Source organism: Diabrotica virgifera, chromosome 6 (genome assembly GCF_917563875.1).
Source record: "Diabrotica virgifera virgifera chromosome 6, PGI_DIABVI_V3a".
Taxonomy (NCBI): domain Eukaryota; kingdom Metazoa; phylum Arthropoda; class Insecta; order Coleoptera; family Chrysomelidae; genus Diabrotica; species Diabrotica virgifera.
Genome location: NC_065448.1, coordinates 152,578,695 through 152,650,783, shown reverse-complemented (window position 1 = coordinate 152,650,783; position 72,089 = coordinate 152,578,695). Strand labels below are relative to the sequence as shown.

The 72,089-nt window shown below is 32.7% G+C and overlaps 1 protein-coding gene and 1 non-coding gene across 3 annotated transcripts; one reads left to right on the top strand and one right to left on the bottom strand.

The window, feature by feature from the left end:
- Nucleotides 1–34,465: 34,465 nt before the first annotated feature.
- Nucleotides 34,466–34,547, bottom strand: Trnas-gcu (transfer RNA serine (anticodon GCU)). The gene has a single exon. It is a non-coding gene; the product is annotated as a tRNA-Ser (tRNA).
- Nucleotides 34,548–44,227: 9,680 nt separating this feature from the next.
- LOC126886973 (A-kinase anchor protein 14-like) lies at nt 44,228–71,230 on the top strand. 2 transcript variants are annotated; one of them, XM_050654178.1, is made up of 5 exons: nt 44,228–44,786; nt 48,010–48,183; nt 58,891–59,150; nt 70,852–70,959; nt 71,059–71,230. In XM_050654178.1, the coding sequence occupies exons 1-5, from the start codon at nt 44,372–44,374 to the stop codon at nt 71,179–71,181; spliced, it is 1,080 nt and encodes a 359-aa protein (XP_050510135.1). In that variant the 5' UTR covers nt 44,228–44,371; the 3' UTR covers nt 71,182–71,230. The 2 variants fall into 2 exon arrangements, 1 of the variants encoding a protein (XP_050510135.1); XR_007698850.1 differs by lacking the exon at nt 71,059–71,230 and having other exon boundaries at nt 58,891–59,300.
- Nucleotides 71,231–72,089: the final 859 nt, after the last annotated feature.

Below are 72,089 nucleotides of genomic sequence, written 5' to 3'. Positions count from 1 at the left end.
AAACTTGTCATAGCTCAAGTTGTAGGTTTTTTAATTTACTGCAACTTTCTATTTAAAAGTTTTTTCTAAAATGAATATCCTAAGCTGCAAAATTAAAAATCTTTAAAAATTGCAAATTTAACAAATGAAAAACGTCTAAATAAAAAAGCTTCCAAAATTTTTGGATTCATTTTGGTAGAAGTTATTCCTGGCATCGCCCTTTACAATACCTGATAGGTTTCAAAAATTCCTGAATTATATCCTGAAATCGACCTATTTTTCACCCACAGCTTGGACTATAAAGGAAATATTAAGGCAGGTGTTTTACATAAAATCCTTACATCTAAAAATGTGTTGAGACGAGCCAAAATACATATTATATTATTATACAAAACAGTTTTGAGGCCGACAGTCCTGTATGCCAGCGAATAATGGGTGACAAAACACAACAAGAAAAAATAAATGTATGTAAAAGTAAAGTACCTATTGAGAACAATTTTTGGATGTGATAAAGAGAGGGAGGAATATAGAAGAAGAAGAAGAATGACGAGATCATGAGTCTTTTTAAATAGCCTGAAATATCAGAAGTAGTCAAAGTATCAATATTGAGATGTTTGGGACATTTAGAAAGAATATAAGAAGAAGGAATACTCAAAATATTAGTAAATACAGAGATGGATGACAAAATAAGAGTAGGTCGACCAAGAAAGAGATTGTTAGCTGAAACAGAAAAGAGCTTAAGAGAGTAAGAAATTTGGGGAGGAAAATTTAAGGACCGTAAATAACGAAAAACAATTGTCAAGTTATGATCCTAAAAGGCCTGCGTTAACACTGTATATATATTTTGGTCACGTGTTTCGAATAAATGATCTTGAAAAACTTAACATCTAGGCAAATGTAAAAGGCAAAAGAAGTCGAGGTTTATCTCCCACACAACATTGGAAAAACCAACTAATAGTTTCATGATATAACGATACCTACATCAAGTTAACAACTAAGACGAAAAACAATCATATCCAAAAAGGTGACTTAATATTGAAATAGTTTATGCACTATGATAAAATGGAAGCATGTGTTTCTATTATTGAGGTATAATAGTAATTGTTCATTCACCAAATCGCTGATATTACAATTTATATTTCAACTAAGTAGCAGTAAGCAGAAAAAATTCGATACAAATCACCTAATTTCCATTGGGCAATAAATTACTCCAATGCATTCATATAAAGTGAGTCCTGAGGGTAGTAAACAATCCCAGGGAGTAACTAGAAGAGATCGAGTAAGAAACAATGTATCAGAGATGAATTAAAAATAGATGCAATGACAGAGTATGTTTAAAAAAAAGTCAGTGACATTGGTGGGGTCATCTGAAGCGACTAAAAAATTAAATACTACCAGTCAAAAAGATATGGGGAACTAAAGCACAAAGGATAAAGAATAGAGGAAGGGCCATGGGCGCCCAGAAGTGAAGATGTTGCACATTACATTTGGTATAATATAGTTTAAAACACTTAAAAAGCTAGGGGCACGCTCTCCCCCTTGCCCATAGGTATGGGCTCACATGGAAAGGGCTAAGGATATTTGGAACGACGTAACAGATAGGAAGATCTGGACAAAATTTGTGCACAGTTGAAATGACAGGGGGTCAAAGGTTGGTAATAGGTCTCGCTATTACCAACTCGCTATTAAAGCTAGGGGGCACGCTCTCCCCTTTGCCCATAGGTATGGGCTCCCATGGAAAGGGCTAAGGATATTTGGAACGACGTAACAGATAGGAAGATCTGGACAAAATTTGTGCACAGTTGAAATAACAGGGGGCCAAAGGTTGGTAATAGGTCTCAGAGGGTGTATAAACTGCCGAAGTTCATACATCAATTAAAACTCTGAGAAATGCCTACTGATGTCTGAAATAATTTCGGAAATTCAGGAAACTGAATCAGCTCTGCCAACAAATCCTACTCCCACGTCCACGAAGACATGAGTCGCGTGACCCTTGGGCAATGTATAGCGTACAATGGGTGTACTTATGTAGCAGACGGGAGAGGGTGAAAGGCGAGTTTCCAGCGCCTAAAAACTGGAACCTTTCTGCTAAGGGAATAAACCCTGACAGAAAATTCTGGTTCTCAAGGTTGGGGGGTTGAAACGATGAACCAACCCCTCATCTTTCGGAAAAAATATTAAATGGTTAAAGACTTCAATCAGAAGCCTCGGAAATCGGACGGATCAAAGGCAAAAAATGGCAACGAAAACGGACAATGACTATGGTTACATGGAATGCACAGGGTCTCGGCACAAAAGGACAAGAAGTGTTCAAAAAGCTGGCAAAAATGAAGGTTGATGTTGGAGTACTTACGGAAACAAAGAAGAAGGGAAGAGGAAATGAAACGATCAACGGATACATACACTTTTACAGTGGTGTAAATAAGAATGAAATAGCCAAGAGAGGCGTGTCCATAGCTATACAAAAAAGATATAAAAAGAATATAAAGAGCTGGAACGAAATCAATGAAAGAATAATAACGTTAGAACTTAAGAAAAATGATAGAGAAATTGTGATAGTGGGCATATATGCACCCAACGACGATGCAAATACCGCAACTAAAGATGAATTTTATGAAAAATTGACACAAGTTCTAACAAGTATAAATAGCAGAAAAGAAATACTCGTTCTAGGAGACTTCAATGCACCAACAGGAAAATCTGAAAACAGTAATATCGTAGGAAAATACGGAGAAGACACTAAAAATGACAGTGGTCAAAGATTAATAGATTTATGTACGGGTTTGTCGTTATAAATAATGAATGGATTTTTCCCACATAAACATATTCACAAATACACGTGGTGTCAGCCACATAGAAATCTAAAATGTATAATAGACTATGTGATTCAAATGCAAAGATCACAGCTGATAATTAATGGCGTAAGGGTGAATAGGGGGCCTGAATGTGGATCAGACCACTTTATGGTAAAAGCTAATGTCTATATTCCATATCGAAAGCAGCAAAGCAAAGACTATCAAGAACAAACCGAAGAAAAATTGATAACACCTAAATACAATCTGCAAAGTCTGAGACAAGAATTAGTACAATTTCTGTATAAATGGAGACTAGCTGCAAAACTAAACAACATAGTAGATAGAAACGCAGAAGCGTTATACGAGGAGGTAAAGAAAGCCATTCATGGGGCAGCAGAAGAAGCGCTAGGAAAAAAGGAAAACATAAAAAGAGAATACCCAGAATGGTGGTCACAAGATCTACAATCCTTGATAGAAAACAAAAAGAAAGCTTACCAGATATGGTTAGTTTTACAAGACGGTGAAAATAGAAAGATATATGCCCGGTTAAACAGAGAAGTGAAAAGGAAAGTTGCAGAAGGAAAGAACGAAATGTGGGAAATGAAATGCGCCGAATTGGATAGATATATGGGAGGAACGAAAGTATCTGAAGCTTGGCAAACCCTTAAAAATTTAAGTACGGACGAAAAGTATAATACTAACGTACAGTTAATTAAAATGGAACAATGGGAAGAGCATTATAAAATGTTACTAACAGAGGATAGACCGGAATTTATAGAAAACACTGAGTCTGATCAAGAAGAAATAACTACATATATAGAAATGATCACTAAAGAAGAAGTTAAGAAAGCTATGAAATACATGAAAAATGGGAAAGCAGCGGGACCTGGAGGCATACCTATAGAACTGGTGAAATATCGCTCAGATTTGCTAATAGCCCTTCCCGAAAGATTGGGAAATGGCTTTTATAAGCTCAGAACATAAGAAGGGAGGTAAAAGAACATGTAGCAATTATAAGGGTATTAGTGTAACCAGTTCTGTGGGTAGGCTGTATGGTAGAGTTTTAAAAACAAGAATCGAGAAGTTTTTCGCAGAAATCGAAGAGCAAAGCGGATTTCGAGCCGGACGATCCTGTTTGGGCAATACCTTTGTATTACAGCAATTGGTAGAAAAGAGAATGGAAAGAAATTTTACAACTCATCTAATATTTGTAGATTTGGAAAAGGCTTACGACAGTGTGCCTATAAACAGGATGTTTAAAGTGCTCCAAGAATCTGGTTTAGATAACGCATATATAAAAGCTCTTGATAACATATACAAAAACTCGGTTAGTAGGATAGAAATAGGAGACAATTTATCAAAACCCTTTAAAGCATCTAAAGGTCTAAGACAGGGATGTTGCCTCTCTCCTACAAAATCACAACATATGGCGCAGAATGTTGGCAGATAACACAAAGAAACAGAGACAAACTGAAACCAGTAGAAATGGACTTTCTACGAAGATCGTGCAGAATCTCTCGATTAGACCACACAAGAAACGAAGTAGTTAAAGAACGAGCAAAGGTCAAGAATAGCATTGACAACAGAATTGAATTCCGGCAACTGATTTGGTATGGACACGTAAAACGCATGAACAATGAACGATGGCCAAGAAAGATCTTAGACTATACTCCAACAACTAGACGAAGACGAGGCAGACCTCGTAAATCTTGGAAACAAGGAATAATGGATGCCATACGAAAAAGAAAAATAGAAGAAGAGGATTGGCAGGATAGACCAAATTGGAGATTGAAGTGCGGGAAGCAGCCAGAGCTGTAGGACCCCCGCTATATAATATATATTATGTAACTGTATTGCTATAATTTAAAAATTAATCTTTAAACTAAATATCGACATGAAAACCCATGAAATAACTATAGACATAAAAAAGACTGATAAGAAGTCTAGTTGTTCCGTTCCACTTATGCATTAAACTGCTGTACCCTTCGGAGAAAGATAAAAGGGCTATAGATGCATTTGAGGTGTACTGCTAGATGTAAAGGCGAATGTTGTAAATAACAGGTTTAGCCGGAAGAATAAATAAATGAATAAAAGAATAAGAATGCAAATCTCAGAACAATAATAGGCTATTTCGGTCACGTGTTTCTAAGAAATAGTCTTGAAAACCCTACTATTCAGGCAAAGATAGAAAGCAAATAAAGTGGAGATAGATATTCCACAAAAAATTGGAAAAACCATCCAATAGTTTCATAATATCTCGATGTCTGCATCAATTTGACAATCTAGTAACAATTAACATCTAATAAGAAGAACAACAATCATATCAAAAAAATTTATATTGAAATGGTTTACATATTTTATGATAACATTGGATCATTTGTTTCTATTATTGTGGTATAACAGTAATTGTTCATTCACCAAAATGGTGATATTACAATTTTTGTTTCAACTAAACAGCATTAAGCTTAGGAAAAATTCCGATACAAATCACCTAATTTCCATTGGGCAATAAATTACTCGAATGCGTTCATAAAAAGTGGGTCCTTAGGGTAGTAAACAATCGAAACGTAAACTTACCCTTCAAAACTGTGTCACATACCACACGCACCGCCACTTGATCCGTCGCAACTGTCAGAAAACGTCTTGTTTTGTTTTGATTTTATACGAGTCGTTATAGTAACGCAAGAACGTTCCATTTCAACGTCTAGAGGGCAACTCCGAAAATTGTTACGAGTGTTTTCCTCGGTTGTTGAACGGGGTGGAGATAAAGGGCTGAATTTATTTTGTTTTTTATTTAAAAACTAGCATTTCACTAATATTTGAACCAAAGCTACTATACTGACGTATTACTTTTTCTCAATATTAATATCACAAGAGAGTAAGAATAAATTGACAATAATGCGACAATTCTTCGTAAACTTGTTGCCTGCAGTGGCGCACCCAGAATTTTCCTTTAGGGGGGGTTGGCTTGGTCGGGGTTCGGACAAATAATCCCTGACAAAAAATCCCCGGACAAATAGTCCCCGGGCAAAAAATCCCTACAAAAAATCCCGGACAAAAATAATCCCCACAATAAAAAATAAAATAATAATAATGAAATATTTGCTACCGAATAGTTCTCTAAAAGTTTTCTCGTGAACGCAATCGACTCAAATGGTTTTCAACCTCAATGCATAAGAGTTGTAGCAAAGGACATGAAACCGCTTTTCGGCACGACAAAAATGATTAAGTAATTAAGATTAAGCATGAATTATTGTAATTTCGATTACCAAATTTCGAATTCCAATTACATGCCGAAAACTTCAAATTTTACATGACAAACAAGTGTGAGTTTTTTCAAAAATCGTGGAAGATATGGGGAATGAGCTAAGGCTGTGGGAATCATGTTGTAATTATTCGCTTAAATCTTTTGCTCACTCTGCCTTGAATAACTAAGTTCAAAACATTGCCTATTATCTGTGTGCATCCGTGAAAAATTTTTGCACTATTAAGAATGTTCAGCTTTGTTAAGTATGAAAACGCAGAACACAGGTTTTTGACATAGCTTTTGAAAGCTTTTGAAGCAGGTTTCTGAAATGTTGCTTGTGGTGAATTGAAACTGATGACTAAATATTTTTCGTTATGTATTACTAAAAAGATTACTACCATACGCCGAAGAAATAGCTGGTGACTACCAGTGTGATTTCAGGCCCGGAAGATCGACTGTTGATCAAATATTTACTACCATTAGACAAATGCTTGAAAGGATTGGCATGCATCAGATCTTTATTGATGTCAAACAGGCTTAAGATTCAATTAATCATCCTATACTATGGAATACAATGGTCGAGCTGGGCGTACCTGAGAAACTAACTTCTTTGCACAAGTTAGAAGAGGTGGGGAAATATCAAATGCTTTCTGCTTAAATTCTGGACTGAGACAGGGAGATCCGTTGTCCCCGTTGTTGTTTAACCTGGCCTTAAAATATGCCATGCGAAAAATTTATCCAAAAATCAAACCAGACATAGCTGCTCGGGGAGAGGCTAGATGGGAGAAAGTCTATAGGACGGTCTAGAAAAAGGTGGAAAGATGTAGTCAGAGAAGATCTGGAGAAAATGGGAGTGAGACAATGGGAAATAGTGGCACAGGACCGACACATGGAAGGCAATAGTAAACCACTCGCAAGGATACTCGAATAGTTATAGTGCCATTGATGATGATAATAATTAAATATTTTTGACGTTAAATTTACAAAAAGTAACAGGTTTTTTGCATTACAATCACAATTATCGTTTTCGGGAGCAGCAGTTCTCATCAAGAATAGGCAATGTTTTGAACATAGTTATTTAAAGCAGAGTGAGTAAAAGATTTAAGCGAATAGTTACAACATGGTTCCCGCAGCCTTAGCGCATTCCAAAATTCCCCATATCTTCCACGATTTTTGAAAAAACTCAAACTCGTTTGTTATGTAAAATTTGAGAAGTTTTCGGAATGTAATTGGAATTAGAAATTTGGTAATCGAAATTGCAATTCATGCTTAATATTAATTGCTAATCATTATTTTCCTGCCGAAAAGCGGTTTCATGGCGATTGCTATAGAACTCACGCACTGAGGCTAAAAAACGTTTGAGTCGATTGCATTAACGGGAAAATTTTTAGAGAACTATTCGGCGGCAAATATTTTTTGGGGATTTTTTGTCCGGAACTTTTTTGTGGGGATATTCTGTTCAAAAAAATTTGTGAGGATTATTTTTCCAGGATTTTGTCCTGGGATTATTTCTCCGGGGATTTTTGTCCAGGGATAATTTGTGGAGATTTTTTGTCCGGGATTATTTGTCCGGGGATTATTTGTTCTCTTCGCTTGGGCATCGAAATTTTTTTGTATTGTTTCTGAAAGACAAGTTAACTATTGTGATATTCGACTGATTATTTTTTAAAACGTACATTCAAGTCTTTGTATAAAAACATTCAGGGACATTTATCACATATTTTTCAACTTATCAAAGTGAGCAGCACAGTTTAGCAAATATTCAGAAGAAGATTTCAATAACGTATTAGTAAAAATTATTTATAAATACAGTTTTATTTATAAAATAATCTTACCGAAGTACACTCGAGCGCTTAAAAGTGAATGTTTAGAAAAGCGACAGTGTGAAGTACCTACGTACATACCGACAGTATGAAGTTAGTTGATAATCTTTCAAGTTACGTATGTGTATCAAAGCAAATAAGGTATGAAAAAAATTAATTGGTGTTTTAGTAAATATATATTTATTATGTATTATAATTTTTGTGTCTTTGGATTTGTCTTCGTTGGAAATAGTATTAGTATAGTATATGTACATATATAGAAATAGAAATACACATATTAGTGGAGTCACTAAAGGTGGATATGAGCTATATTACCTCCGATTTTGTTGAACCTCCATCGATTTGCATGACAATTGGTGAGTGGTTAGAGGATATCTCAAGGAACAAAGGTGACATGGTGCCAACTTGCGCTTTTACCCTGGGGTTGGATGCCACCCCTTCCCGGGGGTGAAAATTATTTTATTAAAATTAACCCCATAATTCGATAGAGGGACAAATTTTGAGCAAAATTTGTTATGTAAAGTTATTAAAGTAAATCAAAACTTTTTGAGTTATTAAAGATCAAAAATTTTAATTTTTCTTGAGAAAAATGCATGTTTTTAACCAATTTTTCATCAATAACTCAAAAAGTGTAAATTTTTCCTAAAAAATTATTATTATCAAAAGTGAAGCTCATAAAAAATTAAATAAACTTCTTACTAGAAAAACCTTTTAATGTTAACTATTAGTGAGTTATAGGTAATTGAATGTCTATTTTTTTCGGCGAGTAAAAAGTATTCAAGCTGAAATAACGGGAAATTGATGCATTTTATAACATAAACTTATTAAACATTTGTCAAAGTACTAAAAAATATCTATCAAATGAGCCCCCGAGCATGTTGATAGCGTTAAAATTTATGCTCAAAATTTTTTTCAAAATTTATCCTTATAAACATTTTTCCAAAAAATGTTATTGTTTTTTTATTAATAACTCCGTTCATATTTAAGATATCAGGTTCATCTAAAAACTGTTTGAAAGTTAATTCCCAGTTCTATTTAAGCACGTTAAACTTAATCTTTTAAACCTCTTACTTTTTTAAAAATAAAAGGTTAAATGGCCCCGGTTGCACGGTTCCCACAGCAAAATTTAAGATTTAAACGTTTCTATCTCGGGTATTTTTTACCCTATAGAAATAGTAAAACAGGTAAAAAATTTGGCACAGAAAAAACTAAAATTTGGTTATTTATAATTTTTTACTTATATTGAGTATTTTTGGAGTTATTATCAAAATAATATGAGAATTAGAATAATTTTAAAAATTATGATTTTTTAAATTATATCTTTTTTTTTAAATATGCATTCTAAACCGGTCAAAATTATCGAAAACGTTACTTATGCTAATATAAAGAAGTTCTTGTAAGGATTACTATAAATTTAAATTTTTGTGGAATTGGCGTATGTTTTATATTTCACTTTTTCCTAAAAAATTCGAAACGGTTCTGTTATTTTCATTATAACTTGCTTAATTTTGACGCTATTGCCTTGTTCTGAAGCTCATTTGATAGGTATTCCGAAGTACTTAGACGAAAAATGTTAAGCAGGAATATTTTATACATTGCATCGTTTTTCCGTTATTTAAGCTTGAATACTTAGATTTGAGTACTCGTCGAAAAAAATACACATTCAATTGCCAATAACTCACTTTGAACTAACATTAGTTTAGTTCTTTATGTAAGAAATGTATTCAATTTTTTATTATCTTCCATTTCAGTAATAATAAGTTTTTTGTAAAAGCTTATAGTTTTTTTATTTATATGTGAAAAACCGATTTAAAACATGCATTTATTTACGAAAAAATAAAATCTTTGGTCTTTAATAACTCAAAAAGTGTTGTTTTATTTTAATAACTTTATATAACAAGTTTTATTCTGAAGATATTTTCTTGTGGCATTTTTATAATCAAGTATATTCAAATGGGAAATAAGCCACAATTTTACCCAAAAAATGATCTTATTAACGTTTCGACGCTCAAGTCGGGTGTCGTTGTCAAAATACAAAATAATACTAAATAAACAAAAATGTTGTTGCTTAGTAAAAAATTCTTCTAATAATTTATTTAATCTGACTCATTTATATCGGCAATTCAGACACGTATTATACATTTAGAAGTCAATAGAAAGAAAATACCACAATTAGTAAATCAGTAACATATCGAGTTAGTACATTGAGTATTTTAGTATTATTTAAAATTTAAAATATCAAGTCAGAATTCGGTATTAGTTTTGAGAGTAAACTAAATGTAAACCCAAATACTTACGATGTCGGGATAGTATCACGAGGTTTTTCCTGGTTTTCCCTCGTGATTTACTATGGAATCTCTAACGTGAGAATTTCAGTGCCACCGTTGCATTTGGTTGTCTTTTTAAAGACAGATCACATGCTATGATTTTTTGTGGCGGATATTCTTGAGTTGGGATTGATTTCATGTAATCGAATGAACTATCTTTTAGTAAAGTCGTCCCAGGAACGCAACTCATCAATATTGGCAATATCATTTTAAAGTCGTCTACTTTAAAATGTATAATACGTGTCTGAATTGCCGATATAAATGAGTCAGATTAAATAAACTATTAGAAGAATTTTTTACTAAGCAACAACATTTTTGTTTATTTAGTATTATTTTGTATTTTGACAACGACACCCGACTTGGGCGTCGAAACGTTAATAAGATCATTTTTGGGTAAAATTGTGGCTTATTTCCCATTTGAATATACTTGATTATAACAAGTTTTGCTTATAAAATTTGTCCCTTTATCGACCCGGTATTATTTTTAATAAAATAATGTTCACACTCGAGAAGGGGTGGCATCCACGCCCAGGGTAAAAGCGCAAGTTGGCATCATGTCACCTTTATTTCTTGAGGTATCCTCTAATTACTCACCAATTTTCATGAAAATCTATGGAGGTTCAACGAAATTGGAGGTGAAAATCTTCAGTGACTGCACTATATACATAATATAATAAATATTATTAGTATTAAAATGTGATGAAGAGAAAATTTCAAATTTGTGTAAATATTCTGACGTTTTTCAGATGTTCTACGATTCATCAAGGGAAAAGTAATTGCGGGGAGGCTACAGTTCGTAGAAAATGACGTATAAACATTATTTTTAATTTTTGATATTATTTTAAGTATTAAAATTAGGTTATTATTTAAATAAAAATATAATTAAATTGTTTAAGGTATTATCTATTTATTTCGTTGAAATCATAATAAACGAAGTGCTTAAACAACTTATTACGTGCGTAGAAAGTAGGTACACACACTCTTTTTAGTCCAATCAATCTCTAAAAGTCAGTTTTGACCAATAAAAATCATACGAACAAGTTTAACTTTGTTGAGAATGTCAATTTTCTTATTCTTCTTCTTTTTGTATAGACATTACTCTGTCTGTTTTTTCAATGTGCCTCCAGTAAGTTGTCGTTCTATCGTTTTCGTGGTCTTCCCACTGATACTTTTCCTATTGGGCAACCGTGTCTCTCCCTCCTTACTACTCAATTTTTGTTGTCTTTCGGCTTATGTGGTCATTCCATTCTACTCTTCTGTTTCTTACCCAGTTATTAATGTTCTCCACCTTGCATCTCCGTCTCTGTATATCTGTACTTCTAGCTCTGTACCATAGAGTCTTCATCATCATCATCGCGTAGCACTACAACCCTGGGTGGGTCCTGGCTGACTGTATAACTTTCTTCCAATTTGTTCGGTCTTCCATCAACCTAGGGTCAAATGGAATGTTCATTTATTGGAGATCTGCTTGGATGTTATCTCTCCATCTTATTCTGGGACGTCCGAGTGGTCTTTTGCCTGTAGGAATCTTCTCCCATACCAGTCTTATAAGTCTCTCGTTATGAAGTCTGTACACGTGGCCTGCCCTTCTTAGTCGCTGTGATTTAATTTCTTGGACAATAGTTCTTTTAATTCGAAGTTGGTTCTGATCCTATACTGGTTTGTGTTAATGTTGTGGTGAGGTCCGAAAATTTTTCTAAGTATTTTTCGTTCAAAACGTCTGAGCTTTTCTTCGTTTGATTTGGTCATGGTCCACGTTTCGCAACCATATGTTAGTACAGGTCTGACGATGGATTTATAGATTTTGATCTTGGAACTTCTTGTAAGATTTTTTGATTTTATAAGCTTATCCAGTGCGAATAGACAGCGATTTGCTGATTGGATTCTGTCTTTTATTTCTTCAGTAACATCGTTGTCAGCTGTGATTACGGCCCCCAGATACTTAAAACGTTGTACTCTTTCGAAATTGAAGGTGTTGACCGTCACATTTTGTCCAATCCTGTCTCTTCGTGTCGTTATATTTATACACATATATTTCGTCTTCTCTTCATCAATCCTTAGCCCTACTTCGCTTGTTGCTCCTTCCACCTTGTTGAAAATAGCTTTTGTGGATAGGATGGAGTCTCCAACGAGATCAATGTCATCTGCGTATGCTAGTAATAACTTGGGACCTTGAACCGATAGCAGTTCTGTTTTTATTTCGGCCGAACTCATGGCTTTCTCTAATACAAGGTTAAAAAGTAGTGGAGATAACGCATCACCCTGTTTGAGTCCACTGTTGATTTCAAAGCTATCAGACAGTTTATTATTTACACGTACTTTTGATATTCCACCCTCCATACAGACTTTAGTCATCCGAATGATTTTCTTTGGTATTGAGAACTCCGCCATGGCATTCCATACTTGGCTTCTTTCTACGCTGTCATATGCCTGTCGAAAATCTATGAAGAGATTGTGTATGGGTCTGTTATACTCCCATCCCTTTTCTAGAAGCTGTCTCAGCGTGAATAGTTGATCTATTGTGGATCTGTTTGCCCTAAAACCGGCTTGATATTCTCCTAGGTCATTTTCAGCATAAGGGGTTAGTCTACTAAGAATGATGTTTGAGAGGATTTTATGTGCCGTGTTTAAGAGTGAAATTCCTCTGTAATTCGCGCATTTTGTGTTGTCCCCTTTTTTGTGGATGGACACGATGATGTTTTCCTTCCATCTTGCTGGTATCCTTTCTTCTAACCATATATGTGTTATTAATTGGTGGATTTGGCGATGTAGTGTTTCTCCACCATATTTCAGAAATTCTGCTGGTATCTCGTCCGTACCCGGCGCTTTGTGATTTTTCAGCTTATTTAAGGCCTTTCGGGTTTCTTCAAAAGAGAGATTTTCGACGGGCATGTCTGCTGTTATATAGATCTCTTCTTTGTGCTCTTCTTCCTGTATGATGTTTAGAAGGTCCCTGAAATACCCTTTCCATTCTTCTGTTAATTCTTTATCGTCGATTATCATATGGCCTTGATTTTCTCTTAGTGTATGGATAGAATTGGTTCTATGTCCTCTTTTCTCTGTGTAGATTTCTTTATAGAATTCTCTGGAGCCTGGTTTGGGTCGGTCTCTCTCCATAGCTTCATATTTTTGTTGTTCATAGTTTCTTTTCTTTGTGCGTATCATTTTTCCTGTTTCTTTTCGGCAGTCGTCGTATTCCTTTTTACTTTTGTCTGTTTGTAGTTGTATCCATGTCTTCCTTACTGTTTGTCTTTTTTTCAGCTGTTTCCGACAATCATCGTCATACCATGTTTTTGCCCTCTTCTGCCTACTCCTTCCAAAGATTTTGTCAGCTGTCTTGGTTATTATTTCGGCAGTCGTTTCCCACAGCTCTTCTATATCATTGTAAACTGTTTCAGAGTTCAAGGTTTGTTCAAGTTGTTCTATATATTTTTGATGTTTCTCTGTGTTCAGCATTTCGTCCATGTTCCATTGTGGGTTCATAGTTGTTTTGTTGTATTTGTGGCTAGAAATTCTGCATTTGACTTTTGCTCTGACTAAGTAATGATCTGTGTCTCCGTCTATTCCTCTGAGGCTTCTTACGTCTATGATGTTGTTCCCATGTCGGGCATCTACAATGATGTGGTCAATTTGGTTTCGCGTAATATGGTCGTTTGAGATCCAGGTTTGCTTATGAATGTCTTTATGCGGAAACATAGTTGACTGTATTAACATATTCTTAGCTGCTGCAGTTTCTGTGAGTCTTAAGCCATTGTCGTTGGATATATTGTGGAGGCTGTGTTTACCGATTGTGGGGTGTAGGCTAGGCTCTTTGCCTATTTTAGCATTAAAATCTCCGCAGAGTATGCGCATATCTTGTTTGGCCATCGTATCAATAACTCTTTCTTGGGCGTCGTAGAAGGCATCCTTGATATCTTCATCCTGCTCTTCCGTTGGCGCATGAGCTGAGATGATCGAAATATTGTATCGTTCTCCCTTCATTCTGATATAGCATATCCTTTCGTTTATAGGTATAAAATTTAGTATATTCTGTACCAGGTCGTCCCTAATCACAAAGCCCGTTCCAAATTCATGTCTTCCGTTTTTGTTACCGCTGAAGAAGATGGTGGATTTACTTATTTTTATATTTCCATCGTCTGGCCATCTTATTTCTTGGACTGCTGTTATATCCATTCCTATGTTTTCCAGTTGTTCCACAGCATTTGTGGCAGCTCCAGGTCTGTACCAACTCTGGACGTTCCAAGTTCCGATATTCACAGTCCTTTTACATTGCATTGGTCGTTTTTTGTGTTTATCCGTCCGGTTCCGAGGCAAAGTTGCAGTTTTCATAACTAGCTTCTTTTTCCGAGGGTGGGTAGTTAACCCTCCGCTCAACCCTCCTCTTTTACCCGGGCTTGGGACCGGCTGCAGTAAGGTGATGGCCGAGCTACTCAGTTCACCCGTTCCTCACCCTACCACCAGGCAGAGTTACCATTGAGTCTTACCATCGATTTTTCCAAGGGTTTTCATCTCCGCTGTTTCGAGCAATATTTTTGTCCTCTCTGTGTCAGGTCGTGTTTCTGCCGCATATGTCATTATTGGTCTGATGACTGTTTTGTAAATTCTGTCTTTCATTTCTTTTCCGATATTTTTATTTCTCCATCTTATTCTGTCATTCAGGCAACTTGCGTCTCTGTTTGCTCTATTCACTTGATCTTTCATTTCTGTTTCGAGCTTTCCGTAGCTAGATATTGTGATGCCTGGATATTTCAACTCCATCACTTGTTGTATTATATGACCATCCAGCTCCAATTTACATCTTATCAGATTTGCTGTTATAACCATGCATTTTGTCTTTTTTGGGGAAACTGGTAAATTTTCTCAGCATCAGCATACGTTGTCAATCATCTTGACTCTGAGAGATTAGTATTGCTTCGTCTGCATAACAGATTATTTTAAATGTTTTTTCTACCATTTAGTATCCTTTTTTAGTTCTTACTTTTTTATTATTTCATCGATGATCAGGTTGAACAATAAAGGACTCAGGCAATCTCAGGTCCTATCCCATTGACAGCTTCAATTGGGTCAATTTCTTACTAACTTCACAAGTAGAAGATGAACTAACTGACCCAATTGTGAATGTCAATTTTGAGACCCAAAAAAGATGCAAAAAAGTTTGCTACCCCTACTTCCGGGCTTCCTCCTAAAACTTTACCTCGCAGAGGGAAAAACGGAAAAGATCGTTTTATCAAGAATCTGTATGCCGTACAAAAATGGTTCAAACAACAAATGTAGCTGAGATTTTGAACAAAAATGTTTGCTCTTTTGCTTTTGTATTCCATTGTATCTTTGTACGTGCATTAAATTATTCACGAATTAATGTTTATACTAGGTATCTTTTTTAGACGTTGTTAGTTACAGAAACTAGTATCGCAAAATTAAACCGCTTGTCCATATAAACCACAATAAGTTAAAAAAGGATAGACAATACACCATGTCTTTGATACCTTCTTGACTATGAATTTTGACGTTTATAGTTTTCATTGACTGCTACATTAGCGCATTTGTTGTGTTTATTGGAATTGATAACTTTTACTGTGTTTATTTTATAAAGTGATTGGTGTGAGTTTTTATTGAATCTCACCCCACCGTGGCAAAAGGGGTTTAATTATTACCTTTTGCCTAATTGGACGTAGGTGAATATTTTTGGACCACACCCGTTTGTCCCAAGCAGAGAACGTCCTTCGATTTTAACAAAACAGTGAACTTTTAGGAGAACTGGTTCTAAGATTTAATTTGGTCTGGTTTTATAGTTGTTAATTAACACGATAGGGAGGGTTGTGCAAACTAGAAATAAAGGTGTTAAGCGAACAAAACATGTATTAACCCTTAACTACAGACATCCCAATATTACCACGTAACTACAGATCCCCGGTATTTTTTACCGGTCATTTAGAAAATAGAGTCAAAATATAAAGTTAATAATAAAAAACAAAAAAATATGCATTATGTGTTTTTCTGGAGTCTCTAGATATGGGAAAAATGGTAAAATGAGTGATTTTAATAATATAATACAAGATTTTTAAAGAATAATCTGTTAAACGAGAATATTGGTGACATTTTTGGTCTATAGAAACAAACGGCCATAAATGCTATGGACAAAAATTTAGACATTTTTTTAACAAATAGACGTAACATAGAATGACAAAGGAAACATAAAAAAGCATTTACGAAAATTTTTACATCCATGAGGAAAAATCTGCAAGGAGTAAAATTATCACAGAATTAAATTAGACCAGGGCGCATCTGTAAAAATATTAGTACATTTGGACGTTGAGAGGTGACTCAAATTTTTTTGCAGAAATTGCTTCAAAATAAATCAAATAATAATATTTGAGTTATCCTCCCTCTCAAAAAGGTCCGGAACATTGTTTAAATAATCAAAATGTCAAAAAGTTAAGGAAGAATTCGATTTTTTTCTTGGTTTTTTGATTATAACTTTAAAATTATTCATTTCCGAGAAAAGTTGTACTGACATAAAAGTTGCGTAATTAAATTTCCTATAATACAGAATTGGTTAAAAATTTAAAAAATAGTCACCTTTGTTGCAAAATAGCAATAATTGTGAAAAAAACATACAAAAACAAGTACTCTCATTTTACGTTTTTCAACCATCTATGCTACACTTAGGACCTTCATATTTCACTCTGAAAAACTTTATGTTACGGTAAAACAATACTGTAAATTTCATTAAGATCGGTTTAATAGATTTTGCAAAGTAAATTTTGCAATCCAGCTTTCGTAAAAAAAATTCATTTTTTCAAAATGTTACAGGACTGAAAATAAAGCAGATAGTAAGTTGAAATTTTTTTTGCATATAGAAGTGTACTGTACCTTTCATTTGCAATTTTGAAAAATTAAAATCGATTAACACCACGGCGTCAGGATTTTTTTTAAATAAACATTAATTATTGGTGCTACGCGCAGGACAGCGGATAGTTTGCTCTGATTGGGCATTCCAATGACCTTTGATAATGATTGATACATTTTAATTTATATCACATTTTGATATAAATAAATAAATTTGTTTATTGCAAAATAAAAACACATACTCTATCCTTTGAAATAACACTTTTATTAGCAAAAACTTTCTTTGTTCATATATTTTAACTTAAATTATAAAATTTTATTATTTTTAAACATATGCAATTGTTTAAACAATATTTCACAAACAATAATAAAATTAGTTTGATTTTTGTGGAATTAAAATATTAAAATACAACAAAATATAGAGTAAGAAAATAATATATTAGATAAAGATTGGAAGAAATTTTGGTGGAAATCAACTTGTGTGAATCGAACACCGCTGTCCTGCGCGCAGCACCAAAAATTATTGTTTATTTCAAAAATTTTCTGACGCCGTGGTAATTAATCGATTTTAATTTTGAAAATTGCAAATGGAAGGTACAGTACACTTATATAAGCAAAAAAAATTTCAACTTGCTATCTGCTTTATTTTTAGTCCTGTAAAATTTTGAAAAAATGAATTTTGTTTGCGATAGCTGGATTGCAAAATTTATTTTGCCAAATCTATTGAACCGATCTTAATGAAATTTACAGTATTATATTACTGTATCATAAAGTTTTTCTGGGTGAAATATGAAGGTCCTAAGTGTAGCATAAATGGTTGAAAAACGTAAAATGCGAATACTTGTTTTTGTATGGTTTTTTCGCAATTATTGCTATTTTGCAACTAGGGTGACTATTTTTTAAATTTTTAACTAATTCTATATTATAGGAAATTTAATTACGCAACTTTTATGTTAATACAACTTTTCTCGGAAATGAATACTTTTAAAGTTATAATCAAAAAACGAAGAAAAAATTCGAATTTTTCCTTCAATTTTTGACATTTTGATTATTTAAACAATGTTCCGGACCTTTTTGAGAGGGAGGATAACTCAAATATTATTACTTGATTTATTTTCAAGCAATCTCTGCAAAAAAATTTGAGTCACCTCTCAACGTCCATCTCAAAACAGATGCGCCCTGGACTAAATGGCAATTCCATTTTTGCAAAGTGGCCTCAAATTTTTTATCGTCAAATTTAAACTTCATTGAATGTCCAGGATGACTTCCACAGTCCATTTCTTTACTTTTTTCCCAAACACACAAAAAAATAATATAAACATTTCAGATTAACAAATATAGTACTCATATAAAAATACTTACTTAAAACAGACATCCGGTAATTTTTACCGGTTAAGATTTTTTATGTGTGTTAGAAAAGAAAATATTGACAATACACACTACACGCTTTGACTAGCATTGTTATACAAACTACCCGAGAGGTACAGAGACACATAAACTTGTAAGTGGTGAACCATGAAATCCACATTTTGGGAATGCTCGCCGTTAAAAAATACCGGATCTCTGTAGTTAAGGGTTAAAAACAACGAGTTTGACAAATAAGCGGCTTAACGATAAATTGTCTTAGTAGCGTAAGAGAGGAAAAGTCTATTATACAATTTTCCGTGTTGACAATTAGCGAGAGGAGTAATAATTATTACGGGAGAGTAACGTATTTTCACGGCGAAAAGAGAAACACCCACTAACACCTAGCCTAGAGAGGCTGGCTAAAGACTGACTGTTTTTATTCTAAAACTGCATAATATTTTGCTAAGGGTAAGAATGTCACAACAGTGTATCCGTCTACACATGTTTCTACCCTTGAGACCAGCGAAGAAGCTAAACAGCAAAACCATATGTCCGCTTTATCTTTTCTCAGTGGTGTCATGGTGTGGGAACGCGTGGGAACGCCGTTCCCACACTGGTTAAGAAAAGAAAAAAAATAATAGAGAATTTAGGTTTTGTAAACAAAAATTAGCAATGCGTTCCGGCACTGCGTTCCCGCACTGCTAATTTTGCCATGACACCACTGTCTTTTCTGCTTAACACAACAGTTAAAAACAAAATTCTTAAATCTCACTAGCAAATGGTACAGATTGTCCCAACAAATGTAAGACCGATATTTTTATAAAAATGCGAATCAATTTAACTGTTGTTTTGACAACAGTGATATTGTGTTAAATATATTATTATAACATCGTTAAACATAAATGTACAATATAACCATATAAAATACGTCCACCAATAATAACCATTTCCTAATTATTACATTGACAATACTAGTGGAGTCAATGAAGTTGGATATGAGTTATTACCTCAGATTTCGTTGAACCTCCATCGATTTTCATAAAAATTGGTAAGTGGTTAAAGGATACCTCAAGGAACAAAGGTGATATAGTGCCAACTTGCACTTTTTGCATTTTAGGGGTGAAATACACCCCTTTTTTAAAAATTATTTTTTAGATTTCTGAAAGTGCAGTCACTGTAAGTTTTCACTTCCTATTTTGTTGAACCTTCATCGATTTTCATGAAAATCGGTAAGTAGTTAGAGGATACCTCAAGCAATAAAAGATATATAGCATCAACTTGCGCTTTTGCATTTTAGGGGTGTAATACACCCCTACTTTTTAAATTGTAAAAAATGCAGATTTCCGCATTATGGCGCAAGTAATCTCGTTTAATTAAGAAAAATAAATATTTTTTTTATATTTATGTGCATGAATTACATTTTTTTTAATGTTTCAAACCTTGCAACCAAAAATCCGAAAATTAACAAGTCGAAAATCACGAAAACCTTATTCTTCTATATTTCTGAAAGTGTAGTCACTGAATGTTTTCACCCACGATTTCTTTGAACCTTCATCGATTTTCATGAAAATTGTTGATTAGTTAGAGGATACTTCAAAAAACAAAAGTGATATGGCACCAAGTTGCGCTTTCTGCATTTTAGGGGTGAAATCCACCTTTTTTTTAATGATAAAAATGCAGATTTCAGCATTCTGGCTCAAGCTATCTCGTTTAAGTAAAATAAATATTTTTTTACATTCATGTGCATGATTTAAAATTTTTATTAATTTTTTAAACCTTATAGCAACCAAAAATCAGAAAATTAGCAAATCGACAATCATGAAAAAAATTAATCTTTTATATTTCCAAAAAGGCAGTCACTGAAGGTTTTCACACCTGATTTCGTTGAACCTCCATCAATTTTCATGAAAATTGGTAAGTAGTTAGAGGATACCTCAAGAAACAAAAATGATGTGGTACCAACTTGCGCTTTTATCCTGGGGGTGGATGTTACCCCTTCTCATGGGTGAACAATATTTTATTAAAAATAACCCCATAATTAGATAGAGGAGTAAATTCTAAGCAAACTTTCTTTTATCAAGTTTATAAAATTTCTATTTAAATAATATTTCATGATTTAATAAAATATTATTGGTACAGTAAAACCTGACAATAACGGCCACTAAAAATAGAAAACAATTGGCCGTTATAGAAATGTGGCTGCTAATGCTAGGTTTCCTTTTCCATAAATACATAAATATAAATAATATAAATAATATATATAAAAATATAATTGAAAATTTATTTATTTTAGTAATTAAAGCAAATCTAATTAAATATAATTCTACAAACAAACGGAACATACTAAAATTAAATTCAATTTACTACAATATAAAACAATATCTATACGAAAAAACAACTACAAGAAAAACAGAATTTTTGTTTCTTTTACATTTTCTTAGATAAACGAAACATACTAAAACTAATTTAATATACATAATATATATACGTAATACATAATATAAAACAACATACTATAGCTACTACGAAAAATACGCTTATCACTAAAGTATCGTCGTGCTTCCATGCTATATTCAACAAAACCAACTTGGTAGGGCCTTTAATTAGATATCGCAAATCACTTTGGCTGATTTTGTCTGCATATATATTATGTTTGAGGAATCCCTTTTTTTTGTGAGACTGGATATAGGACATTTCTCAAGTATGAATTCACATTCATGGTATATCGTTGCTATACAAGGATAATAATCTGTGCAATGTTATGGTACAGGCTACGTTAAATATGAAGTAAATGTGGAAGATATACACTGGTTATTCATTTCAATTTAATTTGATTGTTTTTTAATCGTTTACAATATTTAAAATAATTAAAGACATAAAGTTAGGGATTTCAAAAATAAATTTAGTTCTCACTGGCAGGGTGGGAAATAATAAAGTGCCATACAATAGCATTTCATTATAATGCTCATTACAGGCATTACAGGCTGCTCCGTTTGAGAAAACTCATACTCTCAAACTTTGAGAAAACACTCATTCAGTTTCAACCAACCCTGTATTAGCTAAAATTAAACGTTTTGCTAGATTAATAATTTTTAACAATAATAGATTATATTAAAAATCACTTGAACATAAATTGATTTTCTGATGTCAAATCACTACAATTATACAGGGGGTGAATATTGTATTGGGATACACTGCATCTCAGTAAACATCTTATTAAGACAAATTCTTTAATAATTAAATGCCCGTGGTAAAAACAAATATGTTTGTTTTAATAAATACGATTGACCTAAATTACCACATCAATGCATGCGATACATGATACAAGGTCAAGTTGCAATAATAATTAGTATATGTTATTTATAATCTAGTCCATTCAGCTGTTTTGATATCACTCTCACTTTTGGTTATATAAAAACAATAAACACGACAATCTACTTTTAATTATACTTTCACGGAGAAAAGATTATTCAATGGGTAGTTGAGATTCCAGCGGGTAACATCGCATTAATCAAATATTATACCACCAGCTACTTACCGTTAAATACTCCAACGTATAAATAAATGTATTAACTTTGAGAGTTATTTACTACATCAACCCTTATGGTCGGGGGTAACCAACCCTTAATTATCTAAGGTGGCTCAGAAGCTAGGAGCCACCATATGGCGATCTAAAACCAGGCGAGAACGTATGGAACGAGGATGGGAGGAATGTCGTTCAAGGATGAGGTCCAGGAGAATGGAGTGGTGAACAGTAATTTCATCGTTAAAAACAAGGACGTCAAACTGGACACTGAGCTGAAGGTACTGCTCTATATTATCACGGCAGTTCTGATCCTGAAACTGGCATGGTCACTATGGAAAGCACACCGGAGGAACCTCAAGAGGGACATTCATCGAGGACTGGCAAGATCAACAGCGAACATTGACGTGTAAAAGTGGTAAGTCCATATTAGCTATTCTTAAGGTATTTCCACGATATTACTCCTGATTCGTATAACCATATAATAACGTAATATAATCGTAATTTAAGATACATAATCTAAATTTTACCTATTTTTATCTACCTAGTTTATTTTAATTACTTTATTGGTATTATAAGGAATTTTTTTTTTACAAATATTATGGTTATTTATAGGACGTAATGATACATTTTTATTTGATATTGATTTTTATTTGAATTTTATATATTTACTAGCATATTTTTATCGTACTGACTTTTTATGCATTAATTTGATTATCTACTGATTTTTACGGTGATTTATATTGATTGATATACGCTGTGAGCTCGTACGTAGAGGGGATATTTACAAATTCGCGAACGCCAGTAGTGACAAGTTTGTAAACGTTTACCGGAAATTTGACATAAATGTCAAAGTGATTAATTTAAAATTAAAATTAAAAACATTAATTATAAACAATATTAGTTGGTCAAAGCTGTGGTATATATTTTTACCTTAAATATACTTACGTTTTAAATACTGAATTTAAGTTTTTTTAATGTTCCGTAATATCTAATTATAAATAATCTATTATACCCTTAGCGCCATCTACACGATTATTGTCAAAGTATCCGAAGTAAGAAATTGATATTTTATCAATAGAACGTCAAAATGATTAGAAAAATCTTAAAAAAATCGATTACAATTTAATTACTTTTTTGCGTTGTAAATATTAAGCGATAACAATTAAATAATAAATTTAAAAATTACCGGTAAAAGTTGAATTAGTAACCGCTAGGAGCGACACCAGCGAAGCTCAGAGCGTATAATAATTTCTTATTACAACTTACTATATTTTTACTATTTTTGACATAACATTTTATATAGGTACATATATATATTTACTATCTATACCTCGTAAGACTGTCAAATTTATGCGTTCGTTACGGGTACAGGAATAAGGAAAATTATGAATAAATGAGTAGCAACAAAGTTACTTGGGAAGACTTCGTCAAAATAGTTGAAGAGATTACGCAAGAAGTAGTAAGACAAAGTAGAAGGGTCTTGAAGAAGAAATTACCTAAATCTAAGGATATACAAGAAGAAGTAACGACACAGTTAATTAAATTGTACAACAAATTCACACACTTAACGAAGAAAAATTGGGAAGCGCTATCAGAGAAACAAAGAGAATCGTGCAACAAATATTTTGGAAGAATCAGAGACAAGGTTATACGCTCATTTCAAGCTGTAAACTTAAGAACAGTAGTTCCAAGTTCAATACACCAACCAATCGACAAGGAAATAGAGGAAGAACAAATCGACGAAGAAGTAGAAGAGGAAAAAAGTGACGAGGAGATAGAGGAAAAAATTGACGAGGAAATAAAAGAGGGAAAAAGCGACATAAAACAAGATATAAAAATATTAAACATGGCTCTGACAATCAACGAATCTTTGAATATTGCAAGCAAGGTATTGCCCAACGAGTTTGATGGAAGCGCAGGGAAACTACAACCATTTTTGGACGCATTAGAGTTATTTGGAAAAATAGCAGAAGGACATGAAGAAACAGCGATAACATTAATAAAAACAAGATTGACTAATAAGGCTAGAAACCTGATAACCACAGAGGATACGATCCCACTTATAGCAGCGTCACTGAAGAAGGAATTAAGAGGCGACAATCCGAAAACGATAATAGACAAGTTAGCAAAGAAAAGGCAAGGAAACAAAGATGCAGCAGTGTACGCATCCGAATTAGAGGAATTAGCGGAACAGTTGAAGGTAGCATACATAGCGGAAGGAATGCCATTGGAGCTAGCGAAAAAATACACAACGGAAACAGTCGTAGCAACAATGAAACGAAACGTTAATACGGATAGAGCTAAGTTAGTACTGGAGGCAGGTAATTTCACAACACCGCAGGAAGTAGTATCCAAATTTCTATCGATTGATACGACAGAGGAGAACACACAGGGAAGAGTATTCAATTATAGGACGAACTATGACAATAGGAGAGGACAGCAGCAATACCGAAGAGGATACCATAACAAATACGATAGAGGAAGAAGAAATAACTTCGGACAACGGAACGAAGGAGAAGCAACAGAAAACCAACGGAATTATTCGAACAGAGGGATATAGACAATTTAACAACCAAACATACAGAGGGAACCAGAGAGGAGGACGTAACAGAAACGTAAGGCTACTTGAGTTAGAAGACAGCTAAAAGGAACCAGAAAACCAGCAGTTGGGGTTTTGAATGAACGAAACAAGGAAAGTACACAGTCAGAAGTGGAATATAATATTTACAACTTCGATTTAAACCTAACGAATTTTGTACGAATGAAAACAGGAATCCTAGAAAACACAAATACCTTTATCATAGACACAGGAGCTGATATTTCAATACTGAAATGTTCACAAGATTTTATGAAGGAACATGTGAAACCAAACACAAAAGCGAAAATAAAAGGAGTAACTAAAGGAGAATTACAAACAATGGGAGAAGTTGAAACAACGCTAGAAGTAAAAGGATCTCGATTTGAGCATATCTTTCAGTTAGTGGAACCTAGCTTTCCTATTCCAACCGACGGAATCAATGGGAGAGACTTTATTTCAAACTTTCAATGCATACTAGACTACGCTAACCTTAAAATGCACATTAAAGAGGACAACGATTGTTACATTAGTACAAACATTTTGGATAATATAGATAATGACACGATAGTAATACCGCCTAGATGTGAAATTTACAGAGTCGTAAAAATTTTTCAAACGCTGAAGAATGACAGGATAGTGGAACAACAAGAAATACAACCAGGAATATTCATAGCGAGAGCAATTATTTCAAGTAATAATACGTACATCAAAATTTTGAACACAACCTACGAAACAGTAAAAGTAGACACAAACGCAATCAAAACATTAGACATTAAATTATTCAACATATATAGACTGATCAACGACAGCAAGGATAGGAAAAAGGAATTACGGGAATCATTGAAGTTAGACATTCCAGAATACATACGCGATAAGTTAGTATCTTTATGTGAAGATTATTCAGATATATTCGCCCTAAGGCATGACATGCTAACATGTAACAACTTCTACGAGCAGAAACTGAGAGTTAAAGACCAAACTCCGGTATACATTAAAAACTATAGGACACCTCATGCACAAACAGAGGAATTAAACCGACAAGTACAAAAACTAAGAGACCAAGGAATAATAGAACCGTCTACATCAGAATACAACAGCCCAGTAGTGCTGGTACCGAAAAAGACGATAGATGAAAATAAAGCATGGATATTATGCATAGATTTTAGACAACTGAACAAGAAAATAGTCACAGACAAATTTCCTTTACCAAGGATAGACTCGATACTAGATCAACTAAGAAGAGCAAAATGGTTTTCAGTTATAGACTTAATGTCAGGTTTTCCCCAGATACCATTAGAAAAATCATCGAGAAAATACACATCGTTTAGCACAGAAAATGGAGCATTTCAATTTACCAGATTACCTTTTGGATTAAATGTAAGCCCAAATAGCTTTTCAAGGATGATGTCAATAGCATTTTCGGGATTAACACCAGACAAAGTATTTCTTTACATGGACGATATAGTAGTAATAGGAATATCCGAAAAACATCACCTAGACAACCTGAAAAAGACATTCGAGACATGTCGAAAATTCAATTTGAAACTTAACCCAGGAAAATGTAAATTTTTTAGAAGAGAAGTAACATATTTAGGACATGATCTTTCTCAGGAAGGAGTATCACCAGACAAAGCGAAATATGCAACGATTGAACAATACCCGACACCTAAGACAGCGGAAGAAACAAAAAGATTCGTAGCATTTTGTAACTATTATAGACGTTTTATTCAAAATTTTGCTGAAATATGCAGACCACTCAACAGATTATCAAGAAAAGGAGTAGAATTTTTTTGGTCAGAAGAATGTGAAAAAGCATTCAATAAGCTTAAATCATCTCTGATGAAGCCACCGATCCTAAAATATCCAGATTTCAATAAACAATTCATCCTAACAACAGACGCATCCAAAGAGAGTTGTTCAGCAATTTTAAGTCAAGATTATAACGGAATAGACCTACCAATAGCATACGCATCAAGAAGTTTCAATAAAGGAGAATGTAATAAACCTATAATCGTTAAGGAATTACTAGCGATTCATTGGGGAATTAATCATTTCAAATGTTATTTATATGGAGCACCAACATTTTTAGTCAAAACGGATCATAAACCACTAACACATTTATTCGCAATGAAAGAACCAACTTCGAAACTTACAAGAATCAGATTAGATTTAGAGGAATACGATTTCGAAATAGAGTATATAACAGGGAGAAATAACTACGCAGACAGCCTTTCAAGAATAACATTACATCAACTAAAGAACCTATACATAGACAATACCCATATATTAGCTATAACACGAGCTCAAGCAAGAGAAAAGAAGAAGGAAGCAAGGCAAACGAAGGCAGAAAGTGAACTCGCACTACAGCCAGAAGCCCCGAAACAGACAGTAAGAAAGGTACTAAATAATTTAGAGGCGCATAGACTACCAATTTTGTCTTTTGGAGCAGAACTAATCTCACCAAGACTGAGCATTAGGGTCAAAAACAAAATAAAGTGCAGCAAGAGCATAGCCACAGGATTCAATCATTTTGATTTAAACCAAATGTTGGCACAGCTTGATAAGCTGGCGGTAGACAATGCAGTACGTAAAGTAAAAATATACGTAAACGATATTATTTTTAAAGTGTGCACAATTGAGGAATTTATTAAACAAGGAAACGAAATATTGAAGAATGTAGAAATATACATATGTGAAGTACCAGAAACAATAGAAGATGACAAAGAAAAACACAGGTTAATAGAAGAATATCATAATCATCCGATGTTTGGAGGACACGTAGGAAATAACAGACTCATAAAGAAGCTAAAAGCAAGATTTAGATGGAAAAATTTGGAAAAAGACGTAAGAAAATACGTTAAACAATGACATAAATGTCAAATTAACAAACCAAAAAGAACACATGTCGAGGAATTGGTGATATCGGACACTTCTTCCAAACCATGGGACATAGTATACATAGATACGATAGGTCCATTCACTAAAAGTAACAAAGGTAATAGATACTGTATAACAATGTTATGTGAGCTTACGAAATACGGGGTCAGTATACCCGTGTGCAATAAAGAAGCAGAGACAATAGCCCGAGGAATTTTTGATCATTTTATACCAACATACGGACTCATGAAGCAAATAAGAACAGACCAAGGCACAGAATATAAAAATGAAGTAATGCAGGAACTAACAAAGCTACTAAAAATAGAGCACAACTTCTCAACGGCATACCATCCACAGTCCATTGGAAGTTGCGAAAAACTACACAGAACATTAAACGAGTACGTAAGAGCATTCATAGACGAAGACAGAGAAAATTGGGATGTGTGTTGCAGGATGTTCACATACTGCTACAATACAACCCCTAACGCGTATCATGGTTACACACCGTTTGAACTGTTATATGGCAGGAAGGTTAACCTACCAGAAGACCTTACACAGGAGATTCAACCATGTTACAATATAGATGCTTAGTACAATGAGTTACGCTACAAACTACAAAGTGCACACGAGAGAGCTAGAACCTTCTTACTAAAACACAAAAAAGAGCAACAAGAAAATAACAAGCGCAAAGCAACACCACGACACTTTAAAATAGGAGACCTAGTCCTGGTAAAAAGGGAAGAGAATGGTAAGTTTGATAGTCTTTATGTAGGCCCCTTCACAATAACAGCGGTAAATAATGTTAATTGTAAGATCAGATTGGAAAACAATAAAATCAGGGAAATACATAAGAATAGATTATATGCTTACAATCCGAGAACACCGTGAGTGACAAGTGGAACGGGAACAATGTTGATAACGAACATTTTCACTTTTATTTTTTGTATTTAATTATTATTTATAGGAAAAAAATGTATATATTGTACTTAGTAAAACGCAGTAAGCAATTGGTGGTACTATTAGAAAAATTTTCTTCCTTTTCCGTAGTCAGAAAATTTTCGGAAGGAAAGGAAGATGTATTGGGGTACATTGAATCTCAGTAAACATCTTATTAAGACAAATTCTTTAATAATTAAATGCCCGTGGTAAAAACAAATATGTTTGTTTTAATAAATACGATTGACCTAAATTACCACATCAATGCATGCGGTTTTGATACAAGGTCAAGTTGCAATAATAATTAGTATATGTTATTTATAATCTAGTCCATTCAGCAGTTTTGATATCACTCTCACTTTTGGTTATATAAAAACAATAAACACGACAATCGACTTTTAATTATACTTTCACGGAGAAAAGATTATTCAATGGTTAGTTGAGATTCCAGCGGGTAACATCGCATTAATCAAATATTATACCACCAGATACTTACCGTTAAATACTCCAACGTATAAATAAATGTATTAACTTTGAGAGTTATTTACTACATCAACCCTTATGGTCGGGGGGTAACCAACCCTTAATTATCTAAGGTGGCTCAGAAGCTAGGAGCCACTATAATATTGCTATGAAATTTGAAAATAAAAACGTAATTATCTTTGAAACTACTTCGTATAACATCACAAAACCTGATATTTTAAGAAATAAAACATAGAGGAGAATCCAAAAATGTAAAAATATACAGGGTGCTCCATTAAACAAAAGATAATTTTGTTTCACCCTGTCAATATGGGTGGACCTGTATATTTGGAAATGTATTTAAATTCTGTTATTATCTATGCCCCAATCTCACCTAAATAAACTTTTTTCGTATCTCCTACAACAAACGACTAATTGGACTTCCCACAACCTGTATACATACAAAATCTCCGCTATAAAATTTTTTCAAAGAAAATGTTATTGGTTTTTTTAAAATAACTCCGTTAAATTTTGAAATATGAGATTTATCCAAAAACCATTACAAAGCTAAGTAAAAGTTCTATAACACTGTATTAAACATAATTTTCTAAATCCTTTATTTTTTTTAAATACAAGGTGAAATGGCCCCGGTTACATGGTTCTCGCAGTAAAATTTAGGTTTTAAATGTTTCTATCTCGGTTATTTTTTGTCGTAAAAAAATATTAAAAAAGAAAAAGCTTAAATAAAGTTAAAACTAAAATTTTGTTCTCTACCATTTTTCAAGAATATCGAGTATTTTTGGAGTTATGATCAAAAGAAAATGAAATTCACGAAAATTTGAAAAATTCTAATTTTTTTAATCGTATTTTTTTTTTCAAAAATATGCATTCTAAACCGGTCAAAATTGTTGAAGTTATTACTCATGTTAAAATAAATAAAGTTTTAAATGGGTTACTATAAATTTTAATTTTTGTGGAAATGACGTATGTTTCATTTTTCATTCTTCCCTAAAAAATCTGAAAGGGTCCTCTTATTTCCATCATAACTTGCTTAATTTTGATGCTATCGACTTCTTATATAGCTTTTTGATAGTTACCTTTAAGTACTTTATTAAAATGTTTAATATCTATATTTAACAAAGTGCATCGTTTTCCTGTTATTTAAGCTTGAATACTAAGATTTGAGTACTCGCGGAAAAAAAATATACATTCAATTGCATATAACTCACTTTGTATATGTAATAAAGGATTTTTCGAATAAGGAGCTTATTTATTTTTATATTATCTTCGATTTTGGTAATAACAACTTTTTTGAAGAAACTTGTGGTTTTTGAGTTATTTATGAAAAACTGCTTTAAAACATGGATTTTTTCAGGAAAAATCAAAACTTTTGATCTTTAATAACTCAAAAACTATTGATTTATTGAAATAACTTTATATAACAAATTTTACTTATAATTTGTCCCTCTATCGATTAGTGGTATTATTTTTAATAAAATAATTTCCACCCCCGAGAAGGGGTGGCATCCCCCCAGGGTAAAAGCGCAAGTTGGCACCATGTCACCTTTGTTTCTTGAGGTATCCTCTACATACTAATTTTCATTTTCATGAAAATCGATGGAGGTTCAACGAAATCGGAGGTGAAAACCTTCATTGACTCCACTATACCGACATATAGCAATGATATTACATATCGACGTACGTTTCACTTAAAGTTTTTAGTTACAATAACTTGTTTGCAAATGAATCATGGCGTTTGTCAAAAATATAATGGAACAACTATAGCGTTTTTTGTGTAGAACGAACCGTGCTTTCAGAAGCGAAGAATGTCAGTTACGCATGCAAAATCAATTTTTTAAATAAAATTTATCGCCAACCGTCACTAAAGTCATTCATTATTGTATACTCATTTGCCCTCATTTGCGGCAGTAAAGTAACGCTTTATTGTACTGAAAGAAGAATTTTACTTTACCTGCCGCGATTAATCAAATTAACCGAAATTGAATGTAAGTGGTCGATGGCAGTAATCGAATGACGAGTATTTGAGTGAACTTAAAATTTATTTACTTTAATTATTAAAAATATTGTATACAATTTGCGATATTATCAATTAAATGTATGTCAAAAAGTGAAATTCTGTAGTATTTTGTAATTATATTCATATAAAATAAATTAAAACTTTACCGATTTAGTAATTATTCAATGTTGATAACTATCGATTAAAAATCGAAAGCGGGCATCTTGCAAAAGTTATCTGTCATCACTGTCATGAATTTATTATGACGTCTAAAATTTAAAAAGTTCTTTAATTATAAATTGCAAGTAAGTGTTAAAACCAATATCAAATTATTGCAGAAAGTAAAATTGTAGATATTATATTTTGGCAATGCCCTACTGTCAAGGTTTCAGTAGGTACTTCATTCTTCAGTTTTTCATTCGGGGATTATTAAAATTAAACATGATTAATTTTATGAAATAATGAAGATAACCAAATTAAAAAATTGTGTAGTGTTATAATGAGATTTTAAAGAAGTTAAATAAACGACAGATTTTTATTCAATTTTTTTTATAAATTTTATATTATTTTTAAATAATTACAGAGCCCAAACTCTTAGGTAGTCAACTTTAAGGTGCGAATCATCGTAATTCAAATTCCAAGTTGATTTCCAATCAAATTATGTCGGCGATAAAATTTTGTAAGCACCACGTCAGTAAAGACTCTTTATTGAACTCGTCTGTTACTCGCCTCGATCGCTACGCTCGCTCTTCTCGTAATATCAGACTCGTTCGATAAAGAGTCACTTTACTGACTTGGTACATAAATAACTATTATCGCCAACCGTCACTAAAGTCATTCATTATTGTACTCATTTGCCGCGATTTGCGGCAGTAAAGTAACACTTTATTGTACTGAAAGAAGAATTTTACTGTACCTGCCGCGATTAAGTATTAAAATTAACTGAGATTGAATGTAAGTGGTCGATGACAGTAATCGATTATTTATTTGAGTGGCCTTAAAATTTATTTACTTTAATTATTAAAAATATTGTAAAAAATTTACGTTATTATTAATTAAATTTATGTCAGAAAATGAAATTCTGTAGTATTTAGCAATCATATTTATAAAACATAAATCAAAACTTTACAGATTTAGTAATTAGGTATTCAATATTGATACTTAACAACTATCGATTAAACATCGAAATCGGCCATCATGCAAGAGCCTTCTGCTTTCTGTCATTACTGTCATACGAAATTTTTATTTCGTGTAAAAGTAAAAGAATTCTTAAATCTTTTAAGTTAAAAGAATTCTTAAATCTTTTAAGTTTCGTATTAATGCAAATATAGTATGAAGTGGTGTTTTTGTTAATTCGATTATATACAGCGTGTCTACTTGAGTTGTAAACATATGGGAAACTTTTTTATTATTAATTTTACGAAAAAAAGTTATTCTTTATAAAAAGTTCTGCATGCCCCAAAACCTAAGATTCAATCATCAGATATCAAATTTTCTGAATATTATACGAGGTATGTCAAAAAATATGAATTTCGGTCAAGGGTAAAGTACCTTTATTTCTCTCAATATCGAAAATTCTTATGATAAAAAGTTGTTTGGAATTAAAAACTAAGATCAAATAATATGCAATTACATGCTTCTTATTGAAAAAAAAAAATTTTTCTCAAATTTACGGATACCCAACATTGTTTTTAATTATTACAAATATGATAACTCGTTTATTATTCATTTTACGAAAAAAAGTTATTCTTCGTAAAAAGCTTTGCATGGTCTAAAATCTAAGACACAACCATGATATATCAACTTTTATTAATTTTATACGAGGTGTGTCAAAAAAATATGAAATTCACTCAATATTATAGCACCTTTATATTTCACAGTATTTCAATTAGAAGGATGTAATTGCATATTGACACATAGTTTTTAGTTCTAAACAACTTTTTTAATAACTGTTTTCAATATTGTGAAAAATAAAGGTACTTTACTCTTGAGTGAAATTCATATTTTTTGACATAACTCGTATAAAATTAATAAAATGTGATATCTGTTGGTTGCATCTTCGGCCTTATGACCTACAGAGCTTTTTATAAAGAATACCTTTTTTTCGTAAAAGTAATAATAAAAGAGTTATCGTATGTGTAATGAATCAAAACGAAGTTAGTATCAATAAATTTGAGAAAAATTTGGAAAATATTTTTTTCCAATTAGAAGCATGTAATTGCATATTTGAGCTTAGTTTTTATTTCCAAACAACTTTTCAGAATAAGCATTTTCGATATTGAGAGAAATAAAGGTACTTTACTCTTGAACGAAGTTCATATTTTTTGACATACCTCGTATAATATTCAGAAAATTTGATATCTGATGATTGAATCTTAGGTTTTGGGGCATGCAGAACTTTTTATAAAGAATAACTTTTTTTCGTAAAATTAATAATAAAAAAGTTTCCCATATGTTTCCAACTCAAGTAGACACGCTGTATAGGACGGTGATAAATATGTAGGTACAGTGGAACCCCAATAAGTCGGCCTCCGATAACTCGGAAGTCCGGTTAACCCGGACCGATATTCAAATGACAAACATTTCAACAATAAAAACGTAATATTGACACAATCGAAACTGACTGAATTTTTTACGAAGAAATGAACAATATTGTGTACAACTGTACGTAATTTAGATGTACTGTGCATAATGTATTACATGTTTTGCAATTTTAATGGAGTTTATCTGTGAGAATACCGTATTTTATTAATTTTAACTATGCTCTCCGGCAAACCCGGATTTTCGATAACCCGGATCGGTCGCGGTCCCGATTAATCCGACTTACCGAGGTTCCACTGTACTGATAATTTGTTAGCAAATATATTTATTTAGATTTCCTACTATTCATCACGGGAAAAGCAACTTCGCTGAGAGAAGCTACACTTCATAAACAATGACGTAACTATTAACGGTATTTTTAATTTTTGGTATTTTACTTTAAGTATTAAAATTAGTATATTATTTAAATATAAATACGATAAAACTGTTTAAAATATATTTATTTCGTTGAAATCATGATAATAGAAGTATAACTTCTTTCGTTCGTACAAAGTACACACTCTTTTTTCATTAGAAGGATGTAATTAAGTAAGTGTTAATGTTTTTTATGATTTGCGATAAAATTTTGTATGCACCACGTCAGTAAAGACTCTTTATCGAACTCGTCTGTTATTCGCCTTGCTCGCTACGCTCGCTCGGCTCATAATATCAGACTCGTTCGATAAAGAGTCACGTTTCTGACTTGGTACTTGGTACATAAATAACTATTGTAGGTACCTATCAAGTCAACGGTAAAAATTCGATATAAGAGTGGGCCTGTATCCTGTTGGCAAAATGCGTTTTAAAGGTAAAGAGTGCAGCTTTCGTACGCAATTTTTAAAGAAAAAAAACAGTAGGTACGCCACTGAGATGTCTAATTAAAAATTATTTTCAATACCTTTTCTGCAGTTTTTACATATCGTGCACGATTTAGATAATTATTATTAAAGCGTATAATATAGGAAGTTCATGAATAACATCTACATACTAATAAAAATGGATTTGTAAATATTTTAAATTTTTCCCTGGAAGATATAAGCAATGATACTGTAATTAAATCTCAAGCAAACACGACAAAAAGCAAAATCTTCGAAAAAAAATTAAAAAAAAAAGAAAAAGTTTCGACGAGGATGGGATTCGAACCCACGCGGGCAGAGCCCATTGGATTAGCAGTCCAACGCCTTAACCACTCGGCCACCTCGTCATGCCTAACGACGCGTCTACGTAGAAATGAGTTTCGCAAATATCAAACGAAAACATACATTCCTCAAAATAATTTAAATAACATAATAAATAGATTAAACAAATACTTTAAAAATGATAACAAAAATATGTGAGATAATTATATAATTATTATCATTAGCAACAAATTGTAATAATTTTGTTGTATAATTTATTAGGTACTTAGATAGAGAGGCATGGAAGAAGGAAGAGGAGGCCGATATCCATGCATTATGCATGGATGTTTGGTTTAGTTGTTTAGGGCTGATTAAATAGATAGAAAAATAATTTATTATTTTATTGGGAAGTAAGCCACAATTAAAGTTAAAGATGAAATTCATTGAAGTTTCGACTTTCACTTCGGAAGTCGTTATCGAAATACATAGTCCAAAGAAATAAGGTTTTGTCGGGACACTTAAGCAGCCAGGTTGCAAATTGATTTTTTGGGTACCATATACCTACCTAATAGACTATTGATTATATTCAAAATAAGATAGCTAAAAGGAACTACAACGTTAACGGGGTTTTATTGTTTCATATGGTCAATGGACATCTACAGCCCCTGCTCAATTTATTAGAGTCACCCGAGAAATATCAGTTTTTTTTTAATTTCAAGCAGCTTGAAGTATCTTCAAAGTGATACGGAACTGCTAAATGGGTTAAATAACAATTAATTATTAATCATGCTACATAATTAAGCTAAAATGGTATATTATGTTTTTTATTGAATTGTGAAAACTTGATAGATGGTAAAAGAATGAGCTAAAAGTGTGCAATGAGTCGACTTCTTTCAAATTTAGATTTTTAATTAAATTAGTGATTGGTGTTCAATTTTCGTAAAATTTGCAGTGGTGAGTGTTAATTTTAATGTTGTTCTATGTGAACGTTAGTTTTTAATTTATTTTAAGATATTAATAGAAATATGTTAATTTCTAAAAGATGAATATCTTCGATTGGAATTTTTTCATATGGGTGACTGTAGAATTGTTTTGTTGAGCAAATCTCTTCTGTTACTGCTCTTTTAGAAAATATCGCAGGTTGTCAAAAAAAAATAGCAAAAAATGCGGTGTATCTTAATTTTTAGTTCCAAGGTTGAGTCAAAAACCTAAAGAGAAACATCATGTCACATTGATTTGGAGTGGTTGGTATGGCAGAAAGATTTCAGTCACTCCCAGAGGACAGAGGGCAACGATTTTTAATGAATTTGGCTGTAAAACACAGAAGAGTCACCCATAGCGATATAAGGAATAAATTGGAAGAAGCAGAGTGTTTAGTATCGGAGTCCACTACGCCGAAATTTGTACAGTATGGGATTCAAATGTCATAGGCCAGTTAAGGAACCAAAACCATCACCACAAATGCTCAAGAAATGCTTAGTTTCGTCCAATTTGCATAAATTTTATATGACTTTAAAATATTAATGCAAATTGTATAAAACTAGGCCTTTTTGAGCATTTGTGGTGATAGTTGGTTGTTTAGTTGGTTCCTTAACTGGTCTATGACATTTGAATCCCATAGTGTACAAATTTCGGCGTACAGTGGACTCCGATACTGAACCCTCTGATTCTTACAATTCATTCCACATCTCGCTATGGGTGACTCTTCTGTGTTTTACAGCCAAATTCATTAAAAATCGTTGCCCTCTGGAAGTAACTGAAATCTTTCTGCCATACCAACCCCTCCAAATTGATGTAACATGATGTTTCCCTTTAGGTTTTTGACTCAACCTTCGAACTAAAGAATAAGATACACCACATTTTTTTGCTATTTCTTTTAGACAACATGCGATATTTTCTAAAAGGGCAGTAACAGAAGAAATCTGCTCAACAAAAAGATTTTTACAATCACCCATATATGAAAAATTTCCAATCGAAGATATTCTTTTTTTAGAAATTAACATATTTCTATTAATATCTTAAAATAAATTTAAAAAATTAAAAATTAACGTTCACATAGAACAATATTAACACTCACCACTGCAAATTTTACGGAAATTGAACATCAACCACTAATTTAATTAAAAAGCTAAAGTTGAAAAAATTCGAGTCATTACGGCCTTTTAGCCCATTCTATTGCCATCTGTCAAGTTTTCACAATTCAATCAAAAATTTTCACCATTTTTAACTTAATTATGTAGCACAATTATTAAGTAGGTAATTGTTATTTAACCCATTCAGCAGTTTCGTATGACTTTGAACATACTTTTAAGGTGTTTCAAATAAAAAAAACTGATATATCTAGGGTGAGTCTAATAAATTGAGCAGGGACTGTATATATGAAAAAACCGCGGAGTGCTACCATTTAAAGGGGTGCGTTTTTGAGAAATGGGTGAATTAGTCCCTGGGCACAAGTTACATTAGGGTGAGTTCTATGCACTTTGTTCCTGGTTAAATTTCCTATCTAATCTAAATATCACTTTTTAAAGTCAATGATGCTTTTTTTGCAAAAATATATTCAAAAGAAAAAGCACAAAGAAACCCAAAAGAAAGAAATTTTGTTTTTGTCCCATAACTTTTGTCCACGAGGATATAGGTATAGATATTGCTTTACAGAAAAGAAACCTACATAGTTCTTCTTTAAAATATTGTTTAGTACAGGTAATTAGGATTTATAGTTTTCGAAATAAGATTTTTCAAAGTTCTCCACTCACAGCAATTTTGGGCCATTTTCCTTGTTATTTCGCAAATATTGTTCTGTAACTTTTTATCTACGTAACTTTAATGCTCGTGTTTAGGTATATGCAATGGTACACGAAATAGGAATAGAAATCAGTTACCTTTAAAATGGTCTACTGTCTACTGTATAATTGGCGAGCGGGAGATACCCCTAAAATGACCAGGTAGTGACCACGGAGGGCCGAAGGGCTAATTTTATTCATACTTTATATTTTCGAGGGTGCTGAAAACGAAAATGAGGTTTATTTTGAATTTTATGTGGGGGAAAATTGTCAAAATCGCAATTTTAACCTAAAAACAAAAAAAATAAATCACGTTTTTTTGTGTGTACCTCGCTACAACTCTGTTCAATTTTAATATTTTTTTCTGAAATTTTTACAGTATATAGCTCTAACATTCCTGAAGAGAAAGTACTTGTTTTAAGCTTTAATTCTTATTCTGATAAAGGTTATGAATTTTTCAAAGGGAAAGGTACGGATGTGTGCATTGCAAAGTTTAATCGAAAAAGTTGAGTGACGAGATTTAAAATTTAGCCTTTTAATCACGTTTATGGTCAAAGTAGAGAGTACAAAGAATTTTTCTGGAAAATTTTTGATCAAAATGTTTTATAGAAAAAAAAATAGTGCAACTTTTATTATCGACATTAGAAATCCCCGATATAACGGTTATTTTTCGAGCTACTGACCATGTGTGGTGACTGGCTAATTTTGGTCTTAGATTATGTTTTTGATGGTGCTGAAAACGAAAGTGAAATTTATTTTAAATTTTAGGTGGGGGAATATTGTCAAAATCGCAATTTTACCATAGAAATAAAAAAAAGTGAAATCACGTTTTTTTGCGTTTAACTCGCTACAACTCTGGTCGATTTCAATATTTTTATCTAAGGTTTGTACACTATATGTTGCTCACTTTTTTGAAGACAACGGTATATGCTTTAAAATTTTAGTCTTATTCTAGTATTTTCCTTTCTTTAACGGTAAAATATTGCAAAACCTCTAAATTTTAAAGAACCGCTTGGATTGACATGAAATTTGGCATACACATAGCTAACAAGTCAAAGAAAAAAAGTGATATTGTGCCGATATGTGCTTTTGCCCCGGGGGTGGTTTTCACCCCATCTTGGGGGTGAAAAAATATTCGTCCAAAGTAAGTCCGGAAATGGATAAACTGACTAATTCTAAGTAACTTTTGTTCCATAGAGTTTTTTCACTAAGTCAATATTTTTCTAGTTATTTGCCAGTGAATATGTTCATTTTTCAACAAAATAACCACGCTTTTAGACAGTTTTTTGCAAATAACTCAAATAGTAAGTATTTTATCGAAAAAACATTTATAGTTAAAATATAGCCTGTAAAAAATTTTAAAAAAATGGTGTATATATCACGTCTGTATGCTTAGTAGAAGCAGAGTTATAGCTAATTAAAAATAGGTTCATATTCGTAAAATTCCAAATGGAATACTTTAACGTGAAATAACTAAAAATGAAGCTCATTTCGGGGAAAACTTATTACAACTTAATTAAAGTGTTTAAAAAAAGCTTCATTTTTGATTTATAAAAAAAATTTCTAGCATCAAAAGTAAACAAGTAACGCTCAAAATAAAGTTAGTCCCTTTTTTTTGGTAAAAAAAAATCGGGAAAATCACCCCCTAATTAGTATCTCAAATGAACTTAATCGTTACGACTTCACAAGTTTCTTGACTCGTGTATGTATTGTTTATATATGTAAGTTTCATCGGTTCAAAATCCTTATTTTTGAAAGGGCTGTAGTTAAAAGGGGTTGAACGAGTCACTGATCACGAATGTATGCAAATTTAGAAACACCAAATCTTAATTAATTTTTGTCTAACAGAAAAATAAAAAAATACATGATATTCAGAAAAGCAATGCTGACTTCTTCCGTTTTTCGAGATTTTTGGTAGCTCTTACAATTTTTAAGTTATTTTGAAAAAAATCATATTTTTCAAAATTAAATTTTTTAAAAATTTCACTTTAAAACCAAATTTTTTCAAAAATAAGCACTTTGAATCGATGAAACTTACAGATCATATAAACACAACATAAATAAAATAATTTGTGGAGCGGTAACGATTTATTTCATTTAAAATGCTAATTAGGGGGTGGTCTACCCGATTTTTTTTGCCAAAACAAAAGAGACCAACTTTATTCTGAGCGTAACTTACTTAAATTTAATGCTAGAAACTTTTTATAAAAACAGAAATAAAGCTCTCTTTAAACACTTTAAAAAAGTTATAATAGATTTTTCCCAAAAAGTGCTTACTTTTTTGGATATTTCACTTCGAATATTCTATTTGAAATTTGGTGAATATGAATCTATTTTTCATTGGCTATAACTCTCGTTTTACAAGGTCCAGAGACCTAACGCGTACACCATTTTTTTTTTTTACTTTTTTACAGGCCATATTTTTACTTAGAACGTTTTTTTCGACAAAATACTTACTTTTTGAGTTATTTGTGAAAAACCGTCTAAAAATGTAGTTATTTTGTTGAAAAATGAACTATTCTCTCGCAAATAACTCGAAAAGTGTTGACTTGGCGAAAAAGCTCTATAGAACAAAAGTTACTTAAAATTAGGCAGTTTATCCATTTCCAGACTTATTTTGGACTTATATTTTTTCACCCCCAAGAGGGGGTGAAAGTCACCCCCAAGACAAAAGCACACATCGGCACAATATCACTTTTTTTCTTTGACATGTAAGCTATGCGTATGCCAAATTTCATGTCAATCCAAGCAGTTCTTTAAAATTTAGAGCAAAAACCGTGAAAGAATGTACTAGTAGAAGTTATGAATTTTTTTAAAGTACAAGGTACAGATTCTTGAATTGCAAAGTTTAATCGCAAAAGTTAAGAGGCAAAATTTAAAATTTATCTTATTAATTACGTTTATGTTAAAACGTAGAGTAAAAAGAAGTTTTCTGGAAAGTTTTAGTTACAAATGTTTAATAGAACAAAAATTGCGCCACTTTTAATATAGACGTTATACGTCCCCAAAATAGCGCTTATTTTTCGACATACTGACCATGAGAGGTGAATGGCTAATTTTGGTCTTATTTTATGTTTTCGATGGTGCTGACAATGAAAAAGAGGTTTATTTTGAATTTTATGTGATGGAGCATTGTCAAATGCAATTTTAAGCTAAAAATGAAAAAAAAAGTGAAGTCACGAATTTTTACGTTTAACTCGCTACAACTCTGTTCCATTTTAATATTTTTTTTCTAAAATTTCTACGGCATATATTTCTTACCTTTGTGAAGACTATGAAAGTAACAACTATAGTCTTTCAGTCTTTTTTTTGAAAATGTTATGAATTTTTAAAAATTAAAGGTGCAGATTCGTGAATTGCTGATTGCAAAAATTAAGTGACAAAATTTAAAATTTATCTATTTGATTACGTTTATGTTAATCCATAGAGTTCAAAGAAGTTTTATGGGGAGTTTTAGGTCTAGATCTGTTATAGAAAAAATATGGTGCAACTTTTAATTTTAAGAAAAACGTGGTTTAACTTTCTTTTATTTTTAGGGAAAAATAGCGATTTTGACAATTTTCTCCCACCTAAAATTCAAAATAAACTTGATTTTCGTTTTCGGCACCATCAAAAACATAAAGTAAGACCAAAATTAGCCATTCACGTTAAAAAAGTTAGCGTTATTTTGGGGATTTAATACGTAGATGTTAAACGTTGCACCATTTGTTTTCCATAAAACATTTTGATCCAAAACTTTCCAAAAAACTTTTTTGTACTTATGTTTTATTTTTGAATTTGATTTAAAACCTATATTTCAAATTTTGTCAGTCAAATTTTGCGATTAAACTTTGCAATTCACGAATCTGCAGCTTGTACCTTAAAAGATTCATAACTTTTACTAGAATAAGACTAAAGGCTTAAAGCAGAAACCATTGTCTTCAAAAAAAAGTGAGTGATATATAGTATAGAAACTTTAGAAAAAAATATTAAAACGGACCAGAGTTGTAGCGAGCTAAACGCAAAAAAACGTGATTTAATTTTTTTTTTTTTTAGGGTCAATTACAATTTTGACAATATTCCCTCACCTAAAATTTAAAATAAATTTTATTTTCCATTTTCCACCCATGGTCACATGAGTACGTCGAAAAATAAGCGGTATATTGGGCATTTCTAATGTCGACATTAAAAGTTGCACCATTTTTTTTTTCTATAAAACATTTTGATCTAAAACTTTCCAGAAAACTTCTTTGTACTCTTTATTTTAACACAAACGTAATTAAAAAGCTAAATTTTAAACTTCGTCACACATTTTTTGCAATTAAACTTTGCAATGCACAAATCCGCACCTCTTTCTTTGAAAATTTCATAACCTTTATCAGGATACGAATAAAGACTTGAAACAGGTACCGTTGTCTTCAGAAATATTAGAGTTATATACTGTAAAAATTTCAGAAAAAAATATTAAAACGTAAGAGAGTTGTAGCGAGGTAAACGCAAAAAACGTGATTTCATTTTTTTTTATTTTTAGGTTAAAATTGCGATTTTGACATTGTTCCCTCACATAAAATTCAAAATAAACCTCATTTTCGTTTTCAGCACCCTCGAAAATATAAAGTATGAACAAACTAATGCCCTTCGGCCCTCCGTGGTCAGTATCTCGAAAACTAAGCGATTTTTTAAGGGTGTCCCGCTCGTGTATAACGCCGTACGACTTTTTTAAAGAGATTATGGCTTTTCAAGGTTTTACACTTTTAACGATTTTTTCTAATATAATATAAAACTAAAATAAAACTATATAGAAAACATAACAGGTAAAGCTCAGAAAGGTATTAATATAATGAGGTCATTCAGCAGAGTTTGGTGGGGAGCAGATCCAGCAATACTTCTCCTAGCCTATTATGGTTTAGTTAGATCTCATTTAAACTTTGGAAGCACAATAATCGGACAAGCACATCAACAAACAATCAATCAATTAAATAAAATACAATTTCAAGCGTTGAGAGCGGTCCTTGGATGTATGAAGTCGACTCCTACCAATGTACTATTAGCAGAAACAAGTGAAATGTCACTAGAATACAGAAGACAATGGTTAGCTACTAAATTTATTAGTAAAAAATACTGTTATATTAATCACCCTTTAATCGAATTATTAGAATACATCCATAAAATTAGTAACCATAAACCAGTTAGTGGGAGAAACAAAGAAAAATCATATTTATCTGAAGCCTTATACAATATTGAGCCATATATTGAGCCTTATACTCAATTCACAGATATGATAAATTACCCTTTTATGAATTTGAATATGAGATGCAATATCAACCAATTCCAGTAATCAATTTAAATATTTCTAAAAATAACATATATAATAATAATAATATTATTTTCAAAGCGGAAACGAATCATTTAATAAACAAGTACCAGTTTGTATTTACTGATGCATCTAAAAATCAAAACGATCATGTGGGGTTTGGAGTATACATGCCAAATTTAAACTACTCCTATTCTTAAAAATTACCATCTGAATTAAATATATGTAATGCAGAAATTAGTGCAATAAATAAGGGGATAAGTGTGTTCCTAGAAAAAAATATTTCAAAAGGTATTCTCTTTAGTGATTCTATGAGTGCAATAGATAAGTTGAAACAAATTGGATTAAGTGCTAAAACAGATAATGTCACATTATTAACCAGAAGATTAATAGTGGAATCCAACAACAGTGGCAATAAATTCAAATTATCTTGGATCCCATAGCGGCATTGAGGAAAATGAATATGTTGATAAACTAGCAAAAATTGGAAGTAGTCTCAAAATCCCTGCTAATATAAAAATAAATTATAATGACATACTCCCAAAATTGAAAGCCAGAATCAAAGAAAAACATAACAATTTCTGGAAGAACTCCATTCAATTAAAAGGGAAATGGTATGGAGAAATACAAAAATCATTCCCGGATACACCATGGTTTAAAAAGTTTCCATATATTGATAGAAGACACTTAATAAACATAATAAGAATGAGAACAGGACATGGTATATTTGGAACTCATTTACATCGAATCAACATTAAAACACATCCATACTGTGAGTGTGGACAGGAAGAAGATCTAGACCACATTTTTCTTCATTGTCCAATTAATAAAGTAAATTGATGGAATATACATAAAGAGCTACAAGCTGCAGGAGCAGCTGACACTTCTAACATCAAAGTCATATTACAAAATATTAACAAAAAACAAATAGAAGTTTTAAATAAATGTTTAAGCATCAACAAGATGAACATATAAATAAAAGAAGAACTAAAAGAAGCTAACCCAAAGTTATAACTTTTCTGTTAAATTGCTGTCTAAACTCCTTTGTTGTGTTATAGTTATTGTGTTATCTGTGTTTTACTGATCTTCACCAATACCATTTAAATTCATAGAAACAGTATTCGCGGTGTGCAAGTACTTGGAGGCTCGTGCGAGAATAGCGGAGAAATATTGTAACTTTCTTAAATAATTTATTGTCATTTGAAATTGTCAAATTGACGTATATTTCATATCTACTGTCAATGAAGAAGAAAAATTATATATTGCTCCACAATATTGATATGATATGCAAATATTATATAAAGGTAAATGTAATTAATTGTATTTTGCTTGCATTACTGCATTTTAATAACTAATTTTATTTACTACATACAATTGTTTACGTTTTGATAACATAACCTAAATCTTATTTTTTCTTCTTATTATTTTTTTGGACTATGGCCTTGACAATTATCCAGCAACCAGGACCATATGATTGGCCAATATAATTAAAAGTGCGAATAAAAGTGCAGAGCGAAGAAACCAGGTGTCGCTTTTCCGAACTTGCACGGTCCCAATTGCATATTGCCATGAGCAAGACCAAATGCAATGCTAAGAAATGTGCTGGCAAATGCACTAGTATGCACGCCAAAAGTGAAGAAAGAAGAAGAAGACTAAATATCAAAGTCATAATCAATTGTAAATTAATTACAACAAACGTCACTATTTTTTCTTTTTGTTGCTTCATCAAAATTGTGGTCTAAAAGTGTATAAGTGGTTATTTAAATGTTATTAATGTTATTTTAACATATTAAAGGAAATCATTTCATTATTAAACACCTAAAATTTACTTTTTGAAATGGAAATACCTTCTTTAAGATCGAGCGTATCATCCGACCAACATGAATTAAAACGAAAGTCGTTACTTGGCTCTGGTTCGAATAAAAGAGTTTCTATCGACGAAAAGAGCACGATTGTACATCTAGTATATGACAAATCACTTCAAGATGTGGTAGATCCAAGAGCATTATGTACTGCAGATCTAACTGTAGAAGCAGATTCAAAAGATGATATACATAGTCAATTCACTCTAAACAACACAAACGATTATAAAACTGTATATGTGAAGTCTTTACCAGAAATTCAAAGTATAGAAACAGATTCTAAACTTGAAAGTTTAATAGAAACAGAAACAGAAAGTTTACGAAGTGATCAAATTGAAGTACATATTGTTTTAAAAGAAATTTTGCAAGGTATTCTGTCGACTGTCTCAGGTAAATGTTCAATGTCGTTTATTGCCTCATTATTATCACTGCTGTCTTTATCTTCTTATTTGAGGACCGTGTTAAATTTTAGGCGAGGGTAGCTTCCACGTCAATTTGCCGATCTTGCGCGGCATGTAAGAATTCATCTGCTGATAAGCAAGTCCATTGACGTACCTTCGTTTCCTTGAAAGTTCATATTCTTCCCCCCGTGAATATTTCCTCCTACCATTTTTTTACTCGATCTTTCCGTTGAATATTAACTGCAGTATCCAGTATCTGATACTTCTCATTATATGCCCCATGTATTCAAGTTTTCTCTTTTTTATCAGTTCGTCAAGTCACACACGCCTTGGCCTAGTCTGTTTAAAACCGATATGTTTGAAATACGCTGAACCCATAATATTTTGAGCATTTTAAGATGTGACCACATCTCTAATGCCTGGTTGCACCAACAGATCTTAAGCTCCAGCTCAGCTAAGCTCTACTTATAGATAAGGCCTCCTTGAGTATCACTTACGTTGCACCATAATTTTAGATTCTTACCTTATTATCAATTATATCTATTATTATATTATGGTATTCTTATGCCTGGTTGCACCAACAGATCTTAAGCTCCAGCTTAGCCAAGCTCTACTTATAGATAGGGCCTCCTTGAGTATCACTTACGTTGCATCATCACTTTAGATTCTTACCTTATTATCAATTATATCTATTATTATATTATGGTATTCTTATTGTTATATATTATAATTATATTATATTAATTCTTATGATATTCTCGACTTAAGCTTAAGATCTGTTGGTGCAACCGGGCATTATTGTACTATATTATATTTATATTATATTAATTCTTATGATATTCTCGACTTAAGCCTATGATCTGTTGGTGCAACCGGGCATTAGACTTCTAATTTGTTTTTGACGTATTTATGCCAAGTCCGTTATTGGAGCATTCTCTAGTGACTCAATCTATAAGGAATTGAAGATCTTCGATGCTTTCAGCCATGCTATGATCGCTGTGTCATCTGTTGTCTTTATAGTTAACTATTTAAACAGTTCTCAAAGATTTTCATAGTTTTCATTGTATTACTGCTCTCAATAATTGAGATAAGAATAACAATTATTGTTATCTCTAGCTCTTTCTATCGTGGTAATTTCCGTACTGAAGGTTTCTTCTTTATACTATTTCAAATACTACACGATATTTTAGATATCCTCCCTTTTTCTTCCTATCAACTCCATCTGTAATGTGTTTACCCAGCATCCTGTCTGCTCTTCTAACGGCACCAGAATAATATTTTTTTCTATAAAAATGATACTTCTGAACTTATAACAGAAAATAATGACTACACTGCAGAAGGTCCTATGAAAAAGGTCCTATGTAGCAAAGATTTAACATTAGGTCTTAAAGTACGCCTAACAAAATGTTGCGTATACTGTGTACTATACTTTGGAGTGGAATCATGAACGTTAAATGTAGAGACAATGAGACGACTTAACTCCTTTGAAATGTGGACCTATGTATAGAAGAATTATGAGGGTTTCCTGGGTAGATAGAGTTACGAACAACGAAGTACTAAGAAGAATAGGTAAAGAGAAGGAAGTTGAACTTACAATTAAAGAAAGAAAACTACAGTATCTCGGACACGTGATACGGGGCGAGAAGTATGGCATCCTGCGACTCATAATGCAGGATGATGCAAAGATAGATGGCAGAAGAAGCATCGGAAGAAGACGAATTTCATGGCTGAAGAACCTGCGAGAATGGTTTGGATGAAGCTCAAAACAACAATTTAGAGCTACTGCCTCAAAAATTAAAATAGCTATGATGATTGCCAACTTCCGTAGCGGAGATGGCACCTGAAGAAGAAGAAGATAAAAATGATCAGAATTCACCTTCTTCTTCTACTTTATGTGCCTTGTCCGCTGCGAACGTTGGCTATCATCATAGCAATTTTAATTTTGTTTGCGGCGTTTCTGAATAACTCGATCGATATTAGTCCAAACCATTGACGTAAGTTTTGAAGCCATGAGTGTCTTCTTCCTCCGGGTCCGCGTTTGCTTTCTATTTTACCCTGTATTATCAGTTGGAGTGTATGATATTTATCATGTCTCATAATATGACCGAGGTATTCAAGTTTCCGTTTCTTAATTGTGAAAGAGATTTCTGTTTGTTTTCTCATTCGGCGCAATACCTCTACGTTGGTGGTGTGAGTCATCCAGGATATTTTGAGGATACGTCGATACACCCACATTTCGAATGCCTCCAGCTTCCTCATTATTGTTCCCGTTAGTGTCCATGCCTCTGCGCCGTACAGCAAGACTGGAAATACATAGCATTTTAGCAGCCGTATTTTTAGTGAGAGAGATATGCCGGAATGGGTGAATATATATTTCTCATGTTGTTAAATGTTGCTCTGACCTTTTCAATTCTAGATCATATTTCGGTTGTTTGATCCCATTTCCAGTTGACGACTGTTCCAAGGTATACCTATATTATACGAGTCAACGTGTTCAATTCATTGGTATCTTATTTTCAATTGTCTGGCAGGTTTTTGAGTTTTGCTGACCAGCATCCATTTTGTTTTATTTATGTTGAGGTTAAGTCCTCTTCCTTCACTCGCTCTTTGTACCCTATCCATAAGATACTGAAGTTCATCGATACTACTGGCAAGTTTGACTGTATCGTCCGCATATCGGATGTTATTTGTTAATTCTCCATTGATTTTTATACCTTCGTTTGCTTCATCCAATATTTTTTTAATTTGTTCGGAGTAAATATTAAAAAGGAGAGGGGAGAGAACACATCCCTGACGCACACCTTTTCTGATATCAATGCTCTCTGTGGACGCATTGCCGACTTTTACCCTGGCTGTCTGATTCCAGTAGAGACTTGACACAATTCGGATGTCCTTATCATCAATAACTATGTTTTGTAGAATTTCAATTAGTTGGCCATGTCTTACATTGTCAAAGGCCTTCGATTAATCTACAAAGCACATGTAGACATCCTTGTTCATATCTCTACACCTCTGTACTGATACTTGAAGACAAAACACTGCTTCCCTTGTGTCCAAAGCGTTCCTAAAACCAAACCAAGAATTCACCAGATTATCAGAACTCATCTCTATATGTTTCTAAATTAATCCTCCTGCGTTAGTTCTGTGCCATTTTCTATTTTTTATGCTTTAAAATTGTAACAATCATTTATTCATGATTAACTTCCTTTAAGGGAGAATGGTTGAAACTCCTAAGCCCCCTCCACGATCGAAATCAATCCTAATGCCTTGCTTTGAATTTACGTGTGAATTTAAAAGAAAAGAAAGGCAGGCCATTTGTAGTCCTTACAAAGATCTGGAAATACTTACGGAAGAGTTCGTAGATTGCATTATCAGCGAGGCCACAGGTAAGTAAGCTTTGGTGCATACATACTTATAATAATTCCAAATACTCTTCTCGATAGTTTCGATTTCTTCAGAAAACCTTATATGCATATGCATGGACTGAGATCTGCAGAGAGAATAGCTTCGTTCGCGGTAACGATCCTGTACTTGTCCAGGATTAGTTACGGACACTCTTAGGACTCGGGTTGTACGCAGGCGCGGTTTCAGAATCAGTTCATGATTGATTTACACCGCGAACGAATTTAGAACTAGTCCATAACACTATTATAACCTAGTTTTTATGTGTCCATCTTATTTTGATGAATTTGTTATTTTAATTCAGATTCGCATGAACATTTTACTAGATCAGCCAGATATATGTTTATAGTATGAATAGGCATGGTTTAATGAAATCTTTTATTGTTATAAGTTTTAGTGACTTTAATAAGCTACGACACCATATTATAAAACGTTCTCCAAATACTTTTTCTAAGAAAAAAATTTGTTCTCTTATACTGGTTAACTGGTTATTGGTATAAGAGTACAGTGGAACCTCGATAACTCGGATTAATCGGGACCGCGGCCGATCCGGGTTATCGAAAATTCGAGATAGCCGGAGAATATGGTAAAAATTAATAAAATACGGTATACTTACAGATAAACTCCGTTAGAATTAAAATAACATGAAATATATTTATAAATATGCACAGTACCTACACATCAAAATTACTGAAAAAAAAACACCAAACACAAACGTAAGCAAACGGAAGCGAAAAATACAAGACACACAATACAGTCACAACGATGTAATGTTATTTAAGAACAGTGAAAACTAAAGACCATTGTTTATAAAAGAATTTTTTAAATAGTCTTTCCTAAACAATGCTAAGACAGTTTGAAATAAAAGGAAATAGGTACTACAGACAGGTGCCTGTTGTTTCTGCGGCGTGTGCTATGAGTCATTTTTACTATCGACTATCCTATAGTTCAAATTACACACATACACATCTCTCAAATATTATATTACATAAATTTTTATTGTTGAAAGGTTTGTCTGATAATTAACTATTTTGATGGGAAATAAGCCACAATTAAATTGAAAAATAATTTTATTAACGTTTCGACGCCCAAATCGGGTCGTTGTCAAAATACAAAATATTGAAAATCAAAATGTTTATCTGATGAAAATCGGTCCGGGTTAGCCGGACTTCCGGGTTATCGGGGGCCGACTTATCGGGGTTCCACTGTACCAGGTACATGGAGTATTTTTAGTATTTCTAATACATACCTGCATATTTTAATATTAACGTCCATATTATGTAGTGTTTATTTATCAATAAAATATTAAGATATCCTCGTCTAATAAAGATTTCCGGTGGTACATTTTACATTATATTGGTTATTTTTGTATCACAAATATAATAAATGTTTAACTTTAAAGATACACACAGTATTTAGTACAGTAAAACCTCGATAGAACGGACCTCTATTTAACGGACTTCGGATATAACGGACAAAAAATCAGATCAAATGTAAAAAAAAATTGAATGCAAAAAAATATGAAAAATCGAATTCTAGAAGAAAAAACAACAAGGACAGGATCTCGGCCCTTCTTTGTGCTAACGCCAATGGATCGCATGGATTGACTACTATTGTTGGTAAATCTCGTAAACCTAGTGTTGTCAAAGATATAGTCATCAAAAGGTATCATCTGCCCGTTTCATATTATAGCTCTAATTGGGCATGGTTCACCAGAAATATTTTCAAAAATTGGTTTTTAAAGGATTTGTACATGCAGAGAGAAAATTTGAAGAGAAGAAACTGGTAATACCGTCTAAAGAGGTCAAATGTTTATTGATTTTAGACAAAGCTCCTGCTAATCCTCCTGAAAGTATTCTAAACTCAAAAGATGATAACTTTAATTGTATGTTTTGCCAAAAAATACATCGCCTATTCAACACATGAATCAGTGAATAATTTTGTCAACCAAATGAGTATATTGCAGGAAGTTTTTAGATGAAGTAGAAAAGTAAAAAAGTAGCGAACAAAACTTTATTCCTTTTTTAAATTACAGATTTGTACACTGTATCTGAGTACAATAACTACATAATTAAAAAAAATTGACTGATTTAAACCTATTGCTACACAACGGACTTTCAGCTTTAACGGACATCCCGTTCCCCCAATTAGTCCGTTATATCGAGGTTTTACTGTACCTTCATATTAAAAAAATGCTTTATTTTTTATGATCATATTACTGTAAAAATTGTACATCAAAGTATGTAAAAAAGATTTTATTGAAAATCAATAAATTTCTAAACTTTTGAGTTAAACCACAGTATTAAAAACAAATGAAATAAGTACAGAATGAAAAGCAAACATCGCTACAAATCAGCTGTTTAAAGCACAATACATATAGAAATGTTTTTAAGTATTTTTAAATTCCTACTGCGCATATTCGGACTCCGAGTTCGCTTCAGATCCCAAGGATCGGTTGGACTGGTTCCGAACTCGCAGTTCGGTTACCGCGAACGACAAATCTGACAAAATCCCGGACTAGGAGTTCAGAACTCGATTACCGCGAACGCTCTTTATTAAAGTATGCATGCGAAGTAATCCTGGACAAGTACAGGATCGCTACTGCGAACGATACTAATAATAGGTTTGTTCTAGCAAACAGTCAAACTAGTCAGAAACCGTCAGCAAACAGTTGGTCAGTGAGAGAACATAATACAGTCACCAGTGCTATCCTCTCTACTCGCTCTGGTCCACTATTCGCTGATGGTTTCAAACCGTTTGAAATTGATTCTAGAACAAACTTAATACTTTAGGACAGGCACATGCGCTATGCACTGACGGTTTCAGAGAGGTGTACACATACACATTCCTAGTGGGTATCAGTTAAACGTATGGTATGTTTAACAGTAAATGGTTGAGTTCAATTAGTTACCACTATAAACATCCTGGATTAACCGATAATAGTATAAAAGGCCCGGGTTCAGGTAAAATTTAAATATGTTTTCTGGTAAAATTTCTTTGCCTTATTATGGGAGTACCGTCTAGTCAGTGTTAATTGTCAAAAGACCAACTCTGCTTATCGCTCCGGGTAGGTCTTAACAATGGGCCAGGTCAGATAAATTTAATAATATTTACGAGCGCACTAATTGATCTCAACCATTTACTGTTGAACAAACCATACCTAGACCTGAGTAGATACGGGACTGTAGGGACCGACATATTATGCATGTTTCACTGATAGCTACTACGCATGTGTACATCCTCTGACTGCTTACACAAGTATGTACACAAGTTCACACTGTACTAATACAGTTGGGCCCAAATTATTAAAAAGTTTTGCACATGCGTCGGTCCTTTTTGTAACTTTTATGCAGATTGACATTATTTCTACATATATCTAGTCCACCACAAAATTAGCTAAAATTAGCAACAAAATATCTCTGTCACTGTTATAAGTGAGACTTGTCCCAAGAATCAATGGCATGTCCACAGGGATATCCCATCAGAATATCCACGTTATTTAGTGAGACTGTCAACGTGCACATCCAAGTGGATATCCTACACAATCCGTGAAGAACTTCTTTCCGGTCTCTGAAAGAGTTATACTCATTAAGTTGCTTGGAAAAGTTATTATAAATATTATACAAGATCTACTTACGAAGTTTACACATGGAGGTCGCCTTTAGATGGACATCAAGGAATTATAAAGAATCCAATAAATTAACTGGCAGTTAATAGAAGGTAGTGGCATGCTATTACTAAGGTTTCCGCATTACCTGGAGCAGACATATGATCCTGCCACAACGTGACCCGTCAAAATGGCCCGGTCAAAACAGCTCTGTCAAAATAGCCCGTATACAAAATAGCCTCGACAAAATAGCCCGTAAACAAAATAGCCCCGACAAAATAGATCGCACACAAAATAGCCCCGGTCAAGACAGCCCCGGCGAAAACACCCCCAATAAAAAGTTTTACCTTTTAACGGTGTACCATTTATTTTAATTTACTATTCTGATTGGGAAATAAGCCACAGTTTAACTTAAAAAAAATATTTTATTAACGTATCGACTTCTACTTCGTACGTCGTTGTCAAAATACAAAAATATTAATAATACAAAAATGTTGTTGCTTAGTAAAAAATTCTTCTAATAATTTAATTTAACCTGACTCATTCATATCTGCAATTCAGACATACAGTATGATGCAAATGAAAGGAATAAATTCTTTATTTCGTAAACCAGTGACGTTAAGGAAAAATCCTGAAATAGGTCGATTTTTATTTTTAAATTGCGATATTTTGGTATATACATCATACTAGTGACGTCATTCATCTGGGCGTGATGACGTAATTGATGATTTTTTAAATGAGAATAGGGGTCGTGTGCTAGCTCATTTGAAAGGATATTTAATTATCTATTCAGTATTATAAACATTTACATAATTATTTATACAAGGTGTTCAAAAACTTTTTTAATTTAAATTATTTGACAAAAAAAAAGAATGTATGTAATTTATTTAGTTCAAAATACATTTTACTGATGTCAGAAATCAGACAAAAATATTTATATCACAAATAAACATTTATTTTCGCTTAAATTAAATGTGCAAACTTCCAAGAGGCATATGGCTGGCGAGAGCTGGCTTGAACATTGAATTTAATCGAAAAGCAGAACACATTTAATCGAAACAGAAGACAGGGTTCGAGTTCTCTGAAAAGACTATTTTTATTTAATGTGGTTAAGATAAACATCTGAATAGAGGATAATTACGATTTCCGAAAAAATGTATTTTTAAGGGATTATTTCCTGATGAATTCTGAAGGGAGTTTTTTTGTCGGGACTATTTTGTCGGAGCTATTTTGTGGGCGAGCTATTATTCCGCGGCTATTTTGTCTGAGCTATTTTGTATGCGGGATATTATGCCGGAGCTATTTTGTCGGAGCTTTTTCCACGGGGCTATTTTGACGGGGTACATCTGCCACAATCCAGTAGTTGCAAATATTAAACTGAGGCTTGGTATACTCAAAAGAAAAAGCCAGAAGTTAATATTAAAAATTTCGAAAACACAAAAACAACGATGAGCACAAGATAAGATAAACAAAAGAAATAAACGATAGGTTCTCTGATATGGAAACTATCTTCTTCTTCAGGTGCCATCTCCGCTACGGATGTTGGCAATCATCATGGCTATTTTAATTTTTGAGTCAGTAGCTCTAAGTAGTTGTTTTGAGCTGCATCCAAACCATTCTCTTAGTTTTTTCAGTCATGAAATTCGTCTTCTTCCGATGCTTCTTCTGCCATCTATCTTTCCTTGCATTATGAGTCGCAGGATGCCATACTTCTTGCCCCGCATCACATGTCCGAGATATTGTAGTTTTCTTTCTTTAATTGTAAGTTCAACTTCCTTCTCTTTACCTATTCTTCTCAGTACTTCGTTGTTCGTAACTCTATCTACCTAGGAAACCCTCATAATTCTTCTATAGGTCCACATTTCAAAGGCGGTAAGTCGTCTCATTGTCTCTACATTTAACGTCCATGATTCCACTCCATAGTATAGTACACTGTATACGTAACATTTTGTTAGGCGTACTTTAAGAGCTAATGTTAAATCTTTGCTACATAGGACCTTTTTCATTTTCATAAAATTAGAACGTGCTTTTTCGATTCTGACTTTGACTTCTGCAGTGTAGTCATTATTATCTGTTATAAGTGTTCCTAGGTAAGTGTACTTTTTTACTCTTTCGATCTGTTGGCCCTCTACTATTAAGATTTTGTTAGTATTATGGTTGTTTTTTTAATTTTCATAAACTTCGTCTTTTTGATATTAAGAGAGAGTCCGTACTCCCTACTACACCTTACTATTTTACTCATGAGTCTTTGCAGGTCTTGTAAACTATCGGCTATTATTACTGTATCATCTGCATATCTGATGTTGTTAACTAAGACTCCATTTACTCTTATGCCGACTGTTTCATCTTCCAGAGTTTCTCGCATTACCTCTTCAGAATAAGCGTTAAATAGTAGATGTGATAGTATGCAGCCTTGCCTGACTCCTCTCTTTATTTCCATTTCTTCAGATGTTTCTTTTTCAATTCTTACTATTGCTCGCTGATTGTAATAGAGGTGTGTTATTAGTCATAAATCTCTTTCATCTAGGTTTTTAGTTTTCAGAATTTCCATGAGTCGATCATGTTTTACTTTATCAAACGCTTTATTGTAGTCTATAAAACAGACGTAAAAAGAACGGTTAACATTCAAACATATCTGTGTCAGCACGTTGAAGGAGAATAATGCCTCTCTGGTACCCATACCATTACGGAACCCATATTGACTGTCACTAATATCCAGCTCTAGTTTAGAGTGTATTCTGGCGTGGATAATTTTCAGCAGAATTTACAAGGTATGTGACATTAAGCTTATGGTTCGGTAGTAACTGCATTCTTTGGCATTCATTTTCTTTGGCAAACACACAAACGCTGATGTCAACATTTCTCTAGGGATGATTCCCGTAGTATAGACAGCGTTGAACAGTTCCACTATTATGTCCAGGTTTTTCTCGTTGACCAACTTTATCAGCTCGCTAGGTAATTCATCTGGACCAGCAGATTTATTGGTTTTCGTAGAGTCTATTGCCTGCCTAACCTCTGATTTGGTTATCTCTGGGCCCACATCTCCGGTTTGACTATCTACGGATGTACTAGCTTCTCTCTGGTCATGAAATAGTTCCTCGATGCTTTCCATCGTCGTAGTTTTCGTTCTGTCTCCATTATAATATTTCCATTTTTGTCGAGCAATATATTTGATGTTCTTCTATTTCCTATTCCGGCTAGTTCTTTGACTTTTTTGTGTAGGTTGAAGTTGTCGTATCTGTTTTGCAATTCTTTTATTTCTTTACATTTTTCAGAGAAGTAGGTTTCTTTAGCCTCCCTAATTTTTCTTCTTATTTGGTTTTGAAGCTGTTTATTGCGGGTCTTATTGATGGTTTTGTTTTTTCTTCTTTCATTCATCAACTCTAGAATTTCCTCCGTCATCGATTCTTCTTTCTTACATTTTGTTGTTGTAAGTACTTTCTTACTTGGCTCTAATATAGAGGTTTTGAAGAATTGCCACTGCTGTTCTACGTTGCAATTATTTCCTGGGTTTCTGTCTAGATTTGTGTTGATTTCGTGTTTCAGATTTTCTTTTGTTTCTTCTGACTTTAGTTTCTGTATGTTAAGTTTATTGTTGTTGCGGCTTTTTGCGTCTTTTTTAGTTGAAGTTGAAACCTAGCAATAAGAAGACTGTGATCAGAAGATACATCCGCTTCTGGATATGCTTTTACTGCCTGAATTGAGTTTCGATATCTGTGCTTTATTAGGATGTAGTCAATTTGATTTCTGACGATTTTGTTGTCTTTGTCAGCTGGAGATTTTCATGTATAAAGGCGTCGCTTAGGTAATTTAAAGAATGTATTTGCGGCTATAACATTATGCACCTGGCAAAATTCAATTAGGCGATCCCCTCTGTCGTTTTGTTTGCCAAGCCCATAGGGTCCTACATTAGGGTAGCATTTTCCTTCGCAAATTTTTGCAATTATGGATCAAGATAAAAGAATCAAGATGATTGCACGGAAACTGAACACCTATATCTCCACAAAAAAAATTAAGGAAATTGCTATGATCTTCAACAAAAAACAAGTCATACCTAATGACCAATATTAACCAATATTGGACCCTCGCGACATAGGTAGGTACTTAAAATATGAAAAATGTACACATATAATTTGTTCAACGATTACAGAACACAAAAGCCACCACAATTGGGAAACCATTTGAAAGGCCAAGTATTTTGAAAGGTGAGGTTGTACACGCTATCAAACTATAAAAAAAATAGAAAAGCCCCAGAACCAGATGCTATGTAGGCAAAAGGAACCGAGTTATTTAATGAAGAAACCCTAGACATGGTTGTGAAGATCTTTAACGATATCTCCGATATGAGCCAGATTCCAAAAGATTACTTTCTCTCTACATTGATCACCATACGCAAAACACCAAGTGCGAAGTTCTGCAAGTACCACCGGTTATTAATCCCAATAAGTCACTTTTAAAACTTTTCTTGAGAATACTACACACATGATTATTTAAGAAATGTAAACAGGTCAGTAGCTGGAGCCAGTTTGGTTTTAAAAATGGACTTGGCACGAAAGAGGCGATTTTTGGTACACCGACATTAATACAGAACTGTGTTTGTATATCAAAGAAAAGACGTCTGTCTGTGTTTCATCGATTATGAGAAAGCCTTGGATAACATAAAACACGAACTCATGATAAAATATCTACAAGAGTATTTAGATACCAAGGATATGAGTTATCGCCAATCTGTATTGGAGCTGGACAGCAACAGTACGTCTTCAAAATTTCAATGAAACGGAAAATAATTAAAAAATAAAGAGATTACAATTTCTTATCACATCTCATCTCTAATTTTAAAAAGTTTTTATATACTTGGCTTCGTCTTTGTCACTGTCTCCGCAAATTTTGTAATCCATTTTAAACAGAGTTCTAGGCTACCTATGCACCTGAAAATTTCAGAATAGCTCAGAACTTGCTAACAATGCAATATTTAACTGCTATTATGTGGATAAATCTTTTTCTTCTTAGTGCGATTAGGAATACCCCTGTTTACCTCTTATTCTGTTTCAGTTGTTGTTGACTCTACATTGTCTTTCCACCTTTTCGGCGGCCTTCCAACGGGTCTTCGGGTTCCATTCGGTTTATATGTTCGTTCCAGTTTTTCATTATGGATAAATCGATTTTTTTAATTTCAAGCTATTTTAAAAATTTGACTAATGCAATGACATTTAGATTCCATTTTAAAGTACGTCAACAAATCGATAATTACAAATTGATGGTGGCTCAGTGGTAGAGCATTAGACTGCAGATCGAGAGGTCCCGAGTTCAAAACCCGGCTGTTGCGTATATTCTTTTAATTTTTTAAATAAATAATTAAAAGTTAATATACTTAAAGTTCATATTTTATAAGGTAATTTTTATTATAGATACCATTTCAAATATTTTCTTTGGTTTATATGAGTTTAAATCCGCTAAAGAAAATATGCCTCTAAAATAGTCGATTACAAAATTCTTTTATGGCAGAAATTGAAACAACAAAATAGTTTATAATTTTATATTGGGTTCTAATAAATAATGAAAATGGTTTATTATAAAAAGTTATTTTTTATAAAAGTGTAATTATTACTATAGAATCAGTATTATCACTTACACTTGTTCGATCACAAATTAAACCCCTTAACTTTTAATCTCACATTAATCCTAACTTCCTAATTTTACCTAGGTATACAGTGAGCACGTAAAGGTTGGAATAAATTCATTTTCCCGAGAACGGACGATTTTGGAAAAAAATCCTGAAACAGGTCAATTTTTATTTTTAAATTACGACTTTTTAACATATATATTATACTAGTGACGTCATCCATCTGGGCGTGATGACGTCATCGTTGATTTTTTTTAAATGAAAATAGGGATCATGTGATAGCTCATTTGAAAGGTAATTCAATTCTCTATTCAGTAATATAAACATTAACATAATTTTTTATACAGGGCGTCCAAAAAAAAAGTGACATAAAAATAAGAATGTGTGTAATTTATTTAATTAAAAATTCATTTTACTGTTATCAGAAAACAGAAAAAAATGTTTATTTGGCAGATAAATATGGTTTTTTGCTTAAATTAAATATTAAAGCAGCCACCCACCAGCCTCGTGACAGTTTAAACATTTAAATTAAGCGAAAAGCCATGATTATTTTTCAAATAAACATTGTTTTCTGTTTTCTGAGAGCAGTAAAATGTATTTTAAATTAAATAAATTGCATACATTCTTCTTTTTATGTCAATAAATTTAATCCAAAAATTTTTTTGGACACCCTGTATAAATAATTGTTAATGTTTATATTACTGAATAGAGAATTGAATTACCTTTAAAATGAGCTATCACACGACCCCTATTCTCATTAAAAAAATCATCGATGACGTCATCACGCGCAGATGGGTGACGTCACTAGTATGATATATATGCCAAAAAGTCGTAATTTAAAAATAAAAATTGACATTTTGGGATTTTTTTCCAAAATAGTCCATTCTCGAGAAAATGAATTTATTCCAACCTTTACGTGCTCACTGTATATTTGTAATAAATATCTGTATTTTAATGTATTTAAATATACCTACTACTAGTCTACTAGTCTACCGGTACTGTAGTCTACTACTATTCTACTGTAGTCTATTTACCTTCCGGTAAAACTAGATCATTAGCAAAATAGTATTACAATAATTTCATAATGAGAATAGTATATTTATGTAAGCACCTCGGGCTAAGGGGTACAAGTTGTTTGCTTTTTTGATGAATTCTTGTTTTATATTGTGAGCTTATAAATTGAGGTTGAAGTATTTTGTGTAAGTAGTCTATCAGAATGTTTACCTCCTTATAAGTTCGCCAATTTTGAGCTACCTTGCCTCAATGTCTTGACTTCTGCGAACGAGAAGTCCCCACATAGATAGGGCATTCGCATTATACAGCAATTAAATAATTTTATATGTTTTCCAAGCTCTACATGTATATCCCTCCTTAGTGCCAAACATTGCGTACTATTTAGCCCTCTGATATATGTACTGTCTTTAATATTACATGGGTGATGACACAATGTTATTTTTTAAGCTGAAGTAGAAAAACATTTGACCGCATACACAAGTCAGAAAGTTAAAAAGCACATGAGATTAGAAATTGATGATGAAATTCATCCTTCTATAATGAAGCCCGTTTTCTCTTGGCCTACCATTAAACAATTCAACATAGCCCTAGGTCTTCAAAAAATAACTGAATTCATCATGGCTTGCGATGCTAAAGAGCGATGGTTGTTTGGAGTATACTATTTGAGAACTACCAGAGAAGCAATATCAGCTTTTTACGAATATGAGGTAGGTACGTGTAGGTACATGTCATCGTAGCTCTAGGTCTTCAAAAATAACTGAATTCGTCATGGCTTGCGATGCTAAAGAACGATGATTGTTTGAAGTATACTATTTGGGAACTACTAGAGAAGCAATATCAGCTGTTATGAATATGAGGTAGGTAGGTACTTGTTTTATTCCCGTTGCTAGTAAAGAGGAAACTATGTCACCAAAACTCTTTACGGCTATCCTTGAACATGATGATTTTTAAGACCCTTGACTGACATAATGATGAAGAGTAAGTAGTCCTGTCGCCAGGGGGGGTACAACGGCCTCCTTTATTCAGATGGACTTACCCAAATTTTTTTTATGTATTTTGACCCGTAGAACACGAATTTTTTGGGTAACAGTTGATCCGGATGCCGATTAGATTGTTATAAGCAAAAAACTGGAGGAATTACGTAACAGCGATTTCTCGTAAAACAAAACATTTTTTTGTATTTTTTGGGTAATTTTAAGCAAAAAATGTTCTTGTTTTTTCGTAGGATGCATAATTTTCGGGATAAACGCGGTTGAACTTTCAAAAAATTGAAAAATTGCAATTTTTGACCCCGAATAACTTTTGATTAAAAAATAAAATAGCAATTCTGCTTACCGCATTTGAAAATTCAAGTCAAATTTTATCGGTTTTTATTATTTGCATTGCTAAAAATTTATTTTTTTATTGTTAAACAAAGCTTTAAACACATAGTGTTTCCCGTACCCAATACATGCGTTTTAATGCATTCTACGTAGAAATAGCCTCGCTTGCACTTGTACCTACTCTACCTACTCGTTCGATTTTAAATGGGAGATCATTGAAAACATCACTCAAGCACTATGTGTTTATAGCTTTGTTTAACAATAAAAAAATGAATTTTTACCAATGCAAATAATAAAAACCGATAAAATTTTACTTGAACTTTCAAATGCGGTGAGCATAATTGCTATTTTATTTTTTAATCAAAAGTTATTCGGGTTCAAAAATTGCAATTTTCCGATTTTTTGAAAGTTCAACCGCGTTTATCTCGAAAACTGTGCATCCTACAAAAAACTTGTAGAAACATTTTTTGCTTAGAATGACCCAAAAAATACAAAAACATGTTTTGTTTGGCGAAAAATCGCTGTTATGTGATTCCTCAAGTTCTTTGTTTATAACAATCTTATCGACATCCGGATCAACTGTTACCCAAAAAATTCGTATTCTACGGGTCAAAATATATAAAAAAAAAACTTGGGTAAGTCCATCTGAATGAAAGAGACCGTTGTACCCCCACTGGCGACAGGACTAAAGTGTTTAAAAGTCTAAGTTTTTCAACCTAATAAAAATATTTTTAAAAGATATTATTTAATTGAAATACTTTTTGGACCATTTTCCTGGTGACACCTCCATGGCTTCTAAAAATTGCAAGCCAGATGGATGCTGCATTGAAGACAAGAAGGATGAATTCTAAAAAGTTGCAATTCACAACCCCGTCTACAGCTTGGTAAAGTTCCAACGGAAAATGGACCTAGTTACTCTATAGGAGTAATACTAATATAAAATAAAAATGTACATCATTTTTATTCAGTTGCAATGCGAAGTCAAAACTGTCTTAATTTTTACTTAGGTTAGAGAGCGCAACCAGCACTCTTATCGACGATTTCACCTCTTGTTAGAGGCTCTTCAGTGAATGCATAGGCTGCTATCTCTACTCCAGGTAAAAATTTTCGACATTTATTAGTCCCCCATTTCAACTGGCGTGAAGGTAGAAGGTAGTAGGTGCATAGCGGCATCTGCTAAATGAAAATCTAAGTTTTTCAACCTAATAAAAATATTTAGAAAATATTTTTAAAAGATATTTAATTGAAAAACTTTTTGGACCATTTTCCTGGTGATATCTCCATGGCTTCTAAAAATTTCAAGCCAGATGGATGCTGCATTGAAGACAAGAGGAAATTCTAAAAAGTTGCAGTTCACAACCCCGTCTACAGCTTGGTAAAGTTCCAACGGAAAATATACCTAGTTACTCTATAGGAGTAATAATAATGTAAAATAAAAATGTATACAATTTTTATTCAGTTGCAATGCGAAGCCAAAACTGTCTTAATAACTTAATTAATAAAATTGATTAATGATTAATAAAATAATCACTTTCTTCGTTTGTCAACACTTACATATCGTCCAACGTCATGACGGCAGTACTGTGCTCGTTCAAGTCAAGGGCGGATCCAGGGAGGGGGCCATGGCCCCCTCCGAGAATAAAAAAATATAAATTTAAATATTTGGAGTTCAAAATGTTTTTAGTTTCAAACACAATATATATGTACAAAACAGGGGATAAATTATCTTGTGGACTAGAATTGAACAAAAGTAGTACCTAACGGGAGCTTCAAGAATGACATAGGATGTTGTGTAAATCAAAATGTTGATAATTTTGCAAAGTGCCAATGGTTAAAACGACCTTGGCAGCCATCAAAATCGTATCAATTTCTATACTCTGTACACACAAAGAATAAAAAAGAAATGAAGCGTTACTGGGGTCACCAGCACTTAGAACAAAGGAGTTGATTGGCACTTTCGCATAGTCAAAAAGGATTGTTTTGAAAGTATTGCGTTTTATTTTTCTAATGAAAAATATGGTCATAATAAAGGGGATGACAGCCCAAAGCCTTGTCACGAAATCTTCTTTCGCCAATCTAATGGACAAAAATGGAGCCATACAATTCAATGAAAAATATCAGACCACATGGAGTGCGTTCAAGTTTAACTAGATTTTCTACATACAAAAGTCCAATTATTAATCAGATAAACTCTCAGAGGTCTAAACAGACACAAGACAATAGATAAAAACTACGACCAATAGTAGAGTCTATATAGTGTTCTTAGGTCGACAAAATATTCCTCTAAGAGGCTATCTTGTAGATGACCTTCTGCTTCTGAACGAAGATGCTGGATCTAGAATGAGGAGAATTAATAACAAGTTGTAGTTGATAACAAGTTGTGGTGAAGAAATAATTGAACAAAATAATGAATCAGGTTCAAAGCGCAAATTATTACTCTGTCATATTTGACGAAACGACCGACGTATCTCACGTGAAACAGCTTTCTCTAAATTTGAGATAGGCACATACCTACTCAATAACAACATTCGTGAAGATTTGTCAATTCCACTATTGACGCTTATGAAAACATAAAAATTATTGAAAATTATTGAAAATCTAGAAAGAGGGGAAGAACAAGGCCTGACAGGAGAAGCATTGGGAAAAATAGTATTAAACTTGTTGAAAGAACTGCACTTGGATCTGAAGAAATGTGTAGGAATCGGTACTGCCTTTGATAATACTTTAATAACGATAAGTTTTGAATGACTTTATGGCAATCAAAAGTGTGTGAAAAATGCCTTAAAATTCACCATTGTAACCCTAATTTTTAACTTCCAAAATAAGTTCATGGCCCCTCCCGAAAATCGGTCCTGGATCCGCCCTTGGTTCAAGTGTGTCGTCTGCCGTCGGACGGCACAGTAACTGACATTCTGCTAGGCGGGCGAATCAGTCTCATACAAATTAATACTACAAAGCAGTAACGCCTGCCGCGGCGGCAACTGCCGTCTGCAGTCGATGTTAGAATCGTACCTTTAAGCTCAAAGTTCATTTAAACTTATACATGGAGAAAACCTGACAACACTAAAATCAAGGCATACATTTTACAGTATTGGTAGTGAAACCGAATCAATCGGGGGAGTCGGTTTCTTTATACACAAAAGACTTGTAGATGACATAGTAATTACAAGAAGCATATCCACAAGAGTAGCCTATTTAATCGTAAAGCTAAACCGAAGGTATAAAATAAAGGTTATTCAGCTATACGCTCCAACAACGGACCATCCGGATGAGGAGATTGAAGACTTCTACGATGATATCTCAACAGCACTGAAATAAACACCAACACACTACACGAATATATGCGGCGACTTTAACGCAAAGATCGGTCTAAGGCAGAAGCGAGCATGACAAACACTACTAGAATTTCTTTTACAACAAAATCTATACGAGATGAATAGTTTCTTCTCTAAAAAAGATCACAGAAGATGGACGTGGAAAAGCCCAGATGGCAAGACCAGAAACGAAATAGACTACATAGTGACAAACAATATAATTCAACGATATAACAGTCCTTCGATATCACAGGCAGCGATCATAGAATGGTAAGAGCCAAAGTAAAATTAGACTTAATAACAGAAAGATCCAAAATGATTAGGTAGAAGCCAACCCAATATGGAACGACTAACTTAAATGAATACCAAGACAATATCAATAAAATCCTACAACAAAATGAATGCATGAATAATGTAAATGCCCTAAACGAAAATATTGTAGAAGTTACTCGAGAGGCTCAAGTAAAATGCAATAGAATCCTACAACAAAATGAATGCATGAATAATGTAAATGCCCTAAACGAAAATATCGTAGAAGTTATTCGATAGGCTCAAGTAAAATGCTGCCCTAACAAACGCCAAAACGAAAAAATATCTATTCAAACAAAGCAACTAATGGAGACTAGAAGAAAAATTAAAGGAAACGAAAGCATTGACGAAGAAAAACCGCTAAAAATAAATAAATAAGTATCAAAATCCATAAGGAAAAATTTAAAGAAATCTGAGAATGAAAAAGTCCGTCGAACTATAGAAGACAATAAAAGTCTGAAAGTCCTGAGAAGACGGCTATACAATCGAAAATGTAAAATACACAAACTAAAGAACAAAAGAAGGAGTCCCCACATCAAATAGAGAAGAACTACTAAACGTAGTTGAAGACTTCTATCAAGAACTGTGCACAAGTCAAAGAGAAGACCAAACGAACTTGGAAGCCGCTCACGTAAAATTATCAACCAGGGTTCAGAACTCATACCAGAGATCACACTAAGCGAAATCCAGGACTCAATGAAAAAGATGAAAAACAACAAAGTACCAAGAGAAGATGGAGTCGTAATAGAAGCTATAAAGATGGGCGGACGTGCCCTTCTCAACCAAATAAAAATGTTGTTTAACCTTTGTCTAACAGATTGTTGCATACCGGAAACATGGAACAATTCAGTAACAATTTTACTACACAAGAAAGGAGAACCTAGAAAACTATAGACCAATCAGCTTATTGAACCCCATCTATAAAATGTTTACCCGAATAATTACGACAAGACTAGAAAAAAAATTGGATTTCTACCAGCCGAGAACAACCTGGCTTCCGCTCAAAATTCGGAACAAACGATCACCTACAAACAGTAAAAACCTTAATAGGGGAGTGCAATTAGAACGAAAAGATACAATGTTTCGGAAAAAATCAAACAAGGTTATATTTTTCTAAAACTTTTTTTGTTAGTTTATAAATATGTTAAAGTAAAAAGTTCTACTCACAAATTTCGCCGCTAATTGTTTATTAATTGTTTAAACAATAACAATTGTTTTGTATAAATAATGTTAAGAATATGGGTGAATTCAACATTTTATTTTGCTAAAAAATGTTTTTATTTTAGTTTTGATTATGCTGAACTCGAATCTGACATTACAAATTGCAAATTCAAAATAGCAGATTTTTTCCTAAAAATCCTTAAAAAGTAGTTGTAAAATCCGATTTTTTTTTATAAAACGTGTTTGTTTACATATATGTGGATATTTTTGAGAGGTTGCTGAACCTGAATCAAATTTTGATAATTTAAATTATAAAATGGCAGATCCAAAATGGCGGATAACTTAAAAAATAGTTGTAAAATCATAATTTCTTTACAAAATGTATTTATTTCTACATATATTTAATTTTGAGAGCTTTGATAAACCTAACTTAAATGTTAACATTATAAACTATAAAATGGCGGATTCAAAATGCGGATTTTCTAAGAAGAACATAAAAAAGAACATTTTTCTAAAACATTTATTGTATTTATTTTTAACAGGTTGTTGAATCTGAATTAAAGATTAAAAATTTAAATTTCAAAATGGCGGATCCAAAATGGCGGATATTTAAATGAAAAACGAAGTAGAATCCAATCAAACAAATATGGAATTTAATTCTTAAAAAAAAAGATAAACAAATAATTTTCACAATAATATTAAAAATTAAAATGTATTAGAAAGAATATTTAAAAAAAAACAAATTTTCGATTAGAAGGATATAATTACATATTGGAACATAGTTTTTAATTCCAAACACCTTTTCTTTATAAAAATTTTCGATATTGTGAAATATAAAGGTATTTTACTCTTGAGTGAAATTCATATTTTTTTATATACCTCGTACAAAATTAACAAAATTTGATATTTGATGGTTGAATCTTATGTTATATACGATGCAGAGTACTTTATAAAGAATAACTTTTTTTCGTAAAACTGATATTAAAAAAGTTATCAATAGGTTCCAAGTTACGCAGACATACTGTATAAGAGCTAAAAAAAATTTTTTTGTTGAACATTTATTATTGTTGAAGCTTATTATTAAATGTATTTTAGGTAAGTTTTACAGAAAAAAGTTTTGATCACTCTGTATATACATTTTTTCAGCTGATAATTTTCAGTTTTTGTATTACATTTTTGTTATCTTTCTTAGTTTTTTCAAAAAGAAATTGTTTATTTTATTTTTAAACTAAAATAATTCAGTGATTTTAAAAAAAGACATCCCAAGCTTTAAAAAAATAGCAAAAAAATGTTATTAGATTTATTCAAACTTGAGTAATACCGTCTTAAATTGGTGGGAATTCTGTAAAACTACGAAGTTTTCAAAAATTACATTTTTTGAGACATCGTATTATTTGAATTAAATTTTTGAGATTTTTTTTGAATAAAACATCGTTTAGTAAGATGATTGAGAGGTAAGTTGTGCAAACTTGAGAGTTTTATAAGTAAAATTGTATTAGTTACACATTTTTAAATCATTTTTAAACAAAATTCATGTAAGGCTCACTTTCCGCCCACACCGTACTTATGTCCATAGATTTTATTTCTTTATATTACAACCATAAGATAGCTTATTTCATCTTCTTTCATGTCCAATTTGTAAAATTTCTTTTGATCCATTAGTTAAAAAATTACATTAAAAAACTCAACCGTGCAATTCTTCCAACGCTAGTTTACAGTGCGCCAATGTGTGTGAGAAGGGTGACTTTAGCGTTATAAATAAAAAATTACAGAAGCTAGATATTTAATTTTAGAAAAATCTTTATATAAGGTTTTTTTTTTGTAAAATTTTCTGAATTTTTCAATGGTCAAGTCAGTTTTTTTCTAAAAATTATATTTTTATAGTTATTTAAAAAAACATCTAACTTCACTGTTCATTTGTTTAATAAAAAATGAAGCACCCACTTCTCGAGTAGAACTTTTTGATATGTTGTTTATTAAACATTTCTTAATGAAATTACAAAAAGTTTTATCTTGTTTGATTTTTTCCGAAGTGAAAATCTAAATGCACTCCCCTATAATAGAAAAATCGATAGAATATAACAGATCACTGGTACTTATCTCCGTAGACTTTCACAAAGCCTTCGACACTGTGGAATAAGACAGCATTATAAACCGCTCTGTACAAAGTTAGTACAAACATTGTACCAAAACGCCACAATGCGTGTAAAACTACAAGATACCACCAGATAAATTCATATCAAGCGAGGTGTGAGACAGGGCGATACTCTCTCACCTAAATTATTTATAACGGTTCTCGGATACGCCTTTAAATTGCTAAAGTGGGAAAATAGAGGAATAAAAATAGATGGGAAAATTCTCAATCATCTGCGTTTTGCCGACGATATAGTACTTATTACCGAAGATTTGGTTGAAGCACAACAAATGCTACAATAATTAGAAAACGTATCTTCAACAATAGGTCTAAAAATGAACATCAGTAAGACCAAATTTATGACAAATTTAGTTCCCAGCGAACACCTAACCATTCAAAATCAAGTGGTAGAATTGACAGAAAAGTACATATATCTCGTAGACCAGGGCGCATCTGTAAAAATATTACAGTGGAACTTGGATATTACGGCCTCGGTAGTTACGTCATCTCGGTTGTAACGTCAATTTTTAATAGGTCCGGCCAAAACCTATTCAAAAACATTATTAAAAACTCGGTTTTATCGGCTAAAAATAAGTTAACCCTCGTCTATAGCGTCATAAAATTTTAAAGACGTTTGTCATTTTTTTTATTTTATGAAGGATAAGGTGCAATGGGTTTCCGGTTTGCAAACTTTATTTTTCGGAAAGGGTTGTGCAGAAGAAAATAATTGATTTTTTTAGCATTAGAGAACTTTTTCATAAAATGTAAGTTTTATATACATAATAGGTTTTATTTCTTATTTTTTTATCCTAAATGCAGCAATAATGCTGTAATAAAATTTTACCTCGTTAATATCTCATTTTTTTTTCTACCTCTTGTATAGCGTCACTCTGATATAGCGTCATTTTTTACTGGACCCTTCAATGACGCTATAAGCAAGTTCCACTGTAGTACATTTGGACGTTGAGAGGTGACTCAAATTTTTTTGCAGAAATTGCTTGAAAATAACTCAAATAATAATATTTCGAGTTATCCTCCCTCTCAAAAAGGTCCGGAACATTGTTTAAATAATCAAAATGTCAAAAAATTAAGGAAAAATTCGATTTTTTTCTTCATTTTTTAATTTAACTTTAAAAGTATTCATTTCCCAGAAAAGTTGTACTGATATAAAAGTTGCGTAATTAAATTTCCTACAATATAGAATTGGTTAAAAATTTAAAAAATAGTCATCCTTGTTGCAAAATAGCAATAATTGCGAAAAACCCATACAAAAACAAGTATTCGCATTTTCCGTTTTTCAACCATTTATGCTACACTTAGGACCTTCATGTTTCACCCAGAAAAACTCCATGATACAGTAAAACAATACTGTAAATTTCATTAAGATCGGTTCAATAGATTTTGCAAAATAAATTTTGCAATCCAGCATTCGCAAAAAAAATTCATTTTTTCAAAATGTTACAGGACTGAAAATAAAGCAGATAGCAAGTTGATTTTTTTTTGCTTATAGAAGTGTACTATACCTTTCATTTGCAATTTGCAAAACTAAAATCGATTAACTACCACGGCGTCAGGATTTTTTTTAAATAAACATTAATTATTGGTGCTACGCGGAGGTCAGCGGATAGTTTGCTCTGATTGGACATTCCAATGACATTTGATAATGATTGATACCTACATTTTAATTTTTATTACATTTCGATATAAATAAATAAATTTGTTTATTGCAAAATAAAAACACATACTCTATCCTTCGAAATAACACTTTTTTTAGCAAACACTTTCTTTGTTCATATATTTTAACTTAGAGAATAAAAGTTTATTATTTTTAAACATATCCAATTGTTTAAACAATATTTCACAAACAATAATAAAATTAGTTTGATTTTTGTGGAAATAAAATATTAAAATACAACAAAATATACAGTAAAAAAATAATATATTAGATAAAGATTGGAAGACATTTTGGTGGAAATCAACTTGTGTGAATCGAACACCGCTGTCCTGCGCGTAGCACCAAAAATTAATGTTTATTTAAAAATTTCCTGACGCCGTGATAACTAATTGATTTTTTTGCAAATTGCAAATGAAAGGTACAGTACACTTCTATACCCAAAAAAAAAACAACTTGCTATCTGCTTTATTTTCAGTCCTGCAACATTTAAAAAATAATAATTTTTTTGCGAAAGCTGGATTGCAAAATCTATTAGACCGATCTTAATGAAATTCACAGTGTTGTTTTACTATATCATAAAGTTTTTCTGGGTATAATATGAAGGTCCTAAATGTAGCATAAATGGTTGAAAAACGTAAAATGCAAATACTTGTATTTGTATGGTTTTTTTCGCAATTATTGCTATTTTGCAACAAGGGTGACTATTTTTCAAATTTTTAACCAATTCTATATCGTAGGAAATTTAATTACGCAACTTTTATGACAGTACAACTTTTCTCAGAAATGAATAGTTTTAAAGTTATAATCCAAAAACCAATAAAAAAAATCGAATTTTTCCTTCATATTGAAACCAGTTAGCGATGGACTGCCCCAGCTAATTGAAACAATATTCGAAAATATTACTTCAACCAACTAAGATAGCCATCGTTACACCCTTAGCTTAGCTCAGTCACTCAGGTGTGTGTTCGTCTTGTCCTAACCTTAGATATGAACTATGAAAATTGGAATGGAAGCAAACAAAACAACAATTTTTAACTAATCATGTTTATTGTTCATAAAGATATAATAAATAAAATGACTTAGTAAATTGCATTAACAAATGTATTCAAATTCTTGCCAAAAACTAACAATTCTGGATTATACTTATGGCTTTTGGTAGCTGATGGTATCTTCTTGATGTCGTATGGTACTGCTGTAGACTTCTTGTAGGCCTGGGCGGATCTTCGGCCCTAGGCCTCTGCAGTTAAAGATGTTAGGTGTTGCAGTCTGGATGTCATCTTGTCTTTGCCTTTAAGTGTGCATCACCGGTGATGTTGACGGCTTGGAGGCTCCCGGAGGGAGAAAGGTTTATTCTATTCCCAAAAACCCAAGAGGAAGATTTGTTGAAATAGAAATGATTTATTTTTGAAGCTGCTCTGCCTTTTAAAACATTACCCCTCCATTTTGAGAATGAGATATGGGGGTTGTCACTGTCATTAAAATGACATGACAACGAACCTTGGACGAAATTTGAAATCACGAACATGGAACACAAGAGATGATACAATGTAAATAGGGTTGCCTATTATAGAGCGGGCGCCAACCGATTTTTATTAAAGGGAAAAATGGGTAAACCAAATAGAAGAAGATAATGATTAATGAAATATTAAAGGAAATAAGGTAAAATAATTATTTAAAAATAAAATATCAAAGATGTAACGTTTGTAACGTTACAATATTTTGACATTTTGATTACTTAAACAATGTTCCGGACCATTTTGAGTGGGAGGATAACTAAAATATTATTATTTGAGTTATTTTCAAGCAATTTCTGCAAAAAAAATTTGAGACCCCTCTGAACGTCCATCTCAAAACAGATGCGCCCTGGACTATCGGTCATGAAATCAAAATAAGCAACGATAATCAGACCTGCGAGTTTCAACGACGATTAACACTTGCTTGGGCGGCGTATGGTTCACTAAGAGACATCTTTAAGAGCAAGATCTCGATATCTATAAAACGGAAGACATTTGACCAATGCGTTCTACCTATTATGACATACGGGGCAGAAACTCTCACGCTCACAAAAACGACAGCACTAAAAATGCGAGTGGCACAAAGGCGCATGGAAAGATTGATTCTATGCGTGACAAAAAAGACAAAATAAGGAACCAAGACCTAAGGAAAAGAACAGGTATCACTGACATCGAACGTATAGCCAAGCTGAAATGGAATTGGGCAGGTCGCATAGAGAGACTAAAATACTCAAGATGGACCAGAAAACTAATTGACTGGTGCCCAAGAGAAGACAAACGCAGCAGAGGACGACCACCAACGCGCTGGATGGACGTGATTAAACGAATATCCAAGAAATGGCAACAAGACGCATAGAACCGTGAAGAGTGGCGAAAAATGGGAGAGACCTATGTGCAGCAGTGGACACAAGAGGTTGCATGATGATGATGAAACTTATACATGTAGTTGTTTTCTCATTCACGATAATCTTACTTTTAGGTTATTTGTGGTTTACCATCGTCAATATATCCAATAGCACAAGCAACGGCAAGTATTTATTTTGTGATAGAAGTATCAAACGTTATACCATCGACTTGTTCAGTAACGGTAAGACACTACTCTTTCCTCTACTGTCTCACATTTTTATTTATTATATACCTACAACTATAAATTTGAAGATACTATTTTGTTATCTACTTCTTCCAGGTATTTTTTCAATTCGAAGCGAACAAAAGTGTGTATAATGCTGAGACAACCGGACTCAATGAGACTGCTTTGATTCATATTCTTAAATCTAAAATTAAAATTTATAGTTCTTTCGAATACTAAAGTATACCACTCGAAAAATTGTGATGATAAGTCGAAAATAAAAATATTTATACTGTTACGACTTTTTTTCTAAACCCTTTTCTACTGTTACTTCACAAGTTGAGCCACTAGAATTGGCAACGCTTCAAAGGCGGTTAAGGTAGGCCGAAGAGTCATGGGCCAATCGCGGCAGAACAAACGTCGATTTGTCAGAAGCACATTAATGCTTATTTAATTCTATAAGCACGTAATTATACAGGGTGTTTCATTGGGAAACGGAAATACTTAAATGCTAAACAGAGGTCACTGAGGCAGTTTTAGATATATAGTCTGGGCTGATTATCGGAGAATAGGCCATTTTTGGGAAAAGTTATTTACCAGCAATTTTATTGCTGGAATCGAATTATAAGATCCTATATACTAATAATATAGGTATGCAAAGTCCTCAGATAGTGTGCTACTTTTTTTATAAACAAAATGGCGCACGAAAATCGTGTTTTTTTCAATTATTGCTCTATAACTCCGAAGATTTTAACTTTACAACAAAAACACCCAAATAAAAATTCACCGTGATTAAATTCTGCATAGAGACGCGTTTTTTCCGATCTGCATCGACGAAAATTTTCCTCGGAAAATGCGGGTTTTCCCAACAAAATCTTTAATTTTCAAATAAAGTTTTAGATAAGTAATTATCTACCAATAATTAAATAATTTGGTGACTTCAAGCCTTTTTGGTTTAGATTATAGTTCCAGAAGCTGATGAAAATTAAACGAATATTTTAGCAACAATTCAATTGTAAATTAATAATTTACGGTCGCAATAATAACCAAAATAATTATGATACACTGATCAAGCTTTGAAATCTTATAAAGATTAGATGCCTATTTAATATTTTGTCGACAAAATATGAATTTTTTATTTTTTTGCA

What these genes read in the sequence shown, in the direction of transcription:
- LOC126886973 (XM_050654178.1), top strand. Translation starts at nt 44,372, where the DNA reads ATGGAAATACCTTCTTTAAGATCGAGCGTATCATCCGACCAACATGAA. An exon ending in TATTCTGTCGACTGTCTCAG is followed by an intron (nt 44,787 to 48,009) that starts GTAAATGTTCAA and finishes ACTTCCTTTAAG; the next exon opens with GGAGAATGGTTGAAACTCCT. An exon ending in CATTATCAGCGAGGCCACAG is followed by an intron (nt 48,184 to 58,890) that starts GTAAGTAAGCTT and finishes TTATTTTTTAAG; the next exon opens with CTGAAGTAGAAAAACATTTG.